The 64,038-nt window shown below is 36.7% G+C and overlaps 4 protein-coding genes across 4 annotated transcripts; 3 read left to right on the plus strand and 1 right to left on the minus strand.

Annotated features, from left to right (window-relative positions):
- Positions 1-7,549: 7,549 nt before the first annotated feature.
- LOC132546027 (RING finger protein 212B-like) lies at positions 7,550-17,968 on the minus strand. The gene is made up of 13 exons (XM_060209722.1): positions 17,863-17,968; positions 17,357-17,418; positions 16,639-16,713; positions 16,421-16,477; positions 16,257-16,324; positions 15,590-15,653; positions 14,037-14,062; positions 10,601-10,644; positions 10,315-10,354; positions 8,821-8,890; positions 8,496-8,568; positions 7,995-8,040; positions 7,550-7,619 (listed from the first exon to the last, which is right to left on the minus strand). The coding sequence occupies exons 1-13, from the start codon at positions 17,966-17,968 to the stop codon at positions 7,550-7,552; spliced, it is 801 nt and encodes a 266-aa protein (XP_060065705.1).
- Positions 17,969-25,209: 7,241 nt separating this feature from the next.
- LOC132546079 (uncharacterized) lies at positions 25,210-25,866 on the plus strand. The gene is made up of 2 exons (XM_060209775.1): positions 25,210-25,287; positions 25,423-25,866. The coding sequence occupies exons 1-2, from the start codon at positions 25,210-25,212 to the stop codon at positions 25,864-25,866; spliced, it is 522 nt and encodes a 173-aa protein (XP_060065758.1).
- Positions 25,867-54,640: 28,774 nt separating this feature from the next.
- On the plus strand, positions 54,641-55,828 carry LOC132546019 (uncharacterized). The gene has a single exon (XM_060209714.1). It carries the CDS (start codon positions 54,641-54,643, stop codon positions 55,826-55,828), a length of 1,188 nt encoding a protein of 395 aa, XP_060065697.1.
- Positions 55,829-61,331: 5,503 nt separating this feature from the next.
- On the plus strand, positions 61,332-62,342 carry LOC132546080 (uncharacterized). Its single transcript, XM_060209776.1, has one exon. It carries the CDS (start codon positions 61,332-61,334, stop codon positions 62,340-62,342), a length of 1,011 nt encoding a protein of 336 aa, XP_060065759.1.
- The last annotated feature ends 1,696 nt before the right edge of the window (positions 62,343-64,038 follow it).

Raw genomic sequence — 64,038 nt, forward strand, 5'->3', positions numbered from 1 at the left:
GTTTTTTCACATGTTGCGGATATGTATAATTTTCGATGGAAAGATAAAAAATAAAATAAAAAATATATGGGACCACAGAATTCCTTTATTTTTTAATGCAGTATGAATTATCGGCATATATCAGGAGGTCTCAGGTAATTCGTAATTCTTTGTTACGTATAATAGAGCTTGGGCTTAAACCGAAATATTTTGAGCCAACCCTCCCCCCCCCCCTTTCAAAAAAATAAATAAATAAAACTAGTACAGAATGACTATATGACTATATTCACTGTTAAGATGTTATGAATTCTCCGGTCCCAGTGATCTAACCTGTTGATATATCTTTTGTACGTAAATTAGTTTAGTACTGAGTAACTTTCGTTTTCTCGTTGTACCATCGATGGAAAAGCAAGGTATCATTGGGTGTAGAACGAAACAAATGGGACAACCCAATTAGGTCTGATCTGAAGCCACCTGTGACTTGGACTCTTCCAATTAACCTCTCGCGACAGTCGAGTGTTTGTAAAATGCCGATGTCTGCACAGTATTTTTTCACCTGGCTCCACCCACAATCGATCTAGACTTGGCTCTGCCAATCAGAGAGCTTGTTGCATAAATTTAAGGAATTCGATTGGTGAAGTACTTCAGTACAATACTATCAATACTTTGTTCAGTACTACAGTACTTGAAACGTTCACACCTTCCCTTCATCGGTAGTAATAGTGTATTCACCAAAGAACTTCCTGGATACCAGAGACGTATATATCACATACGTCTCTGTGGAGACCTACCAAAATTGTCAAAGCGAAATTTAATGAACAATTTTTAGGAAAATGTATGCACAGTAGAGACAGTAGAAAAAATTATCTGATTTAAATGAAAATAAATTCCAAGGCCCGGATATGATGCATCCCAAAGTTCTAAAAGAATTGAGACAACACATTAGTACATGAACACCATTATCAGAAATCTTTAATCAATCACTGCGCGAAGGAACATTACCAAAAGCACGGAAAGAAGCAAATGTAACGGCCATGTGTAAGAAAGGCTCAAAATCAGGGGCGGAAAACTATAGACCAGTCAGCTTAATCAGCGTAATAGGGAAAATTTTAGAATAACTAGTTAGAGATAACATAGTCAATTACATGGACTAAAATTATTTAGATCAACAGTTACAATTATTAACGGTCTTGGAAGAATGCTACAGCAGGCCAACTGGATGCAATATATATAGGGACTTCATGAAAGCTTTCGCCAAAGTCCCACATCAGCGGCTGACCAAGAAACATAAAGGCTATGGAATAAGAAAACAGGTCGTCAATTGGATAAATGATTATCTGAACAACATATGCCAACGAGTAATACTTCATGGAGAATCGTCACAGACATATCTAGTAGTAAGCAGTGTCTCCCGAGGAAGCGTTCTCGGTCCTATATTATTTGAAGTATGTATAAAAGATTTACCAGGAATTCCATAATCCCAATCTCCATTATTTTCAGACTATACAAAATCAGAAGTAACAGTGATATAACTATTCTACAGAATGATTTGAATAAACTACAACAATTGTTAGCAAAATGGCTACTTAGTTTCACCCAAGCAAATGCAAAGTTTTATCGATCAAATCTAACGAAGAAAGAAAATGTGACATTTCGGGACCGTCAGTCGAACAAATACAGCTGGAAAACAAAGCATCTGAGACGAACATTGGTCTGACTGTTGATGAAGATTTAACTTTTAGAACGCGTATCCAACTCGGTGTGAACAAGGCGAACAACATTTTGGGAGTCATTAGAAGATTGTTTACCTTTATGGATGATACAATATTTAATCTAGGTGCTTGCAAGGCCACATTTGGAGTATGTCTCAAGTGTTTGGAGTCCGTATAAAACCAAAAGTGATAGAGAACGTTCATGGGAGAGCAACGAAACTCGTACCAGGATATAAAAACCTAACATACCCGATACGCTTACGGAAAATAAATCTACCAACCTTAGACTATCGTAGAAACAGAGGGGGTATGGATAATGTCTACAAAATCTTAAAATAACATTTGTGATAAACAAGTCACTACTTACCAGTTCCAGGTGGATACCAAGAGGAAAACAAGAGGACATTCACAAAAAATAAATAAACGATGCTAATTGGATATTAGGATTTTTTTCCAGTTTTCGTGTCGTAGACAAATGGAATACTTTACCATAATGTGTAATAGATTCAAATAGTGTTATACAATTTGAAATGTTCTGGACAATCATTGGAAACGAGAAAGATTATCATTCTCTGCTAGCTAGTTAATTAATACATTTGAATACTGGTTAAATGTTAAAAATGTAATGTACATCGGGAGTAAACAAATTATTATCATATAATTCATGGATATCTATAAAGAGGCTTACAGCCTGCATCCATTATTTTTCGTATCAAATCGTATTAAATGCAATTATTGGCCCGTTCTTTTGTCAGTTTTAAGTCGTACGCGTTAATTAGTGAATACGATTACATGAACATACCGGTTAGTTTATCAACAAGTAGAAAACAGCTTTAGCCATACTAGTTCAGTATTATATACTTTATTCCATGTAAATGACCACGTGGACCAGGTGAGCAAGAAACGCAACGGTTTGCCCCTACGGTTGCTTAAAGACATCAGATGTATCCCGTCCGCTGATTCTGACTTTATGAAAAAGTAAAATCACACCTGTTAAGGGGTTCGCGAGACACATTGTACATGTATTATTCAACTACGGCATCTTGTAAACAAACATTTTATGGCCTTTGAACTTGATCAAGGACTAAAATTAAAATCTAAATTTGATCTAGAACATAATGGTTTGAAACTTTGGTGTACATATGAACGAAAACGTTTGAGGCCTCTTCTACAAAATTTCTGTTCATGTATTTCAGAAGTGGTCAAGTGTGATCTTTGACCTTTACATTCAACCTTGACCGATAGCCTCTATAATCTAATCCGTGGTGTCGTATAAAACGAAAGTGGTCTAGAAGGGATACATGCATTATACCCCTACCCCCTATTAGTTTTATTTCACGATTGGTCAGCCTTAATCTTGACTGGTGATCACCATAATCTAGCGGCAGGTATAGAGCTTCATTGTGTCCCGCTACAAGATATAAATACGAACTGAAAAGATTAACCGACCTTTAACTGCTGACCACAAAAGTGTGTTGAGGTGTAGAACTTGTGTGATACAATGGTAGTGAAAGTCTGTTGTTTTGAACTTGTGGGATACAATGGTAGTGAAAGTCTGTTGTTTTGAACTTGCGATACAATGGTAGTGAAAGTCTGTTGTTTTGAACTTGTGTGATACAATGGTAGTCGATAATTTAATATAATTTCCAACCCCTATATAACCCTTTTCCCAGGTTTTGTTTGATTTGAATAACTTTAATGAAATAATTTTCATAACTATTGCACCATAAGAGGTAGGTCTTTCATATTTGCGGAATGTGTGGTCCTTGTGACAAGACCTTTCTGTTGGTGCCTAAAAAAAATTTGACCATGTGACCTTGACAGTGACATTTTAATTAAATTTGAAAGTGAAATGAAGACATAAATGTTTCACAAAGTGTGCATAAGCAATAAGCACATGTCTTGTACTGTACAGTTTTAATGCCTCTCTTCAGAATTTTGTTGTATATGGAGCAGCCTGTATTTTCATCACAGAGAGCTAACATAACAGACTACAGAAGATTCTATGTTTAATTTTGTGGCAGATTGGAAAGGTGCTGCATATGAATGATGCAATACCTGATAACCTCCATTTAGACCCTTTTTATGTACCTGAAAGAATGCGAACTAAAGAGCATCTTTAGTAAAGAAAAGGAACCCCCCTCCCCAACTGGATCTGCCAGTTACTCTAGATTTGGTATTACCAACCAGGGAAATGAAGTACCTTGTGTTATTATTATTTTTTTGACTTAATGGGAACATTGAATTTGCATGGGTTGTCTTCCCTGACACATTGCCCCCTCCCCCCCACCCCCCAACAAGAAAATTTACATTGTTTCATGTTAATATATTTCATAATGCAGTGGTATTTTGTACAAATAAGTAATGGTAATTGGCAACATACACAGTTCGACTCTTTGTAAAGACAGTGTCATGCTTTTCAACATGCATTAGGTGGCCTTTAGATCCTCTACCAACATGCCCCTGCCCACCTGCTTAATTTTCTTCTCGTCCACACACATTATCACCTATAGTCCTCAAAGTTTTATACCAAGACTTTTCAGTGTTTCCTCTATAGTCTATTGGAAGCAATGTTTAAAGTCACAAAAACCACAGATGTTTTTAAAAACTTGCATAATAGATTTAATTTAAGGATAATTTGACAGAAGATATTCACTCAAGATCTGAAGAACATAAGAACAGTACTCTTGTGCCTTCAGAATCTAAAACTAATTCAAGACAGTGTAAACAGACAATTATAAAGGTAACAAGGACAGTCATCCCCTGCCCATGTTCATTTGTAAAATATATACATTTAAAGTGAGCAACATGGAAAACTGGAAAAGATATCAGCCAATCAGGTCACAGCAACCTCATTAAATATGCACAGCATTCACCATTAATCAAACTTGGGCAAGGGATTACAGTAACAAGTGTACCAACCAAGTGTAATAAATATCATACCAGTCCTTCAAAAGATATCATGTGGAAAGCAGCATCTGGACAAAATGAACCAACATACTACATGCTATAAGAATCATACACATGGTGAAGTCTACAGATGAAACTCTTGGAAACAATCATCTCCATGGACATCCAGCAAATATCATAGGATGAGAAGGGATGTGACACACAGTTCTTGCCACAACTATTTCATTTAAATGTTTCGCTGACAACCATTTTTTGTCTCTTTTCCATACACTTAGTTTATGCTTGTTGTTCTGGTGAATAAAGGATTTCAATAAATGATTTAATGATAAATACTTCAAGTTGTATTATAAAATGTTTTTAACAGCAAAATGGCAAAGAGTCTGAACATTCATGATTCTTGATGCTGGCATTCCGGAAGAATGTTTGGCACATCAATATTTTCGTCTAGTGTTGTAGGTTCAAGATCGAGTAACTCTGAAAAAAATAACAAAACATATCGAATAAAGTACAAGACATATACCTGTAATTATATAAAATATCTACGCATTACTACCTTAAAGAAAGAGGTCTGCTAGTGAATTATGAAATAAAATCAGATTGTAACATGTATCAGTTTGTCCAGCTCACTATGATGAAAATTACATTGAAAATGATACAAACAAATTTTGACGATGAAGCACATATTTGTATAGTTATAAATGAAGGTGTTTCGACAATCACACAAAAGCACCAATCAGAATGGAAACTTACCCTATTAACATTTGTCATTTTTACAAACATACATGTACCAAGTGAAGAGAATATTGTACACACAAGTGAATAGCACCATTTGATACAAATTTAGATAAGGTACAGTAGTGGCAAACAATGAATTAAACTACATCATACAGCTGTTTAGTCCTTCTAGGACTCGTCAGTAATGTTACATCATACAGCTGTTTAGTCCTTCTAGGACTTGTCAGTGATGTTACATCATATAGCTGTTTAGTCCTTCTAGGACTTGTCAGTGATGTTACATCATACAGCTGTTTAGTCCTTCTAGGACTCGTCAGTAATGTTACATCATACAGCTGTTTAGTCCTTCTAGGACTCCTCAGTAATGTTACATCATACAGCTGTTCAGTCCTTCTAGGACTCATCAGTGGTGTTACATCATACACCTGTTCAGTCCTCCTAGGACTCCTCAGTGGTGCTACATTATACAGCTGTTTAGTCCTTCTAGGACTTGTCAGTGATGTTACATCATACAGCTGTTTAGTCCTTCAAGGACTCCTCAGTGGCGCTACATCATACAGCTGTTTAGTCCTTCTAGGACTTGTCATTGGCGCTACATCATACAGCTTTTTAGTCCTTCTAGGACTTATCAGTGACTCATCAGTGATGCTACATCATACAGCTGTTTAGTCCTTCTAGGACTCATCAGTGGTGCTACATCATACAGCTGTTTAGTCCTTCTAGGACTCGTCAGTGGTGCTACATCATACAGCTGTTTAGTCCTCCTAGGACTCCTCAGTGGTGCTACATTATACAGCTGTTTAGTCCTTCTAGGACTTGTCAGTGATGTTACATCATACAGCTGTTTAGTCCTTCTAGGACTCCTCAGTGGCGCTACATCATACAGCTGTTTAGTCCTTCTAGGACTTGTCATTGGCGCTACATCATACAGCTGTTTAGTCCTTTTAGGACTCTTCAGTGGTGTTACATCATACAGCTGTTTAGTCCTTCTAGGATTCGTCAGTGATGCTACATCATACAGCTGTTTAGTCCTTTTAGGACTCGTCAGTGATGTTACATCATACAGCTGTTTAGTCCTTCTAGGACTTATCAGTGACTCGTCAGTGATGCTACATCATACAGCTGTTTAGTCCTTTTAGGACTTGTCAGTGATGTTACATCATACAGCTGTTTAGTCCTTCTAGGACTTATCAGTGACTCGTCAGTGATGCTACATCATACAGCTGTTTAGTCCTTCTAGGACTTGTCAGTGATGCTACATCATACAGCTGCTTAGTCCTTCTAGGACTTGTCAGTGATGCTACATCATACAGCTGTTTAGTCCTTTTAGGACTCGTCAGTGATGTTACATCATACAGCTGTTTAGTCCTTCTAGGACTTATCAGTAACTCGTCAGTGATGCTACATCATACATCTGTTTAGTCCTTCTAGGACTTGTCAGTGATGCTACATCATACAGCTGTTTAGTCCTTCTAGGACTTGTCAGTGATGCTACATCATACAGCTTTTTAGTCCTTCTAGGACTTATCAGTGACTCGTCAGTGATGCTACATCATACAGCTGTTTAGTCCTTCTATGACTCATCAGTGGTGCTACATCATACAGCTGTTTAGTCCTTCTAGGACTCATCAGTGACTCGTCAGTGATGCTTCATCATACAGCTGTTTAGTCCTTCTAGGACTTGTCAGTGATGCTACATCATACAGCTGTTTTGTCCTTCTAGGACCTGTCAGTGATGCTACATTATACAGCTGTTTAGTCCTTCTAGGACTTGTCAGTGATGCTACATCATACAGCTGTTTAGTCCTTCTAGGACTAATCAGTGATGCTACATCATACAGCTGTTTAGACCTTCTAGGACTCATCAGTGCTGCTACATCATACAGCTGTTTAGTCCTTCTAGGACTCATCAGTGGTGCTACATCATACAGCTGTTTAGTCCTTCTAGGACTCACCAGTAATTTTTACAGCCTAAATTGTGAAGCCTAGGGGGCAAAGTTGAAACTAAAATTGTTATTCTTCAATGATGTTTTTCTGTAACTTACATTAGGAGGACAGCCAAAGTCCATCTGGATTAACATGGATAAACACATGCTATCTCTGACCTGGTTAGTCTGCATGCTTACCTTGTGTTACATCGGATATGTTGTTTACAAACTGCCAAAAGCTATTGGATGAGGAACTGACCAGGTAGTCACCGAACTTACCTTGTTTTACATCGGAGATGGTGATAACAAACTGCCAAAAGCTATTGGATGAGGAACTGACCAGGTAGTCACCAAACTTACCTTGTGTTACATCGGAGATGGTGATAACAAACTGCCAAAAGCTATTGGATGAGGAACTGATCAGGTAGTCACCAAACTTACCTTGTGTTACATCGGAGATGGTGATAACAAACTGCCAAAAGCTATTGGATGAGGAACTGATCTGCAACATATGAACATCAAGTTTAATGAGACCTAAATGTTCACCACCAAAACATGTAACATGTGTCATTATGAAAGTCACTGACACAATAAGCCAACAACCTTTTAAGCAACTCTTTAAAACATTGTTAAATATTCAAAATAAGAAAAATGATTTGATATATGCCCCAGAATAAATCACTTTTATTATTTTGATCAAGACTTTTTTTTGAAAGACTGAAGGCCTTACTTTGGAATTTCACGTTGCCTTGGTGATGGAGTGTTTCCTACCGTTCCTACAAAGAAAAGTTTCCATATATCAGAAAATAAAGATATTTTATATGTAACTTAACATGTGATTATCAGCACTTTAACATTGTCATCTGCTTACTGTTAAAGTGAAAATAAGGACAGGATCAACAGGAAAAATGTCGAGCATTACTGACTGGAGTCAAAAACCCATACTGAACTGAATACATACATATATCGGAGGAATTTATGATCCCTATACTCCATATCTTAAACGGAGGAATTTTACACTGACCCTGAATTCGGGAGTTTGCTTTCACCTATATGCCCTGATGAGGAAAGGATTCACACCAGCATAGGCTGAGTTTCACTCGCTAATACTTCCATTTGAAGGAACCTGAAGGGAGGATTCCCAACAACAAAATAAGGATTTCAAACTCGCCACCTATATGATCATCCAAGGGAGGGAATCACACGAACAAAGAATGGAATTCATACTCACCTATACGTCCACCGGAAGGAGGGGTTCGAACCGACACTCTTCCAACAGATGCCCCCAAATTGGTATAAGCACTCTGTAAACAATATGCTGATAAATCATTTTTGAAATAAAAAGAGTGCTGCATGTATCAGGGTAACATAGCATAGGACAAACATCTGTGTACTACAGTCTGATAAAGAGCGAAACCTCGCTAAAGAACCACAAATACGAAAATATTTGCTTATGTATAGAGAAGAAAAATAATGGATAGTGAAATTGTGAAACGAGTTTCTTACAATGTCCGTAGAATGATATATGTTGGTCTGTTCATTATGTAGGTACTTACAGCGTTTTTAGGAAGTGCTATAAATGTCGCCTGAGATACAGTCTTAGACAGCTGGGTCTGGGACTGGCTTCTTTACATAGAAAAGTTAAATCAAACAACACATTTTACAACAACGTCATTGTCACCAATAATGTATTACTTGGCGAGAGTTACAGAAAAGCTAAGACAGTTGGAGATCTGGTGCTCAAATTCTACCAAACATTTACACTTTTTACCAATTTTGGTTTTTCCAAATCAGATATGTTACAACCTATGGTGTTTTGCATGTCGCAGTGGCTTAGATACTCTAGGGTCTGTTTTCAATACCACAATATTTGTGCAAGATGTCGGCAACTGACAAAATCACATTACAGGATTCAAGAGATGTAGGTTGAAGATTATGGGGAAGTTTTCTTCGTGCGATATGAATGTGAACTTGTTTGATGCTCGTTAGTATGCCTGGTGGTTTATTTGTTGTTAACCTCGTTCTCCTTCGGGATTGTGATAGTACTTTCTTGTACTGACAAATTTTACATGGCCGGTGTTGTTGACAAAACAGAACAAAAGCAACAAAAGATGGGTAACCTTCCAAAACACATGGTCATCTTATTGTACTTTTTTAGGGGTCTAAATCTTCCTCTTATTTTATTTAGCTAAAGTTTCAAGAAAAATGTGATTGATCAAGATTGTTAACCTATTTTTTTTCCTATTATTTATTTTTTCAAACGTATAGGCCCTTAGCATCACTGACGAGTCCAGAAAGGACTGAAAGGCTTTATGGTGGGTGCAGTCTTATTCAAGTGCTATTCACTTGTGTGTCCTTTGTATAATCTTTGGACTTCAGATGTTCCAAGCTGTCACTATTGTATTCATGGTATACAAAAGAGGTTGTTAAGCTATTTTGGTTACATACTTCTAGTTTGCTGCTCGTAACTACATGTACATAGAATCATAGGAACAATTAAAAGAACATGCACAGCTCATCATTACTTAGAATATGTTAATGAGAATTAACAATCTGTCAGCTATGTTATTATTATCATAAGGTCCTAAAAGAAATTGTAACAAACCATGTAAAATATTTTGGGGAAAATATTCTGTAAGCAATTAAATAGTTAGAATGTCTGGAAAAGGTAGAATGTTTGTTCAACATATGCTTATGGGTGTGTATTTTTGTAAAGCAATCTTCAGGTATGTTTCAGACATGAACCTTATTAATAAGGGAAATCAGTGAATGCAAATGGGACGAACAAGTTGTGCATAGGCAATCAGAAAAAACGGATGCAGATGAAATTTCATTGTAAAACTTGCTACAAACAGAAACATAGTGTACAGCAATTCAACCGTTCTTTGAAAAAATGCACACATTATAACTGTACATAAATTGATATTTCTATATTAGAAACATAAGAATAAGCACATCTGATATAGGTGATACGTTAGGTCCTGACAATTTTCTTTAGAGCGATTACTTTATACCTATAAATTCAGATGTAATTATCCAATCAATTTTACCTGCTGGGGATGCTCATTTGTGGCGAGGATAATGGTGAATCTGGAAACAGAAAATAAGATGTTTGAGTAACACAATCCTTTCATCAACTCACCCATCCACATAGGGGAAGCCATTCATGAAGACTAAACCCGAAAAAAAAGGCGAACATTCAACTGAAATGTATTTTTGCAATACAATGACAATGTAGTTGAATAAATATGGTACAATTGGGTGAAAGGTCACTAGGAATACATGTACTAAATAAAAAACCATTTTCAAAGAGGGTAAAAGGAACAACAGACATACTTCTGTACACAGGCGAGGAGTTCCCACTTCGACGTCCATGTGATCTAAAAATAAAACAAGCAACCAGTCACATGTGATATAGAGGTTGATAAATATGTATATAGGTATAGTATTAGGACATCAAAATCTCATCATGAAACAATGTTAAACATTTTGGCTAAGTCAATCACATATGATGTTAATTGTTATTTGTGACTGGATAAGTCAAAACTCGAGACAATTTAAAATTTTATATTGTTTTATGATCCTGTCGTCAGGTATCTACATTATAATTACATGTTTATCAAACGAGGGGATCAGTTGACACAGTGGTGACCACTCGCCTTTCACCTAGCTTATAGGAATACAGAGTTCAATTCCCAGAGTGGATGTGAAACGATATGGGGTCACCTCCTCGTGAACTTCCATATGGGCCAATAGGAGTGATTAATAAAAGTTAGAAAATTCTTGTTTCACAATTGTTGCAAATGAAAAAAGATAATATTCCAAAAGGAATATACACATAACTTAATTATTCAAATACTGGTTAAGCCTATATCTAATTCTACAGCAACACTGACAAAATAAAATATTTATAGCTAGCATTGATTTGACACACACAGAGCAATGAACACAACATCTGCCACTTTTTATATGTACACCATTTATATGTCATCAATTTATGTAATAATGTCATCAGTTTATATAATGATGTCATCAGGCCTCATATGGAATTTGGACAATTTTGAATTTTTTTTCAGGAGTCAGAATCGCTCTCCAATTATCTTCTGTACATTCATCAGAGTGAAAGATACAGTAAAATACCTTATATTGTATATATGGTTAAAACAACAGCAAGTTCAACTGAACAGCCATATTATACAGAAAGCAGTAGGTGGTGCCACTTAAGCAGTATTGTCAATGCAAACAGCAACAAAATAGTTCTAAGAACAACTTATTATAAAGATGTTTTTCGTTTTTCGCAAATACATGAAAATTCATATATCATGAAACCTTACATAAAGATCTTTCTTTCCATTTAAACCACGTTTATATAAATTTTAGAGATGTAAACAAGCACTGTACATTACAATCAGTTTAAGTAATGACAAGACTGTACAATCTTGTGCAAGCCTAATTGCTATGCATAAAGATGGATGAATATAAACATCGAGGTTGATAAGCTTAGGTACAGATTATGCAATGCATGAGTAAATATTTGGGGTTTTTTACCATCTGGTGAAAAGACCTACTGAAGTTGTTTATGTGGCATCTTTATCTTTTGATGGATAGCAGAAACCACCAGTTGTTAGCTCACCTGAGCCGAAGGCTTACATGAGCTTTTACTTTTGGGCTCAATCGTCATGAGTTGGGCGTAAACTTTTCTTGTCAGATTTGGTTGAAATATCATGTATATAATCATGAAAGTGTACCCTGTACTGATCAATATCTAAAATGTTGAAGTGAAAACAAAATTCAAGATGACTATTATTACTGCCATCTTTAGATTCTATTTATGAACAAATAAGTGAAAAACTATTTGAATATTGGTTGAATTTGAATTAAACTAATTATATATTCATACATATATATTAGTTTAACTGTATATATGTAACTTACAGACCAGAAACTAACAAGTAATGGTTGTGTATTGTTAGCTTGAGTGGTAGAACTATAACATAAAACTTTAAATTAACTTTGAAAAATAAATCAACCGTATGATTAATTAATATCAGCAGTATGAATTACTGATTGAAATGGGTTACTTAATTAACCTGTGATGTCTGTTGACCTATATGCTGATGTTTAGCATAAATCTACGTTGTAATAACGTTTTGACAGATCAGCACATCCTTAATATGACAACCCTAAACCATGGGACCTACCTAATGCAAGATTATCTTCAACACAAAGTGATAGAGATGCTCTCATCGCCTGCAATGTCACCAAACGTGATGCCAACTGAGCATGTGAGGACTATCTTGGACAACAAAAATCAGTGAAACTGATGAATGCTCACTGAAAATGACTTTACTGGACACAAATTTTATTAAAGGGCAAGGATTCTGTAATTCAGGGGTTGCAGGCCCTGAATTTGGTATATAGCATATTCTCTTCATTAGACCAATGTATACATAGGTTCCATGCTCCTAGTTTTAATGCAAGCAAGGCTATGCTCATAACACATATATATCAAATTTTAAAGAAGGGCAATAACTCTGAAATTAAGCAGTTGCATGCCCTGATGTTGATACATTGCACATTGGCTTCAAATTGAATAATAAAGGTATACACCAAGTTTCATTATCTTACCAAAATGCAAGCAAAGTAATACTCTGAAAAAGATATTTTTAACAAAGAGCGATAATCGAGGGGTCAAAGGCCCTGAATTTGGTACAGAGCATTGTCTATCTATGATCAATGTATACAGCAAACTTAGTTTCATGATCCTTGCTTAACTGAGGGCAAAGTTAAGCTCCAGACAAGAATTTTTAACAAAGGACAATAACTCTGTGAGGGGTCAATAGCCCTGAATTTGGCACACTGTACATCCCCTCTGGATGACAAATGTACACACCAAGTTTCATGTTCCTTGTTTGCATATCCCTTATATTTTTTTGGGTGCATGAAAAGTCAATGCATGGGATAAAATTTACCTAACAATTAGAGAATTACAGGCTGCATTAATTCTGGTATGGCAGAAGATTCTTCAGAAAAAGCTTCAACATCTGGTCAATGGTATGAGAAGACCGACAAAAGAACTGTACCAAAAGCATGGTGACTATACCCGAATACCTGACATTTACAATTTCATACTCAACAGTACTCGATGGTTAGTTAATCTTCTTAATCAAGTAAAATGTTTAGTTGATTTGTTGACATGTCTGTTTACAAGAGACAGTTAAAGTCAAAACTTTTTTCAAACTTTAAGAATGCCTTTTTGCGTATGATACAGCACTTAACATACTGTACATTTTGTTTCCTATTTACTGTGTATAGTTTTGATAGATGCCTAAAACATTCTTATTCCTGATGAGTTGTCATGGATATTCTTCTTTAATACAGCGCACAAAATTAAGCCCAATCTAAGATAATGGTGGACCTTAACAAGTTGTTCAGTGTATAATTCATGAAGTTGATTGAACAAAATTTCAGATATCTCTATGAAATGTGTATAGCTTTCAGTGTAAAGCAATAATTACCTGTTTAGGTTAGTATTTAAGTCTATAGGCCTCTAGTTACGTAATGTAGGTATCATACATCTGCTGTGCGCCATTTTGAATATTTCTACTGAAGTGCAGGGTTATATCGGACCAACAGCATGCTTGGATGAAGGGATATCATATTTGTGCAAATAAATGATCTTTCAAACAAATATAGCAAAACATCTGGTAAACAACAATGCTAGAGGATAATCCCCAATTTGTACCAGTATTATGAGCTGCAGTGTACAAACCTGTTAGTGGAATTTGTGATGTGTCTCTGTCAAAAAATAAACACAAATCTATAAATTGGTAAAAAGTATCATACAGATATCTAATGGGTACAAAAAGCCTTACACAGATATCTATCTAGTTAAAAATAATATTGTGTAGATATCATATTGCATAAGGCAGAGTTGATATATCTGATTAGTAGAAAACAGCATTATACACATATACAAAGGGTATAGTATAGATATCTAACTAGATGAGAATGTCTTTTACAGATATCTGAATAGTAAAATAGAAAGGAACATGATTTTTTAGCAGTTCAATCTTAACTAGTTAAGCTGAACACTTTAGAACTATTACACAACGGTTCAATTTTACAGTATACATGTCTTTTTTTGTGCAGAATAAACACATTTTAAGATCAATCAAATGATCTTCAACTTTCAGCCAATCAGAAGCCTTTATTGTGTTTCCATGTTAACAGATTATGAAAACTTTTGTATTTGTAATAATAAGGTAGGATAAGTTCAACCGATGATTCCATTCTAAATAAAATAAATGGCTCAACAGATATGCTGGTGCTACACTGGGCAGATATTTTCCAAACAGGAGGCCCATGGGCCTTAACGGTCATCTGACATAAAATACAAGATTTCAAATTTTGAACTTATTTCACCTGGATTCAGCCACCACCTTGAAAGTGGGTTAAGGTTATTCATTTCAACAAACTTTGTAAACCTTCAACCCAGCATGCTACAGGCCAAATATCATCACCCTGGGTGATCTGGTTATTCAGAGGATGTTGGAAGTAACAAACTTTGGTCAGTGCCATGTCATGTTCATTTCATGCAATTTTTGGTTCAATCGCACTGGTGGAACTTGAAAAGAAGTCAAAAATGTGTTTTCAAGATGGCGGCCATCTTGGATTTTGGACCAACCCAAAATTGACAAACTTTGGTCAGGACCATGTCACAATCATTTCACTTAAGTTTCAGTTCAATGTAACAGGTAGAACCCTGAGAAGAAGCTGAAAATGTGTTTTCAATGTACTTTCAAAATGGCGGCCATGGCGGCCATATTGGATTTTGGACTGACCTGAAATTAACAAACTTTGTTCAGTGCCATGTCATGATCATTTCATGCAAGTTTTGGCTCAATCGCACTGGTGGAACTTGAGAAGAAGTCAAAATTGTTTATGACGGACAACGGACGATGCCGGACAAAAGGCAATCGCAAGAGGTCATCAGACCCTTCAGGTCAGATGACCTAAAAATCTGTTCATAGTGACTGATCACCATAGCAACCAGAACTTTTCAGGCAAGAAAGGTGTTATAGACATAGCGAACAATATCTAGGTTAAGAATTATGAAGGTGGCCCTGCAGTTTCTGAGAAGCTTTGTGGAAAAATGTGGACATACAGACAGACAAATAAATCTCAATTGGTCATAATGATGTACTCCTATATCTACTAGAAAAGATGAGTTCTTTTTATACTTAATCCCTCGGCAGATTTTCAAGATAAAAGACATAACTGATAAACTGGAAATGTTATATAAATATGTATTAATTTGCTTACATTTTCACTTTCAATCATCAGTCTTTTAAGGTAGCAATTTTCTTCACGTAGTTTGCTTATATCCCTATAATTATCAAAACAAACATTCCATTAACAGTGACAGTTAAGTATGCTGTACCAGTTAAACATCCTCCACTTGGGTCCAGTTTCGATAAATAAATTTTGATAAATAAGACATCAGTTCACTTTTTTTCAATGAAGGAAAATAATGGAGGAAAATAAACAAATTTGTGGAATTGATATTCCCATGATTAAGTTGTAGCTTCATCTGTTATTCACAGTTATATACACATTCTTCATGTCAGATAATTTTGGGGAAGTTATAGAAACCAAAACTTCACAATGGCCATCTGGCAGCCATACTGATATTGTTCTTCATTCCTGCAAGCAAACATACTACTGCACTACTGCAAAGAGCATGTGTACAATTCTGATAATGATCTTCACGATTACTGAAAAAGCATTAACAAAACCTGTTGACAAGTGCTAGCTGACAGATGGATGGATCCCAATGATGATTGGCTATACATAAAGGCAAACACTTTGGGGGGATTTTATACATAACAAAAAATAAAAACTAATATAAAATTGAAATTCAAACATTATAATTGGGTACCTTAAGAAATATACTGACATTTTTTGATAAATTCATTTAAAGTTTTTCTACCTTTCCAATTCCTTGGAGGCACATATGGCTTTTTGACACTTCTCCATGACATTCTGTTGTCTGTTGAGCTAAAACAGGTGGGAGATAATACCACATATAACAATTTATAAAAAAATAATTTTGATATCACGGTTTGTTTCAGAATAATCACAATAGTATCTTACCTTGTCCATTAAATAGGAAAAGAACCTCCTCCTTTGACTGTGTTGGAAGTCCATTACCTTCAAAACCAAATAATATCAAACTTGGATGTTTTTGTAAAACCACAGTAAAAGGGACAAACTGTTAAATACAGAAAATTATATTAAATCCATTTTATCAAAATATGATATGTCTTCATTAATATAATCAGTTACAAGTTCTCAAAACTGAAAATGCAAACCTGTATGATTTTCCTGAGCTCTTTTTTCAGCAAATCCATTGGATTTGTAAAAAACAATTCCACATCTGGTTTCATCTGCAATGAAATAAGTTAAAGCCAATTTGTTGAACTGTCCTATGTCCATCAATTTGTTTTTGTATTGCCTGACTTGTCATATATCTAGACATTGTGTGATGTTACCTCTGTCCAGACATAGAAGTCTTACATATACAGACATTGTGTGATGTCACCTCTGTCCAGACATGAAAGTCTTACATATCCAGACATTATGTGATGTTACCTCTGTCCAGACATGGAAGTCTTATATATTTAGACATTATATGATGTTACCTCTGTCCAGATATGGAAGTCTTACACATCCAGACATTGCGTGATGTCACCTTTGTGCAGACAAATTGTATTGTGGAATCTATCCAGACATCATGATATATCTACCCTGTCCAGACATTATATCTTTTCTGTCCAACAAATGTATTTGATCTTATTTGTACAGACATGAATTTTATCTTACCTGTCCTGATATGTTTTATGTTACTTGTCCTAACATGTGTTTTATTTTACATGTCCTGACACATGTATTTACCTGAGACGTCCTGACATGTGTTTCATCTTATCTGTCTTGACATGTGTTTTATCTTACCTGTCCAAACATGTGTTTTATCTTACCTGTTCTAACATGTGTTTTATCTTACCTGTCCTAACATGTGTTTTATCTTACCTGTCCAGACAAGGGAATGGATGTAAATACACTGCCACACATTTTACACTTTCCATTGGTTACTGCAATGTAAACATCATTGATTTTGATATTTAATAAATGAAAAAAAAAATGTAGTTCTGCATTGTGAATTGAAGATCTCGTATCATAACAGAGTATATGAATTGTCAGACAAACCAAAATAAAGATAATCAAACCTCATTGAAAGTTGAAATAGTACATATACAGATTGTAGTTAACTTTCTGTATACATATGTACAATTTTTTTCCCCTGTTCCTTTTCATTATCCAATAAAATGTGTATTATGCATTAATTTTTTATGTTAAGGAGAGAAACCTATTATTATAAGCAAAAGAGTGATATGATTTAATCATATTTTACATGAATGAATTGTACCGAAATGACATCCATAGATTCAATTAAATATCAGGTGTAAAGTATTATGGTAAGAGATCCTTGAGATTTGTAATAAATATTTCTCTTTATTATCTGTGAATAAATTAACCTTGATCTATACACTTTTCACAGTATATATGTCCACAGCTTGTCAAGACAAACTTTCCTCCACCTCCCGGCTGGTGAAAACAAGTGTTGCAATGCAGCCAATCCATTGTCTAACTTCAAATAACTAGCTACAAAAGATTGGTAATATAGCAATCAGTTATTTATCTTTTTACCATAAACAGTTCATACATACGACAATGTATAGTCAGTCAAATTTAATTTTCGATCTTAATTTTTGTAACTTTTTGAGGAAATGACATGCACTTTGCTTATTTTCAGTTTTTGTTTGGTAATTTTTTCTATATGCACAAAATAACTTAGATACAAAAAAAGCAAAAATCATCAAATTGTTTTTCTAGTAACATTTAGTTCATCTTTTACATTACAATTGTTATTGCAGTAATAGTCGACAGTTTGCAATTCTGCCAAGTGCTGTGATATAATAATCAATATTAAGCTCCTGATCTGTTATGGTATACACTTTTTCTGGTAATACTTGGTGTCATCAATATGAAAAATACATTTGGTAAAAAATACACTGGCTTTATAACTTTGGTAAATGTTATAAATATGTATGAATGTAACAATGATAGCAACCCAGACATGTCGAGTTGGTGTCACTAGGAAATATGTGCATAGTGATTCATAGATATTCCATGCATTATGCAACATAATGAAAAAAGTATTTCACTCTTTGAGACTTTTGATTACAGCCTTACATGAACATCATAATTATATTTCTAGCTGTTGAGCATGTTTTTTCTTCCTCTATAAAATATATAGCTAGAAGTGAACATGACAAGAACATGTTTTAATAGACATGACATTTTATTTGCACCTGATTTACAATAATTCCATTTAATACTGAAAACATTAGTTAACCTGTATCTTTGTCTTCCATATATCATTATGATTTTTATTTTTGTTGCATGCATCAGCAATATTTTATTCAATATGGTTGTTTCAGTTCCACAAATAAACGACATGTGAAAATATGTAAAAAAAAAAAAAAAAAAAACTGGTTCAAGCATGCTTTGCTATTTTTTGTAAAATATTTCACGAGTTATGAAAACGTAATCTTACTCAAAAATCTATAAAATCATCCAGGGCTTCACATCACTGCACAGTGCATATAAGTTTCAAGAGAATATGTTGGTTAACTATAAAGTGATGGAGCTATATTTTCAATCATTGCCTTTGAAAATCAATTATTTTGTTTAGATCGTAAACATTAAAGAATTAATTTGGCAATCATATGGAAATGAAAATTGTAGTAAGCAATTTTATCGAGTTATGCGTCAGGACGTACCTTGATATTATAAACAGAAAATAGCTAGATTAGGCCTATGTTGGAGGAGGTTCATCAGTGTCGGCTTCATGTATCTCTCGCACAGGTCCGAAATTTCCAATCGAGAAGCCTCAACTTCGTCCGAAATAACCCGTCTTTCAGGAATTAATAAGGTTAGAATTAAAGATTTGGCTTAAGTCTAATATAACGATATAACAGTGTGTTTTGTTTAAGATAATTCATTTGATGCATTCATCTCTTTCTACACGCATAACTTTTCTGTCACGTGATTTTTTCCGGAAATAGAACACTAAATTTCGAGTAAAAATTAATAAATCCGGCGTACATGTATATATCTCCGTGATTGTGATATGAAATTTGTTTCTTATTGTTATTTGTTTTCTATAATGATACAATGATGATTACTTTTGACATCTGGCACATTTACGTCTACATTTTCCGCTGCTATTCCCATACATAGTTAGTTTCGTTGCAATTAGATTATTTGCATTTTGGCGCATGAATATTAATTACACATCCGAATGTTTATTTAAAGACTTTGCCGCCAGGGTGCAAAACTGATACTTAAGAAGTGAGCTTTGGTGGAAATACTGAAATGTAATATGAAGTAGACACTGCCTAAAAACGAGCGCAAGTTGGTCAAGAAGATGCACATTTTGAACAGCCTGATCCATGTTTGCACTGAAGCGTGTTTTTTTTTTTTTTTTTTTAATATGTTGTATATTTCGCAAGATTTGAACAAAACATCGACACATACAAATGTACCAATATATCAGCAGCAGCAGCAGCAGCAGCAGCAACACATCTTCTTCTTCTAGAATCATTGTATCACCATGATCAGGCGGTGGTTTGGTGGCACAGTTGTAACACACTTGTCTATCACCGAGCCATTCGGGGTTCGATTCCCCGAAGGGATAGAAAGGACACAGGTTTCCTCCTAAAGTTAGACCCTTATCATGCGTACAACAAGTGTGATTTTATAAGTTGAAATAACAAAGTTTCCATATGTCTGTAAGTCATGCACATACAATCATACACCATGAAGGCAGACAAAGAAGAACAAAACAAAGGACGACAAAATAACGCAAAATGTGACACTTTCCCTTCGCGAAGCTGTTTAAATGAAAAACACACAATCATATATATATTAATATTACAACAAGTTAATTTCTATTTGTTATTTCTAATTGTTCCATACAAAGTATTGAAATGGAGAATTCTACTAGAGTACTAGCTTGATGCCTGTACAAAGTATTGAAATAGAGAACTTCTACTAGAGTACTAGCTTGATGCCAGTACAATGTTTTGAGTATCGGGTAATTACCGTGAATGGTTTAAGATAACTGGTTTGAAAAAAAAATTTGTGGTTTGGCCTATGTTTCCATGGTATCAGAAAAAAGTATTTAAATGGCAATCTTCCCCATAGCAAAGGAGACTACTATCTTATTAAGTGTAAACAGTTTTGAGCAATTACCTTTTATTTAATTCTGTATTTGTTTAAAGAGGATTGCAAACAGCCCTGGGGCTACTAGTTGCTCTCCTCGACATGAAACACATTACATAGTACAATACAAGAAAACATATTCGAAACTGACAAAACTTACTTACATTTACTCACTCCTTTCATTCATTAAATTGATACTCGCACACTCATCCACGCACACAGCACACACCTGCTCGCACACCAGACAGAGAGAGAGGGAGAGAGAGAGTGACAGAGAGAGGGAGAGAGAGAGAGAGAGAGAGAGAGATGATTAATCGGTTTGAATTGATTATGAAATCGAAAACTTGATCAAATATAACTTTGTTTGATTGACAGTCTAAAGTTTCACATCCATGTAGTAATATATTTACTAGAACATCAGGTATTAGCTCAACAACAAGAATCGGATTGACATTTGGAGCAATTTCATTACATACCAGACGCAACATCTTAATACGGGATCCGTTATATATAGGGCAATATAAAAAGAAATGTTTCTCGTCTTCAGGAGAATATATACACAAGTCACAAAATTTATTTACAGTTAAATTATAAGAAATCTATGTTTGTTAAGGGCACTAAGTCCCATTCGTATTCTACAATGATTCACTTTGCCCTTTCCATGTCCATATGTATACAGAGATTTAGACAGAGGAGTCGTACTATTACACAAAGATTTTGAGAAAGATGCTAATGTAGAACTACAGCGAAAATGTACAGGCAGATTATTCCAGTCTCTTATTGACTTGGGAAAGAAAGATTGGTGGAAGAAGGATTTCCTAGATGTTATGGGAAGAATAGTATCAGAATTTCGAAAGCCATAGGGGACATACAGATTTAAGATATGAAGGACAAAGATCATGCTTAATTTTATACAACATTTTTAGTCTACAATTTCTTCTTCGGTCACTAAGAGATTCCCATCCTAATTCATTTAACAGTTTAGTATATTTAGTTACCTTGTAACCACCAGTGCATATCAAAGCTGCTCTTCTCTGTACGCTTTCAATGAGGTCGGATTCAAATTGACTACAATTATCAAATAATACATTACCATATTCTAAGATAGATCTAACCATTGATTTATAGAGAGTTTCAAGACAGGCTCGTGGGATTATATACGATAGTGACTGAAGTATGTTTAAAATTTTATTAGCTTTACCGACAATTTCTGACACATGAGAATGCCAGCTCAGATTCCCAGACAATAAAACACCGAGATGTTTATGTGTATTAACATGTTTTATAACAACATTATCAAGAATTAAGTTAGGTATAACCAATGTTCGTTTTTTAGTAAAAAGAGCAAGTTCGGTCTTCAAAGCATTAAAAGAAACTAGCCATCGTTTCGCCCACTGAGACAATATAGATAAATCATTGTTCAGTCTTTCTACAGAGGCCTGACCAGATATTGCCGAAGAAAGTGACGTATCGTCAGCGAATAAGTTGATATCCGACGAAATACCCTCGCTGATGTCGTTAACGTAAACTAAGAATAATAGAGGCCCTAATATAGATCCTTGAGGAACCCCAGAGTTAATCGAACGTTTTTCAGAAGCTTGGCCATTCAAGGCAACAAATTGATTTCGTTCAGATAAGTAACTTTTAAGCCAACAAAGTAGATTACCTTTGATTCCAACATTTTCTAGTTTATAAAGGAGACCGGCGTGCCACACTTTATCAAAAGCCTTGGAAACGTCTAAAAAACTGTACATACATCTTTACCATCATCTATACATTGATATATATTATGAATTATTTTCAACAATTGATTTACAGTAGAATCATTTTCCTTAAACCCGGAATTCTCCTTAATAAGAATGTCATTTTCTGTAAGGAATTTATACATTCTCTTGTATACAATTTTTTCAAGACATTTAGAAACAGTAGAAAGGAGAGAAATGGGTCGATAGTTACTGACAATATTTTTATTACCTTTTTTGTGAATAGGACAAACTTGAGCTGTTTTCCACATAGATGGAAAAATACCTGAGCTGAGAGAGAGATTAAAAATATGGGACCAAATGAAGCATAAAGATTGACAGCAGTTTTTAAGGATAAAATTAGATATACCGTCGGGACCTGATGCCTTGCTAGTGTTCAACGCCTTGAATATATTACGTACTTCTTCTGGATTTGTGTATATATCAGAAAGTGTAGGTCTGCTATCATCCACGGAAATAGTAGGTAATTCTGGTTTCTCAACACACTCAGGGATAGTACACTGCTCAGAGAAAAAATTATTGAAATTGTTGGCCTTATCCAGGTCATCATGTATGAGATGGTTATTATCAACGAGTGGGGGAATAAGTTGTACATTGTTTTTGCCTAACAAAGATTTAGAAATAGCCCAAAATTGTTTTGGATTTGTATTTTTATGACTTAGTTTTCTAATTGTAGAATCTTGGTAGCGTTTTAAGGCATCACGCTTGACCCTATTTGCTTCTCGACGTGCTACTTGGAACCTTAAGTTATCAAAATCATTTTTGGTACGCTGAAATAGCTTGTAGTACCTGTCCCTTTTCCTAAAAGCTCTGCGTACTTCATTTGTAATCCACGGTTTGTCACGGGGACGAATAGTAACAACTTTATTCACTATAAACAATTTACAGGTATCTAAAATAAAAGTATTTACAGTAGTAATTATATCACTTAGAGAATCAAAAACGTTAACAAATATGTCAATATGAGCAGTTGAGAAAGCATTATTCAGACCTTCGATATCTGCTGTTTTATAATCCCAAACAGTTCTCTTATATGACTTCTGTTTTGGTACGTGATACCTCAGATTACAGGTAATAGTACTATGGTCAAAATTACAGAGAGGGGTAGTTACCTGACCAATTACCTTGTCAGAGTATTGACAGAGTAAAAACTGAAATTTTGATGAGGGTCATCGGTTTCAATGGTAACAATAAATGTATTAAAAAGTCATTGACAACATATCTAGACTATAACAATTGATAAAAAAGATCTTCAAAATAAATGCAAAAGAGTTTCCCTTTTAGAGTTACAGACATTGCAGAGAGGACTTTCTATCATCTTTGCTTTAAAAAAAGAAAGGATTTTGTCAAAATATATGGTGAAAGACAATATATTATAGTTTTAGTCGGATTTGTAAAGGTGGTGCTTATATATTTAACAAGTTTTCATTATTAAAATCACAATGTTCTCTTCCGCCGTTTTCTTTTCTCTTTGCTATTGAGAGTTTTCGTTCTGTTCATTAACAAATCATAAAATGCTTCAGAACCTTCGGTTTTTTAAGCAATTCGAACTTGTCCTGGTAGCAAAAAGAGGGTAAAGTTATAAACTTTGTTGAGACTATTCTGTTATACATTGTAATTAAAAAAATGAATATAAATATATATGTTTAAATAAAATGCTTGTGAAAGCCACAATATACTACATAAACTGCATTATTCTGGATACGAGAAACTCATCGTCTCGTTCACGGAAAGTGACGAAAGGTCCCGAACATTAAACCGGAAATCAGGTACATCGGAGCACAATCGAGCTCAAATCTTAAATGGTTAAAATTGCAATTTTTCAACGAGATATTTGTTATATACGTTTCAAACCATTAAAGTATATGTTTGTTAAATTCATCTGAATTATTTAAGACTTTTAGTATGATTTCATTTCTACATGAGAGCTTAAAACGATATTTTGTTGGTCAAAATAATTTTTAATCCATTCAACGGGTCGGCAGTTCTCATTGCGTGCTGCGGCAAGTGTATTGTGGGTAATGAAGTTCCTGCCACACTTCCGTTTAAAGTTGAACGTATGGGCAGGTTGTTGGAGTTGAATTATCACACACAAACACAATACCATAAAGCGCTCGCTATTAATACCAACAAGTTCAAAAAGAAGCGCTTTGTCGGTTTTGATACTTAAATTATTTCTAGATTGAAGACTGTTGTGTTCCGGAAAACCTTTCAAGCTTCATCACAACCGCCTGAATCGTGAAAGGCTAAACAAAAATGTATGGGATAATTTAACGTGGTCGTAGCCAGATCTCTTACGTATATGTATACATGTGTGTGCAAATATACAAAGCTTCGGCATTATTACTTGCATCCAGCAGTGTCAGGAGCATCGCGAGATGGGCAGTATTAAAGTGTTAGATAGAGTTTCGAATCTAGTACCATACAAACGAGAAAAATCATTCGCGGGCAGTCTAACCCAAGCGGACATATCTCAATACAAAATTATCGTTGATGCTGTGGTGATTAAGTACACGTTATTTCAAACACAGGTCAGTGTTCAGGTTTGTCATTTGCGCAAATTGTAATAAATATACGTAAAGGTATAGATTTTCAGTACTTTGTAATTCGATGGTAGTTGCTACGTCATCTTCCATATTTGGACTGGTCTAGTTACAGCGGCTGGCGAGGATAATAAACACAACCTTGACTAATATAGAACCTCGTGATGGATATGCATTATGACGTCATGAATCATTTTCATTCGTGACGTCACAATACATTTCGTATCTATGCGCAATTTTCTGCACAACTATCACGCAAATCTAGTTATCTCAGATATTTGACGAGAAAATGGGATGTAATAACTCGAAGACGGATGAAAATACACGAGATAGATGGATTTTCCCTTGTTGGATAAAGAGAAACAAGGTACAAGTATTGTTAAAACAAATCATTTCTAATAATTGACATAAAAATCTCAAACATACTGAATTTGATACATGTTCTGTTCCCGGCAGCGTTTGACTTCTTGACTTTTACAACTAAAACATTATTTTTTCGTAGGTCGCATCAATCAACATTCCTACTCGAGGGGAGGTCGCGACATCGCTAGAATTGAGTGTTACTCTGAACGCAATACGTAAAACAGAACAGACAGCTTTGATGCAACTGAAGGAGCAGGGAGTTGTCCCCAGGAAGGGAGAGGGAGGAGTGGCTTTTGTATTGCAAATTGAAGGTGAATCGGAAGCCACTTCGATTTCTTCCACTCTCCCTGGTGTTCCAGAGTACAAAACGAAATATCCCCAGTACACCACATACTCATGGGAGGCGTGTCGAGCTGCAACATACGGCCCTCCTCGACGACTTCCTCCAATAAACAGAGCATCTATTGACGCCAAACAGGAACGGGCAAGACGCAACAGGGAAAAGAAGACAGCAGAGAGGAAAGCCAAATGGGCCAAAAGCTACGCAAGAGTACAGTCAACCATGCAGAAGTCAAATGCATAAGGAACGGTTTTCGAGTAGAAAAGACTGCTATCGTATCATGTTTTAGTTTAAAATAAAGTTCAAGGAAACATGATAATGTTTCAATTTGTTTGTGTTTATTTGTTTGTTACTGTTATTTGTTTTCTATAATGAAACATTGATGATTACTGTTGATATCTGGCACATTTACGTCTAAATTTTATACACGTCATACTATTCTACTTCTTACTATCATTTCAACGTTTCCGATTATAATGTTGTTAAAGTGCAAATTTTCAAAATGAAGAAGGCTTCTGGATTACAGACGTCGATCGACAAGTTTTTTTTTCAAACAAAGTAAAGTCTTTTATTTAGTCAGGGGTTGAAGTTTGTTGTTAAATAAATAAAACAAAAACTGTATCAGAAAACGATTCAAAACATCTTTGAAATCATGAAATTCGTTTTCCGTCGGGGGATTATAATGTTGTTAAAGTGCAAATTTTCAAAATGAAGAAGGCTTCTGGATTACAGACGTCGATCGACAAGTTTTTTTTTCAAACAAAGTAAAGTCTTTTATTTAGTCAGGGGTTGAAGTTTGTTGTTAAATAAATAAAACAAAAACTGTATCAGAAAACGATTCAAAACATCTTTGAAATCATGAAATTCGTTTTCCGTCGGGGGACTTCTATTGGCGGCCCCAAGACCCCTCGCTAGGGCTTACTCATTTCTGCTGGGCTAGCTACGCCCCTGGTAATTACAGTGCTATAGTCTGTCTGTGATGTATGATGTATCTTTGATAACTGTCATATTCCGTTCTGTCTGTGATGTATCTGTGATTACTGCTATATTCCGTTCTGTCTGTGATGTAACATATATCTGTGATTACTGCTATATTCCGTTCTGTCTGTGATGTATCTGTGATTACTGTTATATTCCGTTCTGTCTGTGATGTAACATATATCTATGATTACTGCTATATTCCGTTCTGTCTGTGATGTATGATATATCTGTGATTACTGCTATATTCCAGTTTCATCAGTGACAGTAAATGTTTATATGTTCATAACAACATGTTGAGTGCCGTTCAGTTGTCAGTTGTTAAACCCAGCCGAGTTGTCTTTTTTATTTAATAGCAAAGAAGAGAAGAAGAGATAATAAAGTAAAGTCTTGGTTATCAAACGATCAGGGTGGAATGGACGCTAATTTGTTAAATTATCAGAGTGGAATGGATGCTTGATTAATATTATCAGGATGGAATTGATGTTAGGTTGTTACATTATCAGGGTGGAATTGATGTTAGGTTGTTATATTATCAGGGTGGAATGGATGTTAGGTTGTTACATTATCAGGGTGGAATTGTTGTTAGGTTGTTTCATTATCAGGGTGGAATGGGTGTTACGTTGTTACATTATCAGGGTGGAATGGATTACTGCTATGGAATTAGGTTGTTATATTATGTCTGTGATGTTATGATATATCAGGATAATGGATATATTGTTACTGTCTGTGGATGTTATGTTGTTACATTACTGCTATATTCCGTTATATTCTGTCTGTGATGTAGGTTGTTATATATCTGTGATTAATGATATATTGTTACATTATCTGTGATGATATTATGTTGTTATATTATCTATGGATATTATGTTGTTATATTCAGGGTCTGAATGTGATGTTATGATATATCTATTGATAACTGTCATATTTGTTCTGTCTGTGATGTATCTGTGATTACTGTGGATATATTTGTTACATTATCAGGGTGGAATGGATTGTAACATATATCAGGGTGATTACTGTTATATTGTTACATTATCTCTGATGTAACATATATCTGTGATGTAACATATATCTGTGATTACTGTTATATTCCGTTCTGTCTGTGATGTAACATATATCTGTTGTTATTATCAGGGTGTTATGGATTTATGTTGTTACATCAGTGGAAGATGTTATGTTGTATATGTTCATAACAACATGTTGAGTTGTTACATTTCAGGGTGGAATGGATGTTAGTTGTTAAACCCATCGAGGGTGGAATGGATGTTTTTTATTTATCAGGATGGAATGGATGAAGAGATAATAAAGTAAAGTCTTGTTGTTATCAAATGTTGTTATCAGGGTGGAATGGATGTTAGGTTGTTACATTATCAGGGTGGAATTGTTGTTAGGTTGTTATATTATAAGGGTTGAATAGATGTTAGGTTGTTATATTATCAGGATGGAATGGATATTAGGTTGTTACATTATCAGGGTGGAATGGATGTTATGTTGTTACATTATCAGGGTGGAATGGATATTATGTTGTTATATTATCAGGGTGGAATGGATGTTATGTTGTTACATTATCAGGGTGGAATGGATGTTATGTTGTTACATTATCAGGGTGGAATGGATGTTATGTTGTTACGTTATCAGGGTGGAATGGATGTTATGTTGTTACATTATCAGGGTGGAATGGATGTTATGTTGTTATATTATCAGGGTGGAATGGATGTTATGTTGTTACGTTATCAGGGTGGAATGGATGTTATGTTGTTACGTTATCAGGGTGGAATGGATGTTATGTTGTTACGTTATCAGGGTGGAATGGATGTATGGTTGTTTCATTATCTGGGTGGAATTGTTATTATGATTTTACAATCAGGGTGGAATCAATATAAAATTGCTGAATTTCCTTTCCCTGATTATAAATGTTCTCACGTTATTAAAACATTTTATCAACCCACAATCAGCTCCTGAGGTTGATAAAGCAATCCCACATCACTAGTTTGTACCCAGATATAGTAACACGGGACTTTCCACATTGACATATTTACATTTTTTAGTATTCGATAAAATATAATATTACTTGTTAATTTTAGATTGATGCTGATTCTATCTATTTTGTTGTGATTTTCAACCTTTTTTCTCTCTTTTTTTCTGTTTATAACACCTTTTTTTCTCTGTCCATTCTATCTAGTGACAAGAAATGATCATTTTGTAATAAGGAAATATTGGGGAATTGTCACATAATAAAACAGTTATCAACATGTTTTCTGGCGGATACAATTACTCAACGACACTCGGAAATGATTCTCCCCCCCTGCCTTCGGCCTTGGGATATATCACTTTCTCAGGTTGTTAAGTCATCGTACGCACGTGACAACATGCCAATATTATTTCGTTAACTTTGGATGTGACATAAATGAATTCACAAGATAATCATTTAAAACATTTTATTCACATTCTCATTCATCAGGATTGCCATCTTAATGTGTTATTAAGCTGTCGATCACGCCATCAGATGTTGTTATATAGTGTATCTGCTGGTGGAAACTGGACGCTGTTACAACCACTACGGGTACAACAGAAGTCACAGCTCAGATTCTGTCCGCTCGGTCCACTTCCGGATAGAAGCACACTCATACACTCTGGCGAGTTAAGCGTGTTTTGTATCCATCTTCTGTAGCATTCTGCTTCTGTCACACAACTTGAAATATAAACACCAACATCCATCACTCTCTATTATCAACACCTGTACATGGGTATCCTTGTAGCCTACCTGAGTAGCTTTGGTAAACTGACTATTTATGTATATTTTTCTGTAAACATATTTCCGCATGAATGATTTTCGGTAAATTGCTTATATTGTACTCCTATAACGGATAATTGCAACTCATTTGCAATTGATTGGACAGGTACGTGTATATATATGTATCCATAAGAATACTGGAATTCAAAGACATCACAGACTTTTCTACAAAGAATTTAATTTCCCTATTGTAAATTTTCCCTTTCTAGATACCAACATGCCTGCTTCTTCAACCTATGGTGGTCCCATGTCGCATTTGATTCCATAGTTGACGGCACGTTCCCAGTATCAATATTTACCTGCAAGGTGCCGACAGATGACAGTAAAAATGGTTCATGTTGAATTGTCATGGCCATCACAATGACCTCATCAGGAAATATATGCCTGGTGGTTCTGTTGTTGTTACCTTGCTCTAATATCTGAACGTGACATTTCTTACTTGGATTGACTGAGATCCACAAGGCGGATGTCGTCGATGAATCAGAAGACATTTTCTCTCCCAGAACACTTTGCCTTATTCTATTAATATTAAGACCTTCAAGTAAATCGTTCCTTTGTTCATTATATCATATCGAAAGTTTGAATTTAGATTCTGTTGACAGGTTCATATTTTCTTTTTATTCGGTATTCAGTTGACCTACCTTCTGGTTTGATTCCTAGAGCCATCAGCACCATCTACGAAAGAACTGACACAGAAGTCTTCGCCTTGCAGACATTGGGATGGAGCGAGGTTGTTACCATTACAGGCAGTTCCGGAGCATGTGATACACATCTGGGAGGCTAGGTAAGACAACACAACAATTTCACAGTAACGATAAGTATGCTATGACGTAAGGGAAAGGTACTTGGGGATTCAACTGGAACAAATGCTGGTCGAAGAAGTGACAAAAACCTATCGGTTCTGTAATAATGAACACTAAGGAAGAGGTGATATCAGCATCACGGAATACGCTTTCAGGACAATTTTTCTTGACATCTTTCAATAAGATGAAAAGAGAAATCGGTCATATTGCCAGATATCATCATACAGGACAGAAGCTGAGGTAATATAAATTTCCATGTCGAAGTTAACTAAACTTTGACGTTTAGTTTTCAAGTGTATATGAAAGACCCAACGGAATAAAAACAAATCGCACATTGAAATCAATGTTTTATTACTGATATTATTTGATACAAAGATATATTTTTCTCAAATCTATGAATGGTGTTTATATAATGATTCTATGTTTAACTGTTTATTTTAGTGTGACCCGCAAGCAGACTTGGTGGCTGATGTCTACCAGGGTATCAGGGAAATAAAATGAATTTGTTGTGTGTTTATTTATATGATAGTTTCGTATTTTAATTGTTCGAACTGTTTAAGTGTTCAAGAGCTTTAAATATGCAATTGAATTTGTGATTAAAAAGATACGATCTGAGTATAAGGGCACACACATGTGTCCCTGGTTGTAGAAGCTGTATATCTCTGCTTGTAGATGCTGTAAGACATCGATAAGAGCAAGAACAGATGTCCTGAGTATAGAATCTGCAAGACAACGTTAAGGATAAGATAAGCTTTTCCTCCCTGAGTATAGAAACTGTCAGACAAGGTCGATGACGGATACAAGGTTGTCTTAGTGTATCAGCAGGGACGATGTTAAGAACAGTATCAGGATCTTCCCTGTATTAGACAAGATCAAGTCTTCCCGAGTAAAGAAGATGTACGGTGATAGGTACAAGGTTCTCATAGTGTATAAGCTGCAAGACGATATTTAGGACAAGATCAGCGCTTCCTTCCTGAGTGTAGTAGCTGTAAGACAATGCTTAGGACAAAAACAGGTGCTCCTGAGTGTAGAAGTTGTAAGACAAGGTTGAGGACGGGTATAAGGTTCGTCCTAGTGTAGAAGCTGTTAGGCGATGTTTAATGAGGACAGGTACAATGTCCCACACATGTAGGAGTTGTAAGACCATGTTGAAGACGAGCAGACGTATATATGATGATGTCGAAGTTTATGGAGAGTACAGGTTGTATGGGACGGTACCATTGTTACATAGTGCTGTATTACAACACCAGGAACACTGAAAGTTGTCTAGATACAGTTTTCCTGGGTCGTAGTTTCCACATCGGCTGTCACTATTGGATCTGTTCGCTTCACGACATTCTGTTTCTGTGGCACAACTGTGAATAAAAGATACATAGGTATTAATGACACTAATCATGATCTGATACCGGTATAAACAGATCACAATACATATGATCTGTAAATACCAGTATCAAATCATGCTTTAACTCAAAATATTAGAGCATCTATTCATATCTGTAAATGTCCCTGGCGCCAAGTCCTTGACCTTGGACCACTGAAACACAATAATGTATATAGTATACCCATACATGATCTATGTATCAACTTTGACCAAAATTCATGAACGAATGAAGTAGCTAAGTGTGTTAACTGAATATTTTTTGTATATCAAGCACCATTGACCTTGACCTTGACCTTCGACCCCTGAAACACAGCAATGTCTATAGTATAATGATACTTTCATTGCATACATTCATTGCATAAAGTTTTACGAACTTCTATTAGAAACATAAAGTTTCTTAGATTTAAACAGTTGGTGAATTTCTATATATAGCAAGGATGACCTTAACCTTGGGTCCCCGAAACATAACGATGTCCAAAGTATAGTCATAATTGACCTTTGAACAAAGTTTGACCAACAGCTAGGAATAATTAAGTTGTTAGGTACTCAATTCATTATGGACGGGACGGTGGTGATGGGAAATACTATATGCCCCACCCCTACCATCACCATATTATGGCGGGGGCATGAAAAGCAACTCACATTGCCACGGACAGACAAAAGTAGAAATGACATCAAAATGACGCTAACACCAAAACAATTAACCGACACCAAACAACTAATCAACACCAGGGCACTTATCAACACCTAACCAGCTTACCGATATCAACACAACTAACCTCCTGAATACGGAGCGAGTGCCGTCATCGTTGTTTCGGTTAGTTGTTATACAGAACTGCTGGTCGACAGTGTGACACTGATTGGCTTTGTACCTAGTCTCGCATATGAACGGAGGTCCATCACAAAGATAACAGGCAGCTGTGGACAATGAACAAATGTACTTATGCAAATACGGATACAATATTTCCAAATATATCTGTATTTTTATTTTTTTATTAAATAAATCCACTTACTCGGTCGTGTAGGTCTGGGCGTTGTTTGGGATGGTTTGGTTGTCGATGACAATTCTGAAGTACGCAGTGTCGCCTTGGATGTGGCGCGTGTTACGTATGACATTGGTGGTGACGTCATATGGAGAGAGTGTGCTGTCGAAAACGAAGCCGTTGAAGACAACGTGGAGGTAGGTGGCGTTGATGAATCTGCTGTTGACGTCATCGTGATGGTGCGTGCTGTTGAAGACGTGACTGTTGATGTCATTGTGGTAATATTTGCTGTCGAGGACGAGTCTGTTGACGTCATAGTGGAAGCTGCAAGTGTTGAGGTAGCTGTCAATATGTAAACCTGGGATTTACCATCTGATATCCATCATCACTCTCAAAATAGGGCTGGGTGATTGGACGTTGATGGATGTAGTATAAACATGTTGTCATGGTATTCTTGTGTTTTCTGTATTATGCCATATATGAGGGTCTTAAATTGTTTTCTTAACCGAAGATTCATTATTGGTACGATAAAGATCATGAAATATTTCAAATAAAACGATAAATTGAATAATGATCTAAAATGGCATGCACGTTAACTATAAGGAAACGGACCTGCAGCATCTGTAATTGATTTATAAAGTTGACAACAATCCCTTTAAAAAACCTTTATCATTGATCTTTGGCTCGGCTATATACTCAACAACCGGAAAATTGAACACATTGAGACTTAATGAAATGGCGATGTCCGGGAAACCATCGAATTTGAAAAAAAATACGCATAATTTTTCATTGTTTCTTCGTTTGAGATCAAATTAACCAATTTATGATAGTGACACTGTGTTTTTTATTTCAGTGAGGGGTGAATACACCAAACGTATCTGATGTACCACGGCTCGTTTTGTCTATTCTTAGGTTTACCAAATAGTGCATGCTTTTGTCTTTCATCCTATTGCTAATGAGATTTATTGAATGCGCTATCAACCATTTTTAAAACAAAAAATATGTGTGTAAAATATAAGATATTTTTCAACACCGTGTACTTGATAAAGCATTGGTTTTCACAACCCATGTTTGGAAATTAAGACAGGTACCTTGTTTAAGGTCTTGTCAATCAGTTGCCGAATGTTTGCTTATGAATTGATTTTTATTGTTTTAAAGAAATTGTACTTGTTGCCGGTGATATGTAATAAGTATGATAAGTAACTAGTATTCAAAATATTGGACAATGGCTCCATTGTTTAACACATTTTATTATAAACACACTTGACACATTCATTCTTTATGATTTCAGAAAAATGATTCACTTTAATCGCATGATATTCTTGACACTGGTTTTGACGTTGTGATTGTGACGTCAGTGCTTGCCGACGTAGAAGTTTCCCGGGGGTTTGATGTTAGTGTTACAATTGGCCGTCGTGCAGCAGTAGTAACAGGTGCCAATGAGGACGGAGTTACCGTCGTAGTCGAGACAGAGGCTCTGGTCGGACGACTGAAGGAGCCACAGCGACCGGCACACATCCTCGGTGACGCACCTTCAATAAAGCAAGAAAACAAGAGATACGTCGACAGAAGACGAAGCAAACGGCATGTAACAGAATGGAATGTAGCAGAAGAGAATGTAATAAGACTCGCTTAACATGTTACCAATGCGTACTTTGTTGTATATCAGATTACCAATGGCGAGTATCATTTCATATATAGCTGAGTTCGTTAATCACAAGACAAGAGGCCCATGGGCCTTAACGGTCATCTGACAAAAAGCAAGCCAAACCTAGAAAGTGGGTTGAGGTCATTCATTTGAACAAACTTGGTAGCCTCTCCTCCAAGCATCTTACAGGCCCAATATCAGCACTCATGGACTTTTGCTTGTTGAGAAGAAGTTGTTTAAAGATTTTAACATATTTGACCCCTGTGACCTTTAAAGTGGGTTGAGGTCATTCATTTGAATAAACTTGGTAGCCTTTCCTCCCAGCATGCTACAGACCCAATATCGGCACTCATAGACTTTTGCTTATTGAGATGAAGTCCTTTGTATATTTTAACATATTTGACCCCTGTGACCTTGAAAGTGGGCCAAGGTCATTCATTTGAACAAACTTTGTAGGGCTCCATGCCAGCATGCTATGGGCCAAGTATTAGCCCCCTAGGCCTTCTAGTATTTGAGAAGAAGTTATTTAAAGATTTTAACATATTTGACCCCTGCGACCTTGAAAGTTGTTCAAGGTCATTCATTTAAATAAACTTGGTAGCCTTTCCTCCCAGCATGCTACAGACCCAATATCGGCACTCATAGACTTTTGCTTATTGAGATGAAGTCCTTTGTATATTTTAACCTATTTGACCCCTGTGACCTTGAAAGTGGGCCAAGGTCATTCATTTGAACAAACTTTGTAGGGCTCCATGCCAGCATGCTATGGGCCAAGTATTAGCCCCCTAGGCCTTCTAGTATTTGAGAAGAAGTTATTTAAAGATTTTGACATATTTGACCCCTGTGACCTTGAAAGTTGTTCAAGGTCATTCATTTAAAAAACTTGATAGCCCTTCATCCCAGCATGCCACAGGCACAATATCAGCAATCTGAGCCTTTTGGTTATTGAGAAGAAGTTGTTTAAAGATTTTAACATATTTGACCCCTGTGACCTTTAAAGTGGGTCAAGGTCATTCATTTGAACAAACTTGGTAGAGCTCCATGCCAGTATCCTCTGTGCCAAGTATTAGCCCCCTAGACCTTCTAGTATTTGAGAAGAAGTCGTTTGAATGAAAAGTTTACGGACGGCGCACGGCGGACGACGACGGACGAAGCATGATGACTATAGGTCATCGGACCCTTCGGGTCAGATGACCTAAAAATGCAGATAAAAAGTAGATTTTACAAAAATCAAATTTATACTTCACTGGAAAGTGATAGCATTATTACATAGGCAGAAAGTTACGGAGTTCGCTGCCCGTTGAAACACGTACCGTTTGAAGACCCGGAGGTTTCGGTTATTGTCGCCTATTACTGTGCTCATACAGTAATTGTGACCAGGCGCGCACGGCCGGATTGCGTGGTTCGAACTTGTTTCTCGCACGAGACATGGTATCCCAAGATCTTCGTGTCCACACACGTGACAGCTGTGCGCCACTAAAACGGTAGAAACGCGCTATTGGATACACTAGTAGGGTTATCAATACGAACAATTCTCAAGCACTCACACGTAAACAGGCGTGACTTCAGAAATAAACGTCTCCGAAATCATCACATCAGCTGTTCCATACATTCTCATAGAAATATATTTACATATAAATATTTCCACAGAAATAATCTTTGCAAGCAATTCTCTCCATCAGAATGAAATAATATCAAGTGGAGAGAATTGGATGTCATAAGAATAAGGGCATAGCATCAGGTGTGCCGATCAGAATTAGATTGCAAGGATCACAAAAACAAAATATGACGTATGATGTATATAGTATTTCACTTCGTATCATCTTGTATCACCGTTTTATTAGCGAAATTATACCAACTTTACAGCACTCTTAAGGATGTTGAGCTTGCGTTAAATCTATCGTGGGTATAATGATAAAAATCACCTTTTTAAACATTATAAATAAAGGACTACTTTGTCAAAAGGCCCAATAGACCTGTATCGCTCAATTGTTCTGCAGCTTATGACTTCTCTGAATGATTTTATTTAAGTAGTTTATATGCTCATCTCGAGCTCAATTATCTCAAAGTTCTGTACTTTAAAAGATGGCGTCCGTTATTCATAAATATAAAAGTATCAAACTTTTTTTTTCCTCACAGATTATTACTGATCCTATAACTCTAAACGTCTTTGTTATTCTGAAAAAGAGGTTTCAACTCCTTTTACCTTTGTGACCTTTATAAAAAGATTCATCTTAACAAATTTAGTTGACCTACATTCACGAATGCTGCTACTGGCACATTATCATCAGTCTAGGTTTCTAGGCTATTTGTTTAGGTCTTGTGGCCAATGAAACTGCAACGTGGAATTCCTTTCAACAAATTCACCATGAAAATACCATCATGTGAGCAGAATAATAATCGAAACCAAAACGTTAATTTAATTATAACCGGGAGAGGTGCAGAATATGAAAATAAAAAGAAAGATTTACATAGATGCTTCTGAAAAAGTAAAAGAAGAATCCTTTGCTTCATCGATGACAACAGCCATGTCAATCTTTGTCAATCTATATAAGTAATGTCACGTTCTCAAATGAGAACAGGGTGTACAACAAGCAAGTTATCAATTTTAGCTAGTAATGTAGTCTTTGTTGTTGGGTTGAGATTTCGAAATATTTTACCACGCATGGCTGTTATTGGACTTGAGGTGGATCAAGGTCATTAATATGAATGTTCTGTATAGGCCTTCATCCAAACACGTTGTTGTTCAAGTATTCTAAATCTGTCTTTTTTGACATGAAAAAGATAAAAAAAGATAATCATGTCTCAAAATCTAGACAATGTAGGTAGGTGAATGCCGTTTATTTGACCAAACCTGAAAGCTTTTCATCATGCCAATGGCAAAAATATCTGGCATTGAACTCTTGATTAACCATAAGGTTGTGAAGGTTTTAAATAGATATAAATATATGAATGGACGGCAGGCGCTGCATCACAGAACAGACTATCATTTATATGGCTGAGTTAAAATGAGGGCTGGACATTTACCTTTTTGTAAGATTTTCAAGACATATCAAAACTTACACTGCGCTTGCGTTGTAGATCGGGTAGTAGTAGAAGACTGGGTCGATGTTGATATAGGCTGTGGTGTTGTTACCCGCTGTGTAGAAGATGGCGCATGCGTAATGGAAGCAGGGACAGTAGAGGTTAGAGGTTGACGAGAAGCTGCAATAGATGTTTGAGTTTATTAAAAAAAATATCATAAAAAGTTAAACTTAGTAGCGTTAGTGAACTAAATATCGATTGATTGCCAACCGTATGTAAATTATACATATAGTAAGATATAAATCAAACTACCATATTTGTTTGAATTCAGTTACAGACTGATAAATGCACTTTACGAACCTGGAGAAGAAAGATGTGGCGAAGTATTCGATATTGCATGGACCGTTGATACTGAAAAAATAACCATTTGTCATAAATTCGATGTTATGTGCTGGAATAATGTTATAAAAGGTAATGCATACACGGAGTATACCATTATCGATAAATATCGATATTTAAGGGCACATAACGTAACCTTGGTAACGAAAGGTTATCATCGAAGAGTATAAGTCAGAGACCAAAGTGAAAGATAGATGTTGCAGAGCCTGTGTTGTCCTTCATTTCAAACTAAAGAATTTGGCAGTCTCTCGTGGTTGGATTTTCCACCTAAAATAAAACTTTACCTTATTTGCGAGCGCAAACCATTTGGCATTTTTGTGTTACATAACGTTGTTCAATTATCTGTGAAAACACTCTCATACCAATAGGATCAAGGCTTTATGTTTTGTTTGGTATGAGGCAGAAATAAACATGTATCTGCATGCTATATAAAATGGAATGGATCATTGGATATTAAACTTGGGTATACGCACCTGGTGCCGGTGTTGTTTCTATCTTGAATCGGTAGATTTCATCAGGGCGGTGTTTCAAATTGCAAGCGCCAGTACCGTCCGACAAACAACATATATCGCACACGAGGTTTTGACCGGAAGCGGTAAAGTTTGAGACGTCACCTGATGCACATGCGTACGTTTTCCTGCTCTTGTTCCACCACTCGCCTATACACGTGGTTTTTGAAGCACATCTAGAACATATTGTAAAATGAAACAGGTTAAAATATAAAATTTCATCTGAAGGTTGATCTGATTAAATAAAAGTAGGGAAGACTAATATAGACATTTATTTGATAAATTTCCTAAGTTAAATTATGAATATTGGTTTAAGATTTCTAAGTTAAATTAAAGTTGTAAATTATATACACCATCCCCTCCCCTCCACTCTCCATAATAAATAAAACTGACTGACTTTTAAGTCTTAAGAAACACAAATTGGAATAATACATCAATGATATTAACTGACCATGACATGTAACTATTACTTTGGTTTGAGTATTAAGGTGTTTTCTTAGATTTACGAACATTTGTATAGTATCTAATGCACTTATTAAATGTCTAGGTATTTAGGAATGAATAACATTGAACCATTGTAACAACAACAAGAAGTCGAATCCAGCCATTTTATATAAAAGACACAATCTAAATCAATCACCTACAGCAATATTTCGGTGAAAAAATACACCGCTATCTCATTCAATCGTATGCTTTTGCGCAACAAAATTTGTTGAAATGATCAAAGAAGAGTTCATTTTTCCTCCGGGATAGTAATGGTATAAATACATGTGCAAGTTTAAACTAGTGTTACTTTATTTAAATATATATATATTTTGTTTTGCCAAAAAAAGTTGCATGCATAAGTGGAGGAGTGTCCAAGAGTGACCGGAAGTAGAAGTAGAATATGTCGCGTGATTCATCACCCTAAATGAAGTAAGCTTGAAATTATAAATATGATACCGTTCAATATTCCTCGATCACAATATCAAAGGACACTAAACTATTTACATGAAAAATACGTGACTGTTTTTGCAGACAGTTAATGACATGGTCCCGGTCTTGACATTTATTTCGGCAATTTTTTAGAATATATCTGAGCATTTCTAACGAGTTTAAGAACAAATCAGTTCTTTCATTGTTTGACTATAGGGTATCAGATTCTTATTTCTTATCGAATGTAACTTCCTCTTGAGTTAGCTGATAAACGTTGATTAGAATACCGATGCAAGGACACGCCTTTTTCATTCTATGATGTTTTCTTTAAATATCTAACTTTTTTCAATGAATCTTGAATTTTTTAGGGATTGATTTTGTGCGAAAATACTCATAGTTTTTTCCATAATATTCAATTAATTTATTTCAGGAGTAATACAAAATTGTGACGCCATTTTTCCTATATAGGTTTACCAACTTGACGTCAAAAGGCATCCTGAAAATTGCATGTTGCAAATAAATTATTACTTCCCCGGAAATACACAACAGAAAACTATGGCAATGATATGAGATGAAACAGATAACAACTTTCCATAAGTGTACAGTGTTTCGTTAGGAATGTTCCACGAACGCAGTCAGGAAAATTCATTGAAAAGGGTTAGAAATACAAAGATAACATAGTAAAATAACGAAACGTGAAAGACTTATGACACGTCACTGTAGATATACTCGTCTTTTACTGACATCTTATGTAGGACCCGATGCATAATATACTCACCTTTTGTTGACCTCCACTATATTGCCTTGTTCATAGTAGATCTCGTTAAGGCAATAAGGCTTGTCAGTAGTGCAGTTTGAGTAAGTGTAACCGGCGTATTTGTCACCAACAACACAAGTGTTCCCTACAATAAAGTATATATTGATGTGACACAACGTAACACACGCGTTTTTAGTATTAGTGTCCACTATCCTAGCCAAACGGATCATCAAGTCATATTTTCTCTCCTTGATATATTGTATGTTTTCTTAACTGCGTTTAACTGAATTTCCCATGAATTAGTACAAATTTTATATTTTATTTTTTTTTCAGAAATTGTTAGTCTAAACAATGCTTAGTGTTTTAATATATATTATATCAAAATCTGGCAATGATAAGTTTTAAGTAACAAATATATTCTATGACGAGACCTAGAAATATGAAACAGTTGTAAGATGCAGTTTAATTCATTACTTGGCTCTAGAGAGTCTAATTCTAAATTATAATTAAAGATTCTGTTCACCTGCGCAGGTAGTAGTCACTGACTTGAGTGACTTTTGTACAACCTTCGAGATTGCATAGAGTAATTTCACTGACTTGTGCGACCTTTTTACAACCTTCGAGTATTCGGGTGGAAGTCACTGACTTGTGCGACCTTTTTACGACCTTCGAGTATTCGGGTGGTAGTCACTGACTTGTGTTTACAATCGTTACTGCTTACTTGTACTGGTCGTTGTGGTTGTATAGATGACAGGGGTGTTGAGAGCGATGTCTGGCACGTTACACGACAGTCTACCGGGCTGGGTCTTACAGCAGTAGTGACAGACATTCTTAGTGATATTTACACCATTACTGATATTTCTGCACACGGGATCATTCTGTTGTCCTATCCAGTACGACCAATAACATCGAGTGTCTGTCTCACACCTACAACCAAGAAGTTTAGTTTACTCTTTTAAGATTTACTCTCCCAATGGAAAACTTCCGACTTTACTTCAACCTTTACACAAATAGCTTAACGAACAACCCCCCCCCCCCCTACTCACGTTTTCTCCACACTTCTGGACCCGTCCTCGCTGAACATGATCGTATTCATACACAGTGGTTTGGATGCCGGACAGTACTGTTCTTGATCAAGATAACAGCTTTCAGATTTGCTCTTACTACAAACTTGGCACTTACTACCTGAAAAAAATGCATACCTAAACATTATCTCGCCTGAAACCTCTCTGCAGTTATAAAATGTACAACACTTTATCAATGAAGCCACGTGATATACAACCGAGCACATAACAATAGAACATCTCCGAATTACATCATGGTAGCGACAATAAAAGTTACCAATAGTCTCCATGAACTGATATCTTTTGAAACCGTGTGTTGTAAGTTTATCGGTCAGCAATTGAGACGGTACCACCTTTTGTGGGAACAAGCCCTTGAATGTCGAATCATTTGAGACATGTAAACGCCATAGACTAGGAGAGCAGGGTGCTGCTATTTAGATATAGAATATTCACCATCAAGAAATCATTACGCTCGTCATACTGCCTGGCGGAAGGTTATATTATGATCGAAGTAAACCAATGGATCCCGTTGTTTAAGGCAAGACATCACAGGTAAAGTTTAGAGCGCTCCCTCAAAAACACATTGGTACCACTCGACACTACATTGGCCGTTTAGTCGTATTGTTTTGTGACGTTGGCAGGAAAATATAAGTATAATGGCATCACACTAAATAAGCGTTGCATATATTATACAAGTGATTAAATAAAGTGTAGTCATGTAGAACCACAGATGTTGACCACGTACAGCGCCGTTAATATCTGTCATTCATATACCTATCTGAATTGCCGCTGAGGTACTGGGTGGAATTTTCGGTGTTGTTGTTGTTGGTGTTGTTGTTGTCGTCGTTGGTGTTGTAGTCGTGGTCGTCGTTGGTGTTGTCGTTGTCGTCGTTGGTGTTGTCGTTGTCGTCGTTGGTGTAGTCGTGGTCGTCGTTGGTGTTGTCGTTGTCGTCGTTGGTGTAGTCGTGGTCGTCGTTGGTGTAGTCGTGGTCGTCGTTGGTGTTGTCGTTGTCGTCGTTGGTGTTGTCGTTGTCGTCGTTGGTGTAGTCGTGGTCGTTGTTGGTGTTGTCGTCGTTGGTGTTGTTGGCAAAGTTGTTGGTGCGTTCGTAACTACTCCCGGTTTGCCTGCAGTGAAAATTTGTTGTTAAAATCAAATTAGAAGAAAATAAAAAAAGAGTTATAACATATCGTGATATCATTGTGAAACGCCAATAACACTAGCCTAATCATAACACGAGTTACATCACCTGTATTGGAATTTGTCAATTGTCAAAGCTCGTCAAGTAAGGTCATCCAAGCGACGTAGACCTTAACCTAAACAGGAAACGGTTAAATAATGATTTCTGGGGGAATTAACCACAACGTATATCATTGAATTTGGTCGAGGTAGTGACGAAGTAGGGTATCGTCACAGATCTCCTTACCTCTAAACACCATGTCGAAAGTTCTAGCTACCAAGATCGTTACCTCTAAAAACACTATATCTGAGGTGTTGACAGGGAAGTTTTCGTTATAAATCTCCTTACCTCCAAACACTATATCTGAGGTGTTGACAGGGAAGTTTTCGTTACAAAGCTCCTCTTCGGGTCGACAGTTATAGGAGATACAACAGTCGTAGCAGACAGTTCCGGGCGATGCATGAGCCTGCCTGCACGCAGGGTTACTGATGCTGCTGAGGGCGGTATTTGCGCGACACTCAGCCTCACTGGCAAACCTGTTAGTATTCAGACACAACGATATCAATAGAAACTTATAGTCACTGTCGACAAATATATTAACAACAAATACCTACTCTTGGTCATCATAAAAACAGTTCGTTATGTAATCGGTATCAACATCAGATAGAAGTTTTTGTATAGATACCGCTTCCTATTTTAACTTACCCTTTCTCTATGGTGACCGTCCCGTCAAGGTGGTACGTAGATTTCCTATAGCAGTACGGTTGGGAAATTGAGAATTCTCCATTTCCGCAAACCTTGTTTACTTCGTTAGTGACACATTTTCCACACAAACTAACTGTGAAATCAAATGGCGACAAGAATTTCAACTGTAACAGTTTTCAACAAATATCTGTATGTAACAGTTTTCAACAAATCTGTATGTAACAGTAACCAACAAATCTCTGTATGTAACAGTAACCAACAAGTCTCTGTGTGTAACAGTAACCAACAAGTCTCTGTATGTAACAGTAACCAACAAGTCTGTGTATGTAACAGTAACCAACAAGTCTGTGTATGTAACAGTAACCAACAAGTCTTTGTATGTAACAGTAACCAACAAATCTCCGTATGTAACAGTAACCAACAGGTCTCTGTATGTAACAGTAACCAACAAGTCTGTGTATGTAACAGTAACCAACGTGTATGTAACAGTAGCCAACAAGTCTGTGTATGTAACAGTTACTACCAAATATCTGTATGTAACAGTAACCAACAAGTCTCTGTATGTAACAGTAACCAACAAGTCTCTGTATGTAACAGTAACCAACAAATCTCCGTATGTAACAGTAACCAACACGTCTCTGTATGTTACAGTAACCAACAAGTCTGTGTATGTAACAGTAACCAACACGTCTCTGTATGTTACAGTAACCAACAAGTCTCTGTATGTAACAGTAACCAACAAGTCTGTGTATGTAACAGTAACCAACAAGTCTGTGTATGTAACAGTAACCAACAAGTCTCTGTATGTTACAGTAACCAACAAATCTCCGTATGTAACAGTAACCAACACGTCTCTGTATGTTACAGTAACCAACAAGTCTGTGTATGTAACAGTAACCAACACGTCTCTGTATGTTACAGTAACCAACAAGTCTCTGTATGTAACAGTAACCAACAAGTCTGTGTATGTAACAGTTACTAACAAGTCTGTGTATGTAACAGTTACTAACAAGTGTCTGTATGTAACAGTAACCAACAAGTCTGTGTATGTAACAGTAACCAACAAGTCTGTGTATGTAACAGTAACCAAACTGTATGTAACAGTAACCAACAAATCTCTGTATGTAACAGTAACCAACAAGTCTCCGTATGTAACAGTAACCAACAAGTCTGTGTATGTAACAGTAACCAACAAATCTCTGTATGTAACAGTAACCAACAAGTCTCTGTATGTAACAGTAACCAACAAGTCTCTGTATGTAACAGTAACCAACAAATCTCTGTATGTAACAGTAACCAACAAGTCTGTGTATGTAACAGTAACCAACAAATCTCTGTATGTAACAGTAACCAACAAGTCTGTGTATGTAACAGTAACCAACAAGTCTGTGTATGTAACAGTAACCAACAAGTCTGTGTATGTAACAGTAACCAACAAGTCTCTGTATGTAACAGTAACCAACACGTCTCTGTATGTAACAGTAACCAACAAATCTCTGTATGTAACAGTAACCAACAAGTCTGTGTATGTAACAGTAACCAACAAATCTCTGTATGTAACAGTAACCAACAAGTCTCTGTGTGTAACAGTAACCAACAAGTCTGTGTATGTAACAGTAACCAACAAGTCTCTGTATGTAACAGTAACCAACAAGTCTGTGTATGTAACAGTAACCAACAAATCTCTGTATGTAACAGTAACCAACAAGTCTGTGTATGTAACAGTAACCAACAAGTCTGTGTATGTAACAGTAACCAACAAGTCTGTGTATGTAACAGTAACCAACAAGTCTCTGTATGTAACAGTAACCAACAAGTGTCTGTATGTAACAGTAACCAACAAGTCTCTGTATGTAACAGTTACAAACAAGTCTCTGTATGTAACAGTAACCAACAAGTCTGTGTATGTAACAGTAACCAACAAATCTCTGTATGTAACAGTAACCAACAAGTCTGTGTATGTAACAGTAACCAACAAGTCTGTGTGTGTAACAGTAACCAACAAGTCTCTGTATGTAACAGTTACAAACAAGTCTCTGTATGTAACAGTAACCAACAAGTCTGTGTATGTAACAGTAACCAACAAGTCTGTGTATGTAACAGTAACCAATAAGTCTCTGTATGTAACAGTTACTAACAAGTCTGTGTATGTTACAGTAACCAACACGTCTCTGTATGTAACAGTAACCAACAAGTGTCTGTATGTAACAGTAACCACCAAATATCTGTATGTAACAGTAACCAACACGTCTCTTTGTGTAACAGTAACCAACAAGTCTGTGTATGTAACAGTAACCAACAAGTCTGTGTATGTAACAGTAACCAACACGTCTGTGTATGTAACAGTAACCAACAAGTGTCTGTATGTAACGGTAACCACCAAATATCTGTATGTAACAGTAACCAACACGTCTCTTTGTGTAACAGTAACCAACAAGTCTGTGTATGTAACAGTAACCAACAAGTCTGTGTATGTAACAGTAACCAACACGTCTGTGTATGTAACAGTAACCAACAAGTCTGTGTATGTAACAGTAACCAACAAATAATGTTACATTTACTAGACAAACATTATTTTCTACGACGCTAAAGTGTAAAATTTTCCACAATATGACTTTTATGATATAAGGAACGTTTATCTAAATCCAGTGACAAACAAAGAAAGGGAATTGAACTTTGTAACCTTTATACAATAGGGAATTGACATCATTATGCAATGTGACTTATGGAATGTTTTACAACTGTTACGATGTAATGTGAACAAGCAAACAGAACTGTAAAATCAAAAATCAAAAGAAGGAAACAATATCATTTTATTTTCGCCCATCAATTACTTACATTTTGGCTGCGGGCAGTACTGCATGGAATATTGAACTGAAATCAAATGGACAAAGGAAACACGCTTAGATGTAGCAGTTTGTACCTCACAAATTATCCAATTCATCATTAAGTTTCAGTGTATGATTTTTCTATAGTTATTCGAAGATGGGTAATGTATGTGTTTCTACTGTTTAAATATGAGTTGTGAAATAATCTAGGACACGCCTATTACAATATTGTATAAAATTCTAATATGTGTTAAGACATAGGTAGAAAGTGTTTAATAGTTGTCATGTATGGTTTAATTTGCAGGCATTTCGTTATAAGATTTTTGTAAATACCATTTATTAACTTCGTAAGAGAATATTTCCATAAAGTAATACTCCAGATAACATATTATCTTTTCCTTTCTTTCGTTAAATAAGACGATCGCCCTTTAGCTACACATCTAGTGTGTAATATTTCTCCCAGTTATGAAGTACTAGTGACCACCGTTGTGACGTAATCGAAACATGTAGAAGTATTGTTTTTAAAGTGTGTATAAAACCGTTGACTGACCTGTCATGATTAACACAACTGTCCAGAGAGAATAGCGTCGTGTCGTAGGCTCCATGTTGATAGAGAGGTATTCCGTGTTTAGCCACACTTGTCAGATAGATCTACCCTTTATCTACAAGCCTTGTCTTAAGGACATGTGGGAAGCGTTAAGGGCATGGTGGATAGGACGGAGGTAGACCACAAGATAGAGTTCGGGGTTTTGTGGATAGAACGGAGGTGCACCACAAGATAGAGTTAAGGGTATGATGGATAGAATAGAGGTAGACCACAAGTTTGAGTTAAGGTCGTAGTGGATAGGATAGAGGTAGACCACAAGTAAGGATTAAGGTCTTGGTGGATAGGACGGAGTTAGACCACAAGATAGAGTTAAGGGCATGGTGGATAGGCCGGAGGTAGACCACAAGTAAGACTTAAGGGCATGGTGGATAGGACGGAGATAGACCACAAGATAGAGTTAAGGGCATGGTGGATAGGCCGGAGGTAGACCACAACTTAGAGTTAAGGGCATGGTGGATAGGAAGGAGATAGGCCACAACTTAGAGTTAAGGACGCGGTTGATAGGACGGAGATAGACCACATCTTAGCGTTAAGGGCATGGTGGATAGGACGGAGATACACTAAATAAGAGTTGAGTGGTGTAATCGATGATGTAGTCCACGGAAAGGTACGCTAGCGACATAACTTACATGGGACTAGCTCATTTCTCCATTTAGCTTTTCTCCTTGGTCGCCTCCTAGGTTTTAACACTTTAGGACTTTAGCACTACTGACGAGTCCTAGAAGGAAGAAACAGGTGTTGCAATTTAATTCAGTATCTGGCTCTACCTAACTCTAAATTTGTATTAAAATCTGTCATTATTGTGCGTCTTTTGTACAATCACTTAAGTTCTTGAAGGAATTAATGGAAGGGACTCACAAGTCAGATTTAAGGTAGTGAAGTAGACAAGATTAGACGTAGAGATACACAACTTAACATGAAAGTCGCATAGAATGTAAATTTCAACACGGTAATGATATTTCAAGGGATAGCGGACCTCGCTTGAAACAATATACCATACGAGGTCTTTTAACAATACATACGGCAAGGCGAAGGGGAACTCCCAGCAGTGCCTCAATGTACGTGTAATGCACGTCAGTATTATTTCTTCTTTATCTGAATATGAAAACTTAAAAATATTTTCACTATGTGTGGTTTGGAGCAGGTAAATCTCTACCGAGTATGCTCCCTTAATCTATATTGTTTTGTCTTACCGATGGGATGACTCGTACTGTTGTGTAAGATATGGACCTCCTTGAGGAAGAAAGCCACTGGGTAGCCTTATCTGGACTGTGATAGGCATCGCCTGTTGTTATACTGTATATTATCAGCACATGATAAGTCCATAATTGATTTCAATTGGGTTGTGTCTGTAGTGATCGAACTGACACAATAGAGATATGTTCCACCGGTCACACGGTGCTCTAGAAATTACACACAACTATTTCAGGTGTGATGAGGTCATGGTAAGGTTGTACACGTGACCACGTGAACTGTAAGATATGACAAATATTACATTCCTATACAAAAACGAAATACAAAGATACTTGTGGTTATAATCAAGTACAAATCGAGTGAATCAGACGTGTTATTTTCATTTTATTTACAAGCCGTCCATTCAGAGCCGTTACTATTTCGTGTCTTGTATAAAACCTTGTACTAGTCACTCATTCAATTGTGTCTTTTTAGGAAGCATTTTGGTATCTTTTCATAAAATATATTCTTTAACGGTATGTCTAGGAAATGGGATGAATGTTGGAGGAGACGCGACTTGGCTGGATTCGATAAGACATTTAAAACAGAGTATGCATCCTACGTCATTCTGATTGGTCGCCTGTAGAGAAGTACCTTACCGTCTGTTAATGTATCGCTTATTAGACTATATCACATACCGACTCGTCTCATACGTTACTGAATTCAACTACACATATGAGTATCAGTTCATCAAAGTTACTTTGGCCATAGACGGGCAAAGTCTAGGTACCAGCCTCGAATGTCAATACGTTCGTAATAATAACAATGTATGCAAAATAAAAACAAACAAAATGTCAACAAAATCATAATCCAAACTCAAATTCAACAAAAAAAACTAGGACAAAATATGAACAAAAGACACATTTTGCTTGGGGACTCTTGAAGAAAGTCAAGAAGAACAAGACCAGGTAAGCGTCTCCTTCGAGGTATGCAACAATTTAACAAACAGGCAAAGTAACGACTTTCCAACTTCCCAACTTTTCAGCTTCATATCGCGCGAAGATATAGAATATTTCTCAATGAGATCATTATGACGTCCCTAAAACTTCCCCATAATTTTCCCCAACCTGCATCTTTTGAATTTATTTTACTAGTTTGACCGTCAGTTGACGACTTATTGCACGAAAATCGTGACATTGGTAACGGCCCCTTGGTAACGAATCAACTATGACATGTAAATACCATAAATTGGAATGCAGGGTGATTTAATTCAGAAATGGAACATTTCACAGCTTGGTGGAAAGTTGTCGATGTTGGTTTCGTTGAAGGAAAAGATCGAGATAAGATGTGGAAGAGTCTGTAGTGTCTTTGATCTCCAGTTCTTGTGGGTCTATGCGATAGACGTAGTCAATAAATTTCTTGTTGTTTAAAGACAAGACATCATCAATATATCTGAAATTAAATTAATTGACTTCCCAAAGTCTTTGTGACCTATTTTGCAAAGTTTATTGATAAATTCAACCTTGTATGAAAATAGAAACGAGTCAGCCAGCAGAAGGGTACAGGTAGTTCCTATAGGCATGTCAACAGTCTGTTGGAAGATCTTACTTCCAAACTCAACCAGAAACTCGATTAATATTATGTTTTTTTCCTCCGCATACTTCTTGTTTGATCTGGATGTTTTTTCACGAAATACGCTTAAGTATAGTTCATAACCGTATATTTTAACAGCCATTCCTCTTTTTTGGAAAAGAAAAGTCTGGTAACAAGAGAACGGACGCATTCTTTCAGTTTAGAATTGGGTATGATGGTGTACAAAATGGAAGAAATCAAATGTTCTCAGAAAAAATGCTTTTAGAAGAGGGTGTTGAAGATTGGTCAAAAGCTCTTTGGAGTTCATTAAAATCAAGATATTGTTAATTCCACTTGAGTAAACAGTCTCACAATAAGACTGCGACCCAGATATGACAATGCAAAGAATGGTTGGTAGTAGTTTAGACAAAGGCTTGGTTGGGCAGCTAGACGAGCAATAAAACTTTGATTATATGTATTCTTGTAAATTTTAGGAATCCAATGAAAACGGAGAAGGTCCGTATACTTATCAATCTTAGGCAATCTAAATAATTATAATACCGAAGCATAATTAGACAGTTTTATTTTATTTGGAAAGGTTGCATAATGTATAGGTGAGGTTTCCTTCGTTATCAAGCAAGCTTAGTTCCTGTATACAGGAAATGCAATAACGTTTTAAGACAAGGATAAAGTTATTGGACACCTCGTCTGCAGGCACAATAACATACCATTTAACGTCATTATCGAAGAAAGCTCATCTCTGTTTTGTTTTCATTTTAGATTTCAAACTGCAAATTCCTTTAAGACTGGTGGACCGAATGAAATTAGCCTACTCGAAAGGTGAATCCAACACAATTCATAGGTATCTTAAAATTCATACTCCAATTAACGGACGGGATTTCACGATATTCAGGACCCTTCATAAAAAGCCCTCGTAGCTTAGGCTTTGTCGAACAGCTAGGTGAGCTAGCAATAAAACGTTGTCGATATGGATTCTTGTGAGGAATCCAGTAAAAACGAACGACCATTCCTAGTGAGATGTCTCGAACGGTTTAGTGAGCATCACATGTTTTTCGAAATTGGGTCGTTTCTCGAGGGTGACGTAGTTACTTGCCTTGCTATTGTAGAGTGTATTGACAGACGAGGCTGGTACCTGTGGATAAAGCGATGTGCTGTAGTCTCGTTCTTGTTGGTTTCCGGAGAGTGATTGTGAACTTTGAACATATAGCTTATTTTTTTTATCATCAAAGCCAGTCGTCAGATACTTATATATGTGTGTGTGTATAAAGAACACTCTGGTTCCATTTGATAGCGAAGTTAGTATGTAGTGTTGTTTTGGCATGCGTTAGCGCATTTAGGCGAGACATGCCCTCGGGGTTTTCAACTCGTGTCGTTATCTCGGCTAATCTAAACGCGTTTGGACTTGGAAATTTTGAATGTACCTCATTGAGATAAGCTCTATCGTATATAAATTTTGAGGTCTATAGTATGTGTTATATTTCCTGAACCTTGGAGCTAAGGAGCAATGATAGATCCATCATCCATGCATCACGTGTCCTAATTTTGAAACATTATATGATAGCTCAAGAGTATACAATGATAGTGAACTAGATAAGTGTGATATGACAGCGAATCATGGTAGCGCCGTTTTAGTTTACATTGATAGTGAACTTTAGAAGAGTACATTTGTATCATGTCAATGAACAGCGATAGTGATTCATCATAGTGAACTCTGATAGTGTACCGTTGCGGCTGGTAAAATCTGATAGTGCACTCTGAGAATGAACAGGATAATATACTCTGATAGAAAACTCCGGCAATAAGCACGTGGAGTGTTTACTGGTAGAAGTTTATGATAATTCCGTATTTACGTAATGCAGAGTTATCTGCCCTTGTGAACAGATGACCGTACGTCACTGGTTTAAGTAAGAAAACTAGCAGTTTTCTCCAAAATTTTATGACGTGTCTCCCAGACTCAAACGATGCAACAATCAGTACCTGCTCACAACAACAGACAAAACTGTATTACGAAAGACGGAATGAACACCAATGAGGAACTGAAACAATATACCCTGATAATATAACATGATAATATACCCTGATATTATACCCTGATAATATAACATGATATTATATTCTGACGGTGTACCCTGATAATATAACATGATAATATACCCTGATATTATACCCTGATAATATAACATGATAATATACCCTGATATTATACCCTGATAATATAACATGATATTATATTCTGACGGTGTACCCTGATAATATAACATGATATTATATCCTGACGGTGTACCCTGATAATATAACATGATATTATACCCTGATATTATACCCTGATAATATAACATGATAATATACCCTGATATTATACCCTGATAATATAACATGATAATATACCCTGCTATTATACCCTGATAATATAACATGATAATATACCCTGATATTATACCCTGATAATATAACATGATAATATACCCTGCTATTATACCCTGATAATATAACATGATAATATACCCTGATATTATACCCTGATAATATAACATGATAATATACCCTGATATTATACCCTGATAATATAACATGATATTATATCCTGACGGTGTACCCTGATAACATAACATGATATTATATTCTGACGGTGTACCCTGATAATATAACATGATATTATATTCTGACGGTGTACCCTGATAATATAACATGATATTATATTCTGACGGTGTACCCTGATAATATAAGATGATATTATATTCTGACGGTGTACCCTGATAATATAACATGATATTATATTCTGACGGTGTACCCTGATGATATAACATGATAATATAACATGATAGTATACCATGAAAGTATACGTTGAAAGAGTACCATGATAACAAACACTGAAAGCGTACCATAAAATAATTCATTTCAATCAGGGTCTCAAAAAAACAGATTAAAGACAGCACAAACCCGACGGTACTAATCCCGTCTTGGATCAAAGCTTTCATTCTTTTATCCGATCAGCCGATTACACTAACAGAACAATCATCTTTATTAATATGAATGTAGAAAGTTTGTAGACATAATGAGGTTAAGTTTTGAAAACAATCTATCCACTGGTTACTTATCCATAGTTGGAACGTCTAAGTTTTTTACCACGACAGAATTTACTTACCAAACGTTGGGACTGTGAGTCTTTATCAAGACAATATTTTACTTACCAAAAATTGACAGGTGTGAATCTATACCAAGACAGTTTGTTACTTACCAAAAGTTTGGTAGCGTGAATCTTTACCAAGACAGTTTCAACAATGTTTCACATTGTTCTACACGAATCAAATGGATGGATGTTTAATGAGGAAAGAAATGTAATCTCCTCACACGACCTGATAAAGTAGCGAGAAAACAAGGAATTAAACCCGGGAATTCTATCCTCATCACACGCCCTGAAAAAGTAAGTATTCAAAAACATTATATTAAAATCTCCTAACACGCCCTTATAAGGTAAGTTGTCAAAAACATTGAATTAAAGTCGGGAACTGTAGCCTCGTCACACGCCTTTATAAAATAGGTTGTCAGAAACAAGGAATTAAAGCCGGGAACTGTAGCCTCCTCACACGCTCGGATAAAGTAAGTTGTCAAAAACAAGGAATTAAAGCCGGGAACTGTAGCCTCGTCACACGCCTTTATAAAATAGGTTGTCAGAAACAAGGAATTAAAGCCGGGAACTGTAGCCTCCCCAAACGCTCGGATAAAGTAAGTTGTCAAAAACAAGGAATTAAAGCCGGGAACTGTAGCCTCGTCACACGCCTTTATAAAATAGGTTGTCAGAAACAAGGAATTAAAGCCGGGAACTGTAGCCTCCTCACACGCTCGGATAAAGTAAGTTGTCAAAAACAAGGAATTAAAGCCGGGAACTGTAGCCTCGTCACACGCCTTTATAAAATAGGTTGTCAGAAACAAGGAATTAAAGCCGGGAACTGTAGCCTCCTCACACGCTCGGATAAAGTAAGTTGTCAAAAACAAGGAATTAAAGCCGGGAACTGTAGCCTCCCCAAACGCTCGGATAAAGTATGTTGTCAAAAACAAGGAATTAAAGCCGGGAGCTGTTGCCTCCTCACACGCCCTTATAATGTAAGTTGTCAAAAACAAGGAATTAAAGCCGGGAACTGTAGCCTCCCCAAACGCTCGGATAAAGTAAGTTGTCAAAAACAAGGAATTAAAGCCGGGAACTGTAGCCTCCCCACACGCTCGGATAAAGTAAGTTGTCAAAAACAAGGAATTAAAGCCGGGAGCTGTTGCCTCCTCACACGCCCTTATAATGTAAGTTGTCAAAAACAAGAAATTAAAGCCAGGAACTGTAGCCTCCTCACACGTTTTATTTAATGAAGTAACCTACCAATAGTTATACATTAAGTTTCACGACTTTTTACACCAAAGTCACATATGATTTTATTGATCCGTACTGTACATAACTAATAACGCACAGGAAAGTTGCGTTATAACAAACTCAAACTCAAAATTGCAAAGACGAGGGCAAACTATGATTACAGGGGAGACCCTTGAAAAGGTACTATGATCAGGTGTTCCTGAAGGGTTAAGGTTTATATTTCATCGGCGACATCCGCCTCGTAAATTATTGACAAACGAGAACAACCAAACCAGTAGACATAATCATCAATAGCCACCGAAAAACTTCCACAAATAACTTACCACAACCTCCAACCCTCGACCTCCTGTTGAACCTTCATACGTCAGCTGTTCAAATCGTTCACATAAATCGGGATATTGGGAACAAACTTTGTAATATTTAATCGAGTGCGAAGCTTAAATCCGACAGGTTGTGAGATTATAGATTGTACCAAAAATGTACAAAGAAATTAAAAAGTAAAATTATTGAAATTAAAAGTTTCACGCTTATCTTACAGCTTAATTACAGGCTTGACAGTGAAGATCGCGGTTAGTGACTTGTGTAGATGTGTCTTCATTACATATATCTAAAAACAATTGTTCCACCTTTCTAAGATTCTACAGCACTGCTAGGAACAAAAGTGTGTGAAAATCAGGAAAGAAATAAGAAAATGTCAATAGTTGAAATACATATACCTTCAGTATTCGTACAGGATTATAACAAAGAAACACAGATGGCGAAACAGACATAGAAGTTAAATGATCAGAATAATTAACTAGTTGGCAGTCTGGAAGGTAAACCCGTCCAAAAACGCCTAAACTTTATAAAATCCTAAATCGAATGCAACAACTAACATGATCTGATCAGAAAATTTACTTATTTTTTCTTGTGCTGTATGAAGTTAGATGTGTTCGTTATTATACCTTATAGTTCTCGTTTAAATGCGTGAAATTACAGGGACTTAGCCAGATTAACATGTCGGATATAGTCGATTAAGCAAAAGAAACATCTATTTCCGGAACTCTTCTTGTGTGCAATTTCGAAGTATAAAATCAGGAGAGTTTAATTTGATATGAACAGGTTAGATTCTGTGGGTAAGATTGTTTTATATAAAGTCGAAAATGCAATATAGAAAGAAACGTTTTTAAAAAATAACGCCTTCTAAATGGAAATTAAAAACTATTATTTTTTCATTGAAACAGATCTCACCATTCGTCGCTGTACGTCATCAAAAGTAGTTGTCTACGTCGTTGATATAGATGCACTCACTTTAGCTGTACTGTAAACTACAAAGATGTCGATGTCGTCGAAGTCGCTCTTCTTGCTGAAAACACGTGACCTGAGCGTGCAGGATCATAGCATGAACATTGAAGTGATGTTAGCGCCAAACAGAACATATTTGTTGATGAACAAACACAAAACTCTGACAGCCAAAAGTAACAAACAGAAGGATGATGTAGAGAGACAACGAGACTCCTCCACACACTCGTATGTCTCCGAGAAACGTCTCGTGGACCGTCGGAATCAGGAGTTCTATATCAAAAGGGTCAACATGTTTCTGAATCAGTTACAACCCAGCGTGCGCACGACTGTCCTAGACAGGAAGTCGTTTTCTCCCAGTTTGAATAAAATACAGTATGAAAATAAACAGGCATCAGAGGCAGTCCAAACGGCAAAGAATAAGCCCAGAGTGAAATCAGAGCCTCCCACACCTCGAGGTTCAATCAATTCAAGCTTCCCTCTGATTCCCACTGACAGACGTCAATCTAAGTCATCTGTAGGCTTTCACGAGAGGGCGAATGATAAAGACAATGTTACAAAACAGACCGACACTTACGGTCGTTCGAGGGTCTCTGTAAAAGGAAATAGTCTAACCATTCAGGGAAGTCGATTTCAAAATGAAACCAGATCAAACGTAGAAGGTTGTATCTCTCCCACCTCAGGATACTTTCCCCCAGTGTCGCCGACTCACAATATCACTAGGGACGCTATCACACCGGTCAATCAGATTCCATCACCACAGCCGGTTACAATGGACCGGAAGCGGACGAGTTCGTTACTACCGGAGAGAAAGAAAGTCAAGTTTGTACCGCCTAAGGACCAGAATGGATATAAAAAGTGGGAAGAGACACAAATGAAAGAAAAACGTAAAGTTAAATATCTAGATAAAAAAATTGAAAGATTCATGCTTGATCAGATAAGATTCAACCAAGCCAACAGAATATCGCACTACGACCCCCAGAGGCGCGCTGCCAGCACCACGGAAGACAGTAAATATTCCAATAAAGGTAATCTTATCGAGATGTTTGACGCTTTTTGTCAAACAGGTGGTAAACAGCAAATGCATAAGCTTGTCAAGATGGCCGCCAGAATGAAAGTAAAGAAGAACACAAGCACAACCAGTACATCGTTAGCTCCTTCCGTCGCGTCCTTCAAGAACTCTCAGACATTTAAACACTTGAACCAAGTACTCGTGAGGTAGAGAACTGTGGTAGTGACTTACTGCGAGCAAGATTAAAGTCTGGGACACAAAATTTGAATGTTAATCACTCGACGAAGGGGAATATCGATTCTCTGGAAGAATGCATTTCTGTTGAAAATAAAGCCATTGTTTATCTATGATAATTAATAACTTAATGTCTTTTTTTTTTTTTTTACAAATATCCATCGCATGGTCTTTATAGAATTTCTCTGATATTTAAGCAGTCCAGTGTCTGTTAGTATGTTCATAAAGTCAATGTTTAAACATCATTCGCCTGGTACGACCTTTATAAAACACACACTTACACTCGTACATGTATCATGTCTAAGTCTGCCATGTGTAGATCTACTATAATGATCTATCAATCTCTATCCTTACCCCACAAATCATAAACCCCATCGACCTATTTTTCCACCATGTTTGCCATAGACTTGATCAATCTCTACCAGTACCCACTTTAAAACAGCGAATTCAATTTCTGCCCGAACAATAATTACCTTGTACCCCATTGTCCGTATCCAAACTACCATAGACCCAATACATCATTGTCCGTATCCTAACTACCATAAACCCCATACAACATTGTCCGTATCCTAACTACCATAGACCCAATACACCATTGTCCGTATCCTAACTACTATATACCCCATACACCATTGTCCGTATCCTAACTACCATAAACCCCATACATCAGTGTCCGTATCCTAACTACTATAGTCCCCATACATCATTGTCCGTGTCCTAACTTCCCCAATACACCACGTATCCACTACCATAGACCCAATACACCCATTGTCCCCATACATCATCCTAACTACCATAGACCCAATACACCATTGTCTGTATCCTAGCTACCATAGTCCCCATGCAACATTGTCCGTACTACCATAGACCCAATACACCATAGACCCAATACACCATTGTCCGTATCCTAACTACCATAGTCCCCATACATCATTGTCCGTATCCTAACTACTATAGTCCCCATACATCATTGTCCGTGTCCTAACTACCATAGACCCAATACACCATTGTCCGTATCCTAACTACCATAGACCCAATACACCATTGTCTGTATCCTAACTACCATAGTCCCCATACATCATTGTCCGTGTCCTAACTACCATAGACCCAATACACCATTGTCCGTATCCTAACTACCATAGTCCCCATACATCATTGTCCGTGTCCTTACTACCATAGACCCAATACACCATTGTCCGTATCCTAACTACCATAGACCCAATACACCATTGTCCGTATCCTAGCTACCATAGTCCCCATGCAACATTGTCCGTATCCTAACTACCATAGACCCAATACACCATTGTCCGTATCCTAACTACCATAGTCCCCATACATCATTGTCCGTGTCCTAACTACCATAGACCCAATACACCATTGTCCGTATCCTAACTACCATAGACCCAATACACCATTGGCCGTATCCTAACTACCATAGACCCCATACAACATTGTCCGTATCCTAACTACCATAGACCCAATACACCATTGTCCGTATCCTAACTACCATAGACCCGATACATCATTGTCCGTCCCTAACTACCATATACCCTATACATCATTGTCCGTATCTTAACTACCATAGACCCCATACATCATTGTCCGTATCCTCACTACCATAGATCCCATTAATTCTTATTCGAATCCTCCTGGTCATATCCCCATCAATATCTACCCCTACCCACTTTACCATAGCCCTTCCAATATCCGTTCAACCATAGACACTGTCTACCCGCACTCTCCTCACAACAGATCTTATCAATGTCTACTCGTACCTTCCTTACCATAGACCCATCAATGTCTACCATACCCTCCTTACCCTAGACAAAATAAATGTCTACCCGCACCCTCCTTACCATAGACCCATCAATTCCTACCCGCACCCTCCTTATCATAGACCCATCAATGTCTACCCGCACCCTCCTTACCATAGACCCATCAATGTCTACCCGCGCCCTTTTTACCATAGACCCATCAATGTCTACCCGCACCCTCCTTACCATAGACCCATCAATGTCTACCCGCACCCTCTTTACCATAGACCCATCAATGTCTACCCGCACTCTCCTTACCATAGACCCATCAATGTCTACCCGCGCCCTCCTTACCATAGACCCATCAATGTCTACCCGCACCCTCCTTACCATAGACCCATCAATGTCTACCCGCACCCTCCTTACCATAGACCCATCAATGTCTACCCGCGCCCTTTTTACCATAGACCCATCAATGTCTACCCGCACCCTCCTTACCATAGACCCATCAATGTCTACCCGCACCCTCCTTACCATAGACCCATCAATGTCTACCCGCACTCTCCTTACCATAGACCCATCAATGTCTACCCGCACCCTCCTTACCATAGACCCATCAATGTCTACCCGCACTCTCCTTACCATAGACCCATCAATGTCTACCCGCACCCTCCTTACCATAGACCCATCAATGTCTACCCGCACCCTCCTTACCATAGACCCCATTAACGTAAATTCTTACTCTTCTTACCATAAAGTCTATCCATGCCGCCAGCTTAATCATGATATGCCCAAATCAATTACTGTTAGTAGTCTTTTCACCATGGATTTTTGTCCTGTTTATTGTACAGATTTTTCTTGTAATAATTCTGTCTAGTTTTGTCTAGCAAACCGTTAAATATGAACAATTCCACGTGTAAATTGTCTTGTCAAGAAAATGAAGTTAATGCTTGTTACGGTACCTCCCTAACAGAACCCTTCACATGACATCATGCATTTGCGAATTTTTCCGTTAAGTAAATAACATTTGCTGTAATTTATCAGATATACCAATATAAAAAATAAAGGTCACTCGAGATCCAGTAAAGAACAGCCGTAAATCCACTCTTTCACTCGTTGTGATATTAATACTTAGAATTAACATTTCTTTCATAGGGATTAAACACTAACTGCAGCCATTATAATATCCTATTAGGTATCGGTCAGGGTGTTGTGGTGTTACCGTTCTGTGGAAACAATATGTGTATTATAGGGATAAAATGGACTAAAGAAATTTGGCTATAAATACCGTAGCAGATAGTACGCCATCTACCGAATTATGATTTAATACCAGACTGTCCAGTGGCGATATAGAAAACTATTGTAGACTTTCGTTATGTCGGAATTATCCAATATATCAACACAACGTCGGGTAAATACATGTATAGAGCTTTTTCTATAAGTACGTGGAGTAATTCAAACGTAGAACAATCAATCGATATGTATGTGTGTATGTATTCGTGTAGAACATCAAATAAAACAACACATGACAATTAAACAACACAGGATAATTAAACAAAACAACACAGGACAATAGAACAACACCTGAATATCAAGTAACACCGGGAAACTAAACAACGGGAGATAATGAAATATATGAGGGGAAGTCCAGTAGAGCAGTAGCACATAATAGAGTCAAAAACACACGTGAAACAACGCCGAGTATAGTAAATAACATATGGGGGAGTAAAACAACACGTGGGGTAAAAAGACAACACGTAGGATGGCCAAACATCACGTGACATAGTAAAACAATACGTGATACAGTAAAACAATACTTGGGATAGTAAAACATCACATGGCACAGTGAAACAACCCGTGAGATAGTAAAACATCGCGTGTCATAGAAAAACAACGCACGAGGTCGTAATTTTCACGTGATATCTCGTGCGGCGTGATCACATTACGTGAGACAGTAAAACAACATGTTGAGGAATGGACAACAAAATAGGAGAGTAAAATAACAAATTGGGTAACAAAATTAAACAATATATCGGGTACTTGCAATAAGCGCTAAAATACAGATTGTTAACTCTACGGCAGTAAATTTAAGTAACTTGCGGGTAAATCCCTCACCTCCTACCTCCTTTAAAATTGTCACACTTTAAACTAATGCGTTTTTGTATAATTTCAATAATGCTTCATGTTACATTTATGACTAGTTTAAAATTCGTCAAAGACTTAAGATCTAATGATAGATTAAATTACTTGATTTGAAGTCTTATCTTATAACGCTAGTATCGAGTCACACCCATTCTAATGTCGTCTGCTCGTAGAAACAACACCTAGGCACGAACTGGAGTAATATCACAAAAAGTAACATTGTTATGTTGTATGTCAGTCGTGTCCGTTGGAAACCTGCAGCTAATGAATTAAATAATAGCTTTAAAGTTCTCTGATAGGAGTTTAACAGGTCAGACCGTAAGTAATTGTTTTCGTCCTGTCGTAAACACTCCTCAGCTAGCGGTCATTACACTATACAAGGTATATTTGTAATTACTTAAGCGGCTTTCAAACCGGATGAGCGTATGGCTGGAGACAAACTTTGATGAATTGATATTATTGACATAAAATGGAAAATATGCTTAATGAATGCTAATCTGGTTATTTGATACTATAATTGTGATTTGGTAGAGCATTCATATTTAAAGTCCCGTAGCGACTGGGCCGTCGTTGTGCCACTACTCATCGCTGTGTTATTGTAAACGTTGCCTTTTTCATTATTCACCTTTTGGTAACACAATAATTTACGAAATACATTATAAATAGAGAATTATCAAAGTACAGTGACAAAAAACGCCGCCAATCTTCTAAACGTTTGAATTATTCAATAGTATGTACAATAATCCGACTCAGTGGGTGGATTAGGGTGATCCGCCTAGGTGGTTGGTAAGGCGGGTGGTGAAACACACCTGAACAAGTCTTAGACACAGCACGTGCGATGAAGGGCCTAATCATTCTGTCGTTGGTTAATAGGCAACAGTGAACGATTGAACCCAGGATATTGGATTTAAGTATGAAGTAACAGTTACGTAAAGGTAATTTCCGTCCTATCGTAATGACCAGAACTAGCCAGTACTCCTCATTCGGCTTGGGAATCCTCTCCGTGTTCAGTTGGCGAGAAAAGGTCAGTAAAATTTGGATACATTTATCAGGTTTACAAAACAAACATATGATGTCAGTCTTTGATTTAGAATGTTTACCGATAGAAAACAAGGACATAAAGTGAGTTGAAATGTCACATAGTGTCTTGATGGAGGTGTGATTGAAGTATGATGTCAGAGGTTTGTGACGTCATGAGGTTCCCTATTAGAAATATGATGTTGGTGTGTGACTTCACAGGACAGGTGAATATTATTCGATCGGGGAATGCTAGTATGGTATTGAACAGGAGTGCTAAATCAGACTGCCCACGTATAATTAATTCTATTTCGGATAAAGTGTTGGCTTGTCTTGTTTCATTTTCCCTCTTAAATGACCAACACATCATTCAACGTACCTGTGCTTTCGGTAGGTGCCATTCATGGTCGATACTGTGCTTTGTTTTCTTAAAATATTTCTGAGAAACGTGTCTGTCGAACTTGTTGTTATCCCTTGTATAGTAAAGTATGCACGCGTGCATATTTCAAATTTATTTATATCCTTACAGATGTTGAATTGACGTTCAGAATAAAGCGGAAGTGACGATGGCCCTTCTCATGTTGAAGACACATGACCCGTCGTGGCAGGACCGGACGGTGAATGTGGAAGTGATGCTCGCCCCGGCCAGAAATCAGCTGCTTATGAACAAACACAAAACACTTGGCAGCAAGTGTCTCAAGGCACAACGTCTTTACGAGAAGGAGCGAGAGTCGATGTTAAAAAACATACTCATAGAAAAACGGATAATGGAAAGAAAGAAACAGGTATTGTTGAGAAAAAAATCGGATATAATGCTGAATCGGGTTTCTTCTGGTGTGTCTACTCATAGAGAGAACAACACAACAGTTCCCAAATTGTCATCAAAGCGAAGCGGGTCGGCACCGGCAAAACTCGACTGGACTGACAAAAATCCTAACAAAGCTGGTGTGTTTTTAACGGAAGTATGTGGGGAGTCTCGATCCCAATCTGTAACAACAACGGAAAAAGACAAACACTGGGAAGAATCGTCTTTCCGTTCTCATGGTAACCTCAGCATGCAAGTCGCTGGGTCGGCCTCACAGTTGTCAGCTTCGTCGCGAAGGGTTATCTCCCCTTTCGGATCAAAACGTTCTTCTCGAAGAGTAAAGTCTGTGAGGTTTGACGACAATCGTCTTCATGGAAACCAGGAAACAGAGCATCACTCGCATCAAACAAGCGTAGATGGCTTAGTAGAGCAATTTGTTAAAACTCAGTTAGAGTTCAACCAGAGACCTGCAACAACTACTCCAGAACAGAAAATATTAAGCAGACCAGACACAACCTCACCACTAGTAGCAAAGCGATACTCTTCTCTGTCCTTAAACAAGGATAAACTCATTAACGCATTCGACAACTTCTGTTTGGACAGAAACAAGGAAGACTTCCAAAAACTCGTGAGACTTGCTTCTAAACTGAAATCGTCAGTTAAAATGGCCCGGAACCAATCCGTGATTCCTGCTGTCGCTGCTTTACGAACAGGAAAAATATTTATAAGCCAGACAAAGAAACCGAAAGCTACGGACTCTCAGTGTTTATAAATCTTAAGTGTTGACAATTGATATATTACTGTATAGACAGTATAAAGATTACCTTTTTTGGAACAGGTACAATGTACATGTACATGTTATTGTATGGGCTTATTTTAAAGTACATGTGACCGATATGGTATGTTGTATCAGTACATGTTACGGTATGGGCGTGTTGTATAGATACATATTGCTTTATGAACGTGTTGTATAGGTACATGTTGCTGTATAGACGTTTTGTATAGGTACATGTTGCTGTATGGACGTGTTGTATAGGTACATGTTGCTGTATAGACGTGTTGTATAGATACATGTTACTGTATAGACGTGTTGTATAGATACATGTTACTGGATAAACGTGTTGTATAGGTACATGTTGCTGTATGGACGTGTTGTATAGGTACATGTTACGGTATGGACGTGTTGTATAGGTAATTGTTACTGTATGGATGTGTTGTATAGATACATGTTACTGGATAAACGTGTTGTATAGGTACATGTTGCTGTATGGACGTGTTGTATAGGTACATTTTACACAGTGTGGACGTGTTGTATAGGTACATGTTGCTGTATGGACGTGTTGTATAGGTACATGTTACTGTATGGACGTGTTGTATAGGTACATGTTGCTGTATAGAGGTGTTGTATAGGTACATGTTACACAGTGTGGACGTGTTGTATAGGTACATGTTGCTGTATGGACGTGTTGTATAGGTACATATTACTGTATAGAGGTGTTGTATATACATGTTACTGTATGGGCGTGTTGTATAGATACATATTGCTTTATGGACGTGTTGTATAGATACATGTTGCTGTATGGACGTTTTGTATAGATACATATTACTGTATGGACGTGTTGTATAGATACATGTTACTGTATGGACGTGTTGTATAGGTACATGTTACACAGTGTGGACGTGTTGTATAGGTACATGTTGCTGTATGGACGTGTTGTATAGGTACATATTACTGTATAGAGGTGTTGTATATACATGTTACTGTATGGGCGTGTTGTATAGATACATATTGCTTTATGGACGTGTTGTATAGGTACGTGTTGCTGTATGGACGTGTTGTATAGGAACATGTTGCTGTATAGACGTGTTGTGCGGTTACATGTTACTCAGTGTGGTGCGTGTTCATATAGCTTTAGTATGTTGTTGTAATCTCAGTCAAAGTATACAGTTAATATCAGGTTTTAATCTTTTATTTGCCAAACAGTTATATATAAATAAAGAATATATTTTACTCAATGAAGCATTCTTTTTTATGATTAGGAGACAGAAAAAATATCGTCAATTTTCATGAAATTCTTTGATAAATTGAAGGCAGCATAATTACTGCAAGGTACAATATGATATTTAATTACTTTTAGTACCTGTCTGGTACAAACGAATGCTTTAAAAGAACGGATTATATACGTCATGAATGACCCAATTAGCGAAAGTAAAACAGATTTTTCCTTTGTGTTTTAAAAATGTAAAAAAAAAGTGTATTTAGGATGTTTCTCTTCAGCATCAGAATCCAACTGCACCTTACGCTTTGAAAACTAACATCATTACAACAAGGAAAACGACACTGGTCATCTCATATCTTGACATGGAACTATGATTATTTCCTTAAATGTTTCATTTATCTATGAAATCTGTTCTGATACCCAACTTTTGAGACATGAACGTGTTCGGCTGTAATGGATAAACCTAAT

The sequence above is a fragment of the Ylistrum balloti genome, unplaced genomic scaffold (genome assembly GCF_031769215.1).
Source record: "Ylistrum balloti isolate Yb309-2 unplaced genomic scaffold, AGI_CSIRO_Ybal_v1 Utg369874, whole genome shotgun sequence".
NCBI classification, from domain to species: domain Eukaryota; kingdom Metazoa; phylum Mollusca; class Bivalvia; order Pectinida; family Pectinidae; genus Ylistrum; species Ylistrum balloti.

Excerpts from the sequence above, each read along its gene's own strand:
- LOC132546027 (XM_060209722.1), bottom strand. The coding sequence starts at position 17,968 with ATGGATTGGCTGCATTGCAACACTTGTTTTCACCAGCCGGGAGGTGGA. Across the intron at positions 10,645-14,036 it reads ATCACAAATTCCACTAACAG|ATCACATGGACGTCGAAGTG; the intron begins GTTTGTACACTG and ends TTTTATTTTTAG. Across the intron at positions 8,891-10,314 it reads CAAATGAGCATCCCCAGCAG|AAGCCAGTCCCAGACCCAGC; the intron begins GTAAAATTGATT and ends TTCTATGTAAAG.
- LOC132546079 (XM_060209775.1), top strand. The coding sequence starts at position 25,210 with ATGGGATGTAATAACTCGAAGACGGATGAAAATACACGAGATAGATGG. Across the intron at positions 25,288-25,422 it reads GTTGGATAAAGAGAAACAAG|GTCGCATCAATCAACATTCC; the intron begins GTACAAGTATTG and ends ATTTTTTCGTAG.
- LOC132546019 (XM_060209714.1), top strand. The coding sequence starts at position 54,641 with ATGTCGATGTCGTCGAAGTCGCTCTTCTTGCTGAAAACACGTGACCTG.
- LOC132546080 (XM_060209776.1), top strand. The coding sequence starts at position 61,332 with ATGGCCCTTCTCATGTTGAAGACACATGACCCGTCGTGGCAGGACCGG.